The sequence below is a fragment of the Thunnus thynnus genome, chromosome 18 (genome assembly GCF_963924715.1).
Source record: "Thunnus thynnus chromosome 18, fThuThy2.1, whole genome shotgun sequence".
NCBI classification, from domain to species: Eukaryota; Metazoa; Chordata; class Actinopteri; order Scombriformes; family Scombridae; genus Thunnus; species Thunnus thynnus.
Genome location: NC_089534.1, coordinates 12082240 through 12148230, shown reverse-complemented (window position 1 = coordinate 12148230; position 65991 = coordinate 12082240). Strand labels below are relative to the sequence as shown.

Sequence of the window (65991 nt, the reverse complement as noted above, 5' to 3'; positions counted from 1 at the left end):
CCCTTTAGGCTGGTGGTAAGGAGAAAGAAATTGGAATGAGAGCAGTGAGAAAGGACATAACAAAGTGAGCAGAGAACAAAGGAGAGATAGAGATAGAAAGATGCATCCAGCACATTCCCGTGTTTCTAATCTAGCGGCTTTTATCGCAGGGCTGTGGGATTTATGCTTCTCCCTGACACACAGACAAAGCCCTGTCTGATACTCTCCATGGCAACTGAATGTGGTGACTAATTTTAGGGTTGCAGTTTGGATCACACTTCAGTTATTAAATACCCGTCCGACAGCTTCCATGCTGTGCTGTCTGTGAACAGGAGAGGGGTTGTTTTACACACTTGGGCTGGAGTTAATGTGACATAATTTTTCTGCAATACAAACAGTAGGATTACAGTTTGCATCAGTTAATGCATAAGATAACCACATTAAAGCTGCACTAATCACTATTTTTTATATGAACAACTGATCAAATTACAGTGTGTAATATGAAAAGAGTTACTTATTTCAACAAAAAAGCTCTTAAAAACCGTCTGTTCACTACCTGCCTTGCACCAGACATTGGGCGGACAAAGCTAGCTAGCTGGTGAACGTAGCGTAGCAGCTAGCTGCTAGCTGCTACAGAGCCAGATATATCTCAGGAGTTGGTGAGACCAAAACAGAGCCCAAAGGAGAGTGAGTATTGGGCTTACATTCAACAGGTCTCCGAATAAATGGTAATGCTGCTCCATGTCTACTGGATGTGTTAACAGGCGACAGTTTGCTAGCATGTTCGCCATAACAACTTAAGGATGTATCAGTGTTTTGTTTTTGGCTGTTGCAAAGTCCCCAAGTGGACAAAGAATGAGTTGTAAGACAGTATCAGCTGTTTCAGAAAACAATAATGATATATGTTTATCTTTAAGTGATAAAGCCCTCCTTTGTCCATCGGGAGCAATGAGGGAAATAGTGTGAGATTGTAATAGAGTCACAAAGACTGTATAAAAGGATGCTTTCCCCTTGTTTACTGACAGTCAATGTTGGTTTCTTTAACTGTTCCCTAAAGATAAAGGTCCCCACCTTATTGAAATAGTTTTTTTTCCAAACCAAGATCATTCCCTAACCCAAGTCATTTTTCATCAGTCAGACTGGAAAGCCTATTTTGCCAGTTAATTTGCTTTATAATACTGTTTAAGTGTTAAATTCCTTTTTTGTGAAATGTAATTTATCACATATTTTATCTTTAATTGTATATTTAAGTTAAACTTCTTATCAACCAGTATATGAACCATTTTTTAATGTTTACATTAAGCATAAAATACTGAGAATCATTTTTTCATTCCCTGTCATTATCAAGATAATCCTTACATTTTGCAATAAAAAAAATCATCATAAAGTGATTAACACTGTTAGCAGGGCAAGCTTTACTCTTGTAACCATTAAGTGTATTATTCATTTGAATATATTGTGATCAAAGCTGTGCGTGAAATCAAGCCCTTCATGTCAGGTTTCATGAAATAGATTTTTACAGGCTTTTGAGTTTTCTCCAGATGTTTTCCAGCACAGGATGAGCAGAATCAGAACAGAAACCACTCTGATCTTTCACAGTATGCTTGTGTTTGGTTACAGTATGAGTCTGAGAATTAAATCAGGGGTCATTCTTGTGAAGCCACATGCAGCGACGCCAGAATGAGTTTTGAAGTAGGGGGGGACATCCAGCTTTAGATGATGTAACAGGCTGGTGAACTTTTTCACATCAACTTTCTTTCAATCTCAGCTTAGCCTACTGTTTTTGTACAACTGAAATATGGAAAGAAATGCAGTCCCTCTTCTCATCAGGGTACTTCCAGATCAAAATGGTATTAGCTTTTTTTTTTTTTTTTTTTTTTAGCACAGTGGTCTGCCAATAAGTGGCTAAAAAGGTTTGAAAACTCAAATGGAGCGTCCTGGCTCCTGTTGATACAGACCCTTATGTTTTTCACTGAGAACTGTTACACTGTTACCAATCCACCAACCAACCAGTCAATATGTTGAAAGAGAATCAAAATTCATGCCCTATTAGAACATAGAGTCATGCCTACTAACATACAAACAGACAGCATCGCAGCAGAGGGAGGTTTAGTCCCTTAGGCTTGTTTTACAAAGTACTGAGAGCGCCTATCACTCCCAAAGCAAAAGCTATTTAACAATTTGTTCATGTCCAAGTCATCAGTCAGGTCTTTGTAGATGTGCAGGAAAAGCAGGTTGCTAAGCCATTTCTCTGTCATTGTAGATCGGAGTAGGCTTACCGTAATACCTGGCTTAGACGTTACCACTTTATTACCCTAACACCTGAAAGTTGGGGGACAAAAAGTCTTGCTGTCCCCCCCCGTTCTGGCGCCATTGGTCACATGCTTGTGCCTGAATAAACGATGGGGGACAGTCTGCTGTAGGTCCACTCGGACAAAGCACATCAAACCCAGCTGTGACCTTCATCCCACTGAAGACAAGCCACAAGAATTCACAATACATGTGGACGTTTTTGTGGTTTGGTGAAAACAGGCTGATCTACTGCTGACCTCATACAAACATACATTAGGGTCAACATACAGGTCCACACACTTACACACACACACACATACACACACACACACACACACACACACACACACATCCATTTACATCCAAATATGTGTGGGCAGATAATGCTGCAGAGTTGTATCATCTCGTTATGGGAATGAACTTGATCTATAGCTCTTGAGAGTCTAATTCTATCCCAATAGAAAAGTTAGATGTTTTTTTTTTTCTTTTTGTCTGTATGTTTTGTGTGTGTGTGTGTGTGTGTGTGTGTGTGTGTGTGTGCGTGTGCGCTGCTGCGTATCAGACAATCAGGCAGAGAAGTGTGGGAATAATTGTAGGTTTTGACTCTATTATTGCAAAGAAATGAAAGTGATTTCTCATAGTCAGAAGGGTTTTCATGCTTTATATGTCATAGCCTTAAGAAAAGGGGAACATGAAAGAGAAAAAAGCATACTTCAGGAGATAGATCCAAAGCCTGTAAGATAATTCAGCTATTACTTTAGGGAAACTTAGTTAAGTTAGCCTTTTCTTTCTGCCTTTTTAGTAACATACTTTATGTCAAACTCTGTATCTTTGTAATATTTCTGTCTTGAACATGGTCATTAAATGTATTAAGGTGTCTCACCATCCCTTGCCATCACAGCTTTTCTTAGAGTTTCCTCCACTGTATCTTCATTTAAGAAATATGGCTTCTGGCTGCATAATTAGTTTAAAGCCACTGGAAACCCAAATCCACAATAGCCTTCTAACTATGTAATTTAGGGTCTTGTGTACATAATAGTAAGCATCTACAAAGTATTAGAAATTAGCTTCAATCCAAATTCAAAATATTGTCATTTACGTTTTCATAAACTTCCCAGGTGTGGTTATGCTTGGACATTTATTACAAAAATTAAGTAATTAATTCCATGAACCAATCATTTCACGTTCTTCACCCCTCCCACCTTCCTTCATGTTCTCAGCAAAGTGTTTTGAAACACAGAGAAAGCAGCCCCTGAACTCACGGCTCACGAAACTTGGATCAAACTGTCAAACTAGGCAGTGCTGATGAAATATGAATCAAGATTCTGTTACTGCATTGCCTATTTCTCAATGCCTCAAATCTTTTCAGATATGTATTTAAGTGTACTTTTTAGCTGTAATATGAGAGAGTTTGTGACCTGCCCGCCGTGTTGAAAACGGATGAGCCAAAACCAAGCGCCGCCCGACTCGCAGTACCTGCCAGTAGCAGGTCATGAGAAGTGGTCTGTTTTTGTTTTTGAAACTAGGTTTTCTAATAGTTCTAAACATTTATTTCCACTCAGATGTTTGTGGGTGCTTAATAAGACACTCGACTTTGATATCATATATGCATTTTAACTATTTCAAGCCAGATTTCTAGAGGCTTTAAGAAATCTTGTCATTTGCATCTGCCTTTAAATTATTTTTCCTGCCAGAGCTTCTTCAAAGCCTTATGAATAATAAGATAAATCTCAGCGCCATGGAGATTGGATATTGGACGTTTAAGCATATAGCGCTTTGTTTAATGCAAAGCATACTGTGAAACATGTTAGACTAATGCAGACTCAGTGTACACTCATAGTGAGAAATGAGTGACTGTTTAATTGATACTATACTTTGTCCATATGTGGGCTGTTATCCCAGCAGCCTGCAATTATTGATGAATTACCATATCATCAATATTTAATTGATCTCTCACTTGGTAACCAAAAAAAGAAAGATTATAATAGGCTGCAATTTGTAAAATATTCAGAGAAGAGAGCTCTTGGACCAGCTCTGTCTGTGGTGAGGGAGTAAACGTTCCAGAGCAGCGTCTTTTTTTTTCTCCCATTTCCAGGAGGGCAGTCGTCCCCACTGGCTCCGGATAGACAGGGGAGTCAGACGTTTTGAAGGACAATTGGCAACTTGTGAAAATTTAATCAGGGCCATGAATTAATCAATAAAAGGGGGAGGATAAATGAAGCAGGCGCATGCACCTAAATGATGGGAGGGGAGGCCCCATGGCCTGCTGCAACGCTTACTTCCTGAATAAATCATTTCCTGTGAAGGCCTGGAGTGTCCTGTGGAGCAACTGCTCCCAGACTCAAAACCTTTTCCCTCCTGAATCTCCACTGTGTGGATCTCAAGGCCATGACAGAGAGCAGGGAGCTGAGTCTGTATATTCACCTTACCAAAATAGCTTCACTTAGAATATTTATCAAACGCAGCACAGTTAATTTCTTAAGGGAGACAATTTGGGGGAAGCTCTGCATGCCAACGTCATGCAATTAAGCCTTAAAACCCTGTGTATGTGATTGCTATGTACTGTAGCATGTTGGGACTTAATTGTTAGGCTCTTAACTCACTGGGGAGCTAGCTTAATATTTTTCTCTGTCCATAGGCAATTCACTTTATACTGTATGTGTCATGAGTATAATTACAGACTATACCTCTGTTTAATACATTGGCATGGAACCACAGGAGGCTGATGGGTTTTAACAGTCGGCTGTTGGAGTAATTATGCAGTTTGAGGGACTTGATTACCAGCTTGCACCACTGAGATTGTTACAGTTTTGAGGCCAGCCACTGTAGAAAAAGTAAATATCATCACACACTGTCATGAGTGTTAATAGCAAACCTTTAGATCTTGTGTAGCGTGAGGAAGCTGCACAGCTGATCACTCAAAAACACGTCAGCTTTTCCAAGTAAACCTAACTGTTTCCTGTGTTCGAGGTTGACTGGCACCCTGACGGGCTGCACACTAAGGCTCCACACGGCAACACTTACAAAAAGAATCATCCCGCAGTTCATCTGTAATATGCATTCACACATATTTGGGTTGACTTCTCTAGCCAAGTGAATGTGAAATCGAAATGTGAGGGCACCTGGCGTGGTAATTGGTAACTCAAGCCCCAGCAAGAATAAATCTGCACAAACTAAGTCCACATCAATTTGAAATTGCATGCTTGTGGAGAGAGTGGGGAAGAAGAAAACAGACAGAAATATTGTATTTTAGCTTTCATAGATAGATAGATAAGAAAACAAAATTTAACCTTTTGTGCCATTTGGGTGGTCGACTCACAAATAGAGCACGAAAGAAGATGAAAAGAAGCAAAAATGTGGGAGAGAAAATAAGAGAGACAGGTGAATAGAGAATAAAGAGCTACCACAGGGGAGAAAGTCAAGTGTAAAAAAGAGAGAACAAGAGAGAGAGAGAAGCAAAGACAGAAAGACTTAAACTGGCGAAGCCAACCTCGGCTTCCCGTTGGCACTGAAGTGCGCTTGGATCAAGGTATGAGTCTAGGTAACCAGCTATAGCAGCATGGAGTCTCCTGGGCACAGTTCTCTTCTATCTCATCCTCAGCACTCAGTGGAGCACAGCAATCGCTCCTCTCCACACCCTGCCACAGATCTGCACCCGCGATTACACCCCAAATCAAATGAGTCTGGGACTGAGGGATGGAGGGAGGGGAGGGGATGGGAGAGGGTGGGGGGGGGGTTAGAACAGGGAGAGAGGTGGAGAGGAGACAGGGATGGTTTGGCAGATGTGCATACAGATTTATCATGCCAGCTCTGGATCTGAGTGGTCTGAGAGTGAAGCACATTGAGTGATTTAGAATTCATCTAAAGCCTGTTGGTTTAGAAAGGGCATTCATGCAGAGAAATGACTTGAGCGCTTCTGCAGAGATTTGGTATGAACAATAGTGCATATACAAAAGATATGTCCCTTGAAGCCGATGCAACAATTTTTCACAGTTTTTTATGCAAATGGCATGCTGAGATCTACATTTCAGCCACACAAAAGGGGAAACTAGGTTGATACCCTGTGAAGACAGAGAAGGAAAGACAGTTGAAAATTGTACTAGTAAATGGTAGATCACATTGGTCATTTGTGATGGCAGAGAAAAGTCTGGCGGTGGAAATGGTGACTGCAACAAGAAAAGGAGCCAGAGATAAAATACTTAAACCATTCACCATCCGCTACTACAGATTTTTAAACAAGTGCAGTCCCTAAAGCTGCACTAGACAATGTTTTTAGAATAATTAGTCAATTTAGTATGTGTGATGGGAAAAGTGTCTTGTAGTGACGAACCCACAGAGAGTTGTCACCCAATTCTGCAGTTCCATTGCACTCTATGGAGCGTTTTAGTATCTTTTAGCTCATTGTTTTGGTTTCACAACTCCCAACTTTACTTTTAATTCACTCTCACTGTTCTCATCAACCCCGTTTCCAGCCGCACTAGGTAGCTGTTTTATCTGTTGTCTATCCAGCATCAAATGGCAAACAGACAGTTAGCACCTACCTGGTGAACACAGTGGAGCATTTGGCAGCTAAAGAGACAGAGCATAAATTCATGAGATGGCCAAAAACACGACTCCAAATGAATGTCAGTGTTACATCGCTGTTTGATCTGAGTCTCATAACCTTTGTTTTTTTATGGAACTCTAGTGTTGCTCCAATATATGCTGAATGTACAGTACTGTGTAAAGGTTTCTGGCACTAAAAGTAAAGTGAGGATGCTTTCAAAAATAATGTCATGAATAGTTTTTATATTTCAACTAAAAGAGTGCACTCAGTAGAGTGCAGATCTTTGCCAAACGGGGATTTATTCATATCGTATCTTTGTCTAACTTTAGTGGGCAGATGCTTCAGTTCAAGATGAGACCAGCCTTGTTTTTAGCCTAGCTGATTGCCAAAAATGCCTTTTGCTATGTTGTAACGCATATCGGAAAATGCCAAGGCCTTTAAAACAGCACCAGTTCTCCTCAGTATACCTACACACAGTCTTTCAAGGTACTTGGCAGGTAGGTTATCTCTGCATCTTGGAGAACTTGTTACAGTTCTTCTGTGGATTTAGGCTGTCTCAGTTGCTTCTGTCTTTACATGTAGTCCCAGACTGGCTCCATGATGTTGAGATCAAGTCTCTTTGGGGGCCATACCATCTGCTGTAGGACTCCTTGTTCTTGTTGTTGAAGATAGATCATCTAAACAACAACAGCACGAAGACACGCATAAATTGTATGTTAGCCTGTTTATTATTTTGGTACATACAATTTATCTTTGTATAGAGGACATGTCGTTAATTGTGTTATACTTTGCTATTTTTTCAGTTTCACTCCTGACTCATAACCACATGTACATAGAGTCTGGTATAAAATACGGAGCTGGAACGCTACATGCTGACCCCCGTGTCATTTGTATGGAGTTTGGGTGGCTGTCTAGTTGGAGTTATAACACCTTGGGGAGGACAGTACACATACAATTGAGTAAATGTAAAATATCGAATCCTAAAGCAAAAAGTGAAGCTCCTTTATTCAATACTAAAAGTATAAGATCTGCCATTTCTCTTTTCTTCCAGTGTCCCCTTTCTGTTTAGCCACAACATTTCATTCACATCACACCTGATATTGTTGCTTGTGATAGATGGCTCTGCAGTTATTCCCCAGAATCACCATCTACAGCATCCAGTAATAATATGAATGTGTTCTAGAAACTGATGAGAGGAATTGCTCAGTTGAATGGATAAACAATGAATGCATTGTGAGGAACTCACACAAGGGAAATCATTGCCTTTTAGGAGCAGACGGGTGAAAGCTAAAATTGTCCCAAACTACCACATCATTCATTAAGTTGGCCCTCACCGGCACTCTCATTTTGAGAAATAAGAAGGCCGGAAAGAGCCTCCAAAAAGGCAAGGAAATGTTTTTGTATTGTAGAGCCCAATGACAGAAATTTTGTAAATTACAACGTTCTCTAATATTGCAGAACACTTTATCAATTTACCACCTTAATCTTAAGCTTAAAGTGAACTCATTTAGGATCCTAATGGCCTGAGGTTAGAAGCTCTTCCTGAGACTCTCAGAGCTGGCGTGGTGTATCCGTTACATTCTTCCCAACTGCAGCAGGGAGAAAAGGCCGTTATCCGGGTGGTTCATATCCTTAATGATTCCTTCACTGCTTTTTCCAAAAGTCCACTATCTGCTCCTTAGTCTTGCTGATGTTCAGGAGCAGGTTATTGTCCTGACACTAGCGGGTCAGGTCCTCTACTTCCTTCATTCCTTCCTTCGTTATCTGTGATAAGGCCAACCACAGCTGTGTCGTCAGCAAACTTGATTATGGTGTTGGAGTCAAAAGTGGCTGCACAGTCGTGGGTGTACAGGGGAGTACAGCAGGGGGCTCAAAATGCAGCCCTGAGGTGCTCTGGTGTTAAGGATGAGAGTAGAAGAGGTGTGTCTACCTACCCTCACCACCTGGGGTCCGCCTGTCAGGAAGTCCAGGATCCACATGCATAGTGAGGTGTTTAATCCCAGGTCCTTGACCTGGGTCTCATTTGATTGACAACAAAAGGTTTGTCTGGTAGATCCGAAATGTACCCTCAAAGCTAGAACTAGCCACCAGCACAACATTTAATGTAGTTTACGGTAGGCTTAAATTTTGTTCATTTTGTGAAATGTAATGTAATATCTTTTCAGTTTACAGCATTAAACAGGATATTCAGTAAGGTCAAATATTTCAACCATATTACCTCTTTTACTCCTCACTCTAAAATAGTTTTTTATTAGCAAGCTAACTTTAGTTCTCAGTTTCCTCAGTTAGCTATGTTACACACCATTACATCGGGCAGTTACTGAATGTAAATATTTAGTAACAACTATACGTAAGAACTAGTTTGTGTTGTATTAATTCAGTGATGGTTAAATCTCCACTTACACAAACACTTACATTTCAACTAGGCTAGGTTTGAATTTAGGAAGAGCTGATGCAAATGACTCCAGTGAAGTTGACAGCACATATTTTCAAGTGTGAGCAAATTATATCTTCATCTTCGGGTAGTTGCAGTTTAATTTTCAGTAATATCTAACGGCAGTAATTTGACATATACTGTATATGAATTGGTGTGTGGTTTTGCACGTGTGACAGATAGCATCGAACTCACAACAGAATGTTTTAATTAGTCAGAGTAAATAGATTTTCTTCTCAACTGTAGGCATTGCTCACTTGTTTGTAATAGTGTATTATACTTTTGCATTTTGCATGAAAGCAGAAAGTAATTATAAAGCATTATGAGCAAATGAGTCTACGGTTAGGGATTTTGACTCACTGTTTTGACATTGAACAGGCCTACCTCTAAGCAGCTGAGAGGAGTAAATACTACAATGCGAATGACTCAAAGTAGAAATGAAAGAGACAGCAGGGTGACTGGCCCATTGCACTCAAAAAAGAGACGTTCAAAACAGAGCTTTTCTCTGTTTTCCTCCAGAGAGGGAGAAAGAGGGCAGAAGGTGTGTTATTCTGTGTGAGCGAGGCAGAATGAAGAGATGGGTAGTGAGGGGAGATAAGGTTCATTAGAGAAGGTGCGCAGGAACAAAGCGTAATCTCCATTTTAACCTTACCTTTAGAGGAAGGCCACAGTTGCTGCTGTGATAAAGGACTAGTGCAGCCCTAAGCTATGCACAGAATACTGATTAATCCCCTACAATTTTTATCAGGAGATGTCAGCTAATGCTGCGATGGTGAATCGTACTCAGCTGCTGTGGCTGAGGACAATTTTTCTCTCTATCTATCCCTTTCTCTTCCCCTCACTCTTGTCCATTCTCTCAGTCCATCCGTCTCTCTCCTCATGAGGGGAGAATAGGCGCCTGGGGCCTTTGATGGCGTAAGGGGGCGTTAGTATTTTGATATCAATCTTATAAATCTGAATTTAATGACCCGATGTGCCCGGACTGCGGACATTTCTCATGGAATCCTCATATGAGGAATAAAGCTAAATAGGTTCCCTGAATTCACATTGACTCATTCAGACAGAAGATCGCTAACTTGTGCATTACAAACTACGGTGACGACAACCCCATGTATTTGTGTTATCGACGTATACTACACCTTGCCAAATGTACAGTACGGTAACACAAAAGAAGGCACCTTCAAAGCAATAAGAGATTTGAAAGGTGAAAGAGGAGAAAAAAAAGACAGAAAAACCACAGAAAGGAGAGATGCTTCAGAGGAAGAGTGACTGAGCCTCAGCGGGAGTTCTTACCGTCCTTCCCTGTTTCCTTCCACCACCACCTCCTCCTCCTCTCTTCCCTCTCTCGAACTGTCTCTCTTGATGGATTGGCCCATCAGTTAGAAATAATTAGGATGAGCTGTAGTCTTGTCTTGCTGAATGCAGTATCAGCAGGGAGCAGGGTCAAGCCTTAAAAGCAGAACTCCACCCCTCCTTCACTTTATATTCCTATGGGGGGTTTTGCACATGAAATTGCATCATTCTACTTTATAACTCGGATACCTTGGTGCAGGATCATGCAAAGGCAAGCAGTTAAAGTGAAACAGCTGATTTCACCTGCTTCCTTGTGGAAAGTGTACGTGTATGGCATGTTGCAAGCGTTATTTCCACCTGCATAAGTGCCAGCCACAGCTCAAGCAAACATAACGCATACGCAGTTAATGCACACAATATATCCTGACAGTGTGTTAATGACATCAACATCCTTGCCTGAGCCTGAAGGCGTCATCACATATGTGTTTTTCCCTACTCTCTTTTCCTATATTTTCATACATCATTATGTAGGGAATCACTCACTCTTCAGCTCACTCTTCAGCAGATGCTCTTGTCCACTGGAGGCCACTCCTCCAGTCTGCCGATAGCTGATTAAATCATTTTATACGTATACCTCTCAAGTGTTTCCTGTTTATTACACTCCAACATGCTGTCATGATAAATAGTTAAGTCGCATCACGAGACCGGCGTGACTCACAGATCAGGTGTTCCCATGTCGAATCAATAATATAGACAATGAATGATGGTGATGTAAAGAATCTGTACTGAGTGATTGATATAAATAATTGGTTGATTCAGGATATTTAATTTCAAATTTAGTTGTAAATCAATGTTCGGTTTAGTTCAGAAATACCTTTTTCGAAAACGCGACTTCAATAGACAGAGAAAATCTACCACAGATTTCTATAACATGAAGGATGTGAGAAGTGGGGGGTTTTTTTCTGTGTCTTTTATTGTTTTCAGCTTTTCATCTGAAATAAATTTTTACAGCTGCTGTTGCAGTCAGGCACTTCCCAGAAGGGTTTAAAGGAGGAGGTTTGCATTGATATATCTTGCTACACTGGTTCCAAGTAAATCTAGTATCTAGAGTATTTTTACATCTTGGTCTCGGTAATAGTTAAGTTTTATCAAAGCTTTTTTAAATCTAGTTCAGACGACACTTTAAAGCTGTACTAATCAATATTTTATATTAACAATAGATCAGGAGTCCCCACAGCTCTACAGAGCGTTTGAAGGTCTTTCAGCTAATTTGGTTTTAAGGCCTGCAAATTTACTGTCTTGGTTCAGTCTCACATCAGTGTAGTTTCCAGAAGCAGCAGGCAGCTGTTTTCTTCAAAAAAGCTGTGATCAACAGTACAGTACCTGATCAGCACCAAATGGTTGACAAAGTTAACTGAACTGAACTTACATTTGACAGGTGGCCCGGATGGACATCAAAATAAATGCTAATATTGCTCTGTGTCTGCTGGATGTATAAACAGGCAACTGTAACTGCTAAAACATTTGCTGTAACAATTTTAAAGGTGATAATATGTCAGTGTTGTGTTTACGCTTATTGTGCTGCCCCCAAGTGGCCAAAAAAATCAATGAACGCATATTTAAAGCTTCATTCATGACAAACTTTTTTGTAAGAGATGATTATCTTGACCTGTGGAGACAGAGTTATCCATAGGAGAGATTGCATTATAAGGCCGTAAATTCAATGTGATTTTTCACTTCACTGCATTTTCAATCTCTGACACAGAACTAAATTAATCAAATTGTCTCTGTCTGTGCCAAAACTGGGGATGCCAAATAGCCTTGCCCATTCCTAATGACACCTACCTCCTCTGTATGGGTTGTTATTACCATCCTAGGACACTTCAACCTGCCTACTGTATCTGCAGCCTCCCTCTCTGTCCTTTACACTGATGAGCCCAGGGCCCCAGTGGGCCATCTCACCCCTCCAGATAATGGATTTTTTTGTCAGGACAGAGTCTGACCTTCTGCTAATACAAGTGAACAATGCCATAATATCAGAGTCTTCATCATCATCATGATTGCCATCTCCCTCTGTCTCTATTTCGTTTTTATTTGGAATGCAAGACCAAAACAAAATGGTAAAAATGTTTGTGATTGTTTTTTGATTTTTTTCACTCCCACGCTTTCCCTTGTTCTTTGTTCGTGCAATTTATTCTCTTAGATGAAAAGTTCATACTATCTTTCCTCAAGTTTCTCTGACAGACATTGAACCTGCCTCATCCACCTGACGAAACTTTGCAGAAACTCAGACAGACAGTCTGAGACAGTAGTTCACAATTCATTATTCAAAAACGACCTTTCTTCATCCTCTTCTTTAAAAGTGGCACGTTCGTGAATTTTGTCAGATAGACAGATTGGTTGGCATCTTCAAAAATGCAAGGTGGTAGAGGTGCCACAGACAATCAGACGCTGGCACTTTTCTCTTCTCCATTATTGAGATGAATAAAACCCTGAGAGTGAAGGAGAAGTGCGGCACAGCATGGGGGGCTACAGCGTGTGAATAGCTGGGTTTGTGTCTTTTGAGCCTTTATGACCAAAACGCAGAGGAATGAGAGAGGAAGGCACATAAAACAATAAATTTGTGAGGATTGGTGCGTATGTTTGCGTGAGTAACTGTGCGTGTGCCAGTGCTTGAGTGTTTGCTGAGCCTTTCATGTTCATTACATGGTGCCTTGTCCATGTCAGGCTTCACCTACTGATCAAACTCAGAGTTGGAGCGGCTCAGCTGGCTGGAGAGGACACACACACACAAAAAAGACTGGTCACCTCTTTCATGGCCATTGTGCTTTAATGTCCCGTGGTTTTGCACCAGGTGCATACCCTCAGCATGCACAGGATTTAACACACAGCACTTCATCCCTCAAATGCCCTCGCTCTCCCAGTTTGTCTCATCTTCCTCCAAAGTGCATTCAAGCACACGCATGCACGCTCAGAAAAAAAAGGAAAAAGTGGCATTCCAGGGTTTGAGCTGCTCATGGAGTATAATTTTATTTGCAAACACAATAATGGGTTCATGACTCTCATGACACTATCTGTCACATGTTCGCCCATCTTTCTAATTATGTATTGGGATTCTGCCTCAGGAAAAACCTTTAGGAGGTGTATAAGAAACATGTTCTGTTATCAAGAAGTCGTCTTCTCTCCCTAGCTGTGATGTATTTTACATGGCAGCCACAGTGAAACCTGCTTCATCCTGGTGATGGAACCGAAAGGAGGAAAATGGAATTCCATCTACTGAACGCAAACCCATTATCAATTACACAAAAACCCCTCAGCGTGTGTGTATGCCTGTGCGTGTATGTGTTCTTGTAAAGGAAAGGGGTTGCTCGAAAATGCAATTCAATCTTGGACAAAATATGTGGAAAAAGTTGCTGCATCCCAACTTTGAAATCACATTCTGCTTAGTGTAAGTAGAGCAAAATTGCTTGGTGTTTTTCCTGATAAGGCAAGGTAAGCTGTTCTTTTTTTATGACTGAGAAAAACATTTAGCTCAATTGTTATTTGTAGGTTTGAATGTTTTATGAGTGCAACAGTCTTTTAGTGCCAGGCCATGCTGAGTATCCTGGCATGGATTTAATGGAGGCTAAAACAGGCAGTGAATCACTTTTGTACACAAATTGCAAATACGTTAAAGGCAGTTTGTAAGATATTCAGCCACAAAACAATGCAGTTTTTAAAAAAATAAAATCAGCATACCATATGTTAAAATAATGAACAAATCAAAAATATCAAAATCAGTAACAAATGTGCCCAAATTCCCTTTATTCTGTTTACTCCGTTATGCTGTGCAATTTTCACATCCAAATCAAGTTAGGCTGAGAAAAAGCTCATAATCAAAACCGTGCAGTCTTGACATATGCCTTTCACTGTCACTTAGTTCTGCCTCTGACTCAAAACTCTTGCTGTATTCAGTATTCCCTTCACTATCACCATCTATCGACCATCTACCTCCTGAGGTTTTCCACCGAGAATTGCATGAGCTTACAGCATGTAACACTGGGGGACATGTGTGAACGTCATCCCAAGGTTGGTAAACACAAATCAAAGCTCCATTTGGTGATGGATCCTTGGGATAAGGGCGGGGAGACTGGATGATGAGTGTCTGGGTGAGATCAGCCTTGATCTCAGCCTATTTGGCCAGAAGCGATCACTGGACATAGGGGTGACTCAATATCACTGTAGGGGTTGACATCATGTCACGTTCGGTTGTGTTTTTATGTATTTATGAATGTGTGATCATGTGTGAACGGGATATGGACAGTGTATCTTCACTTTCATCCTCATTTCATCATCAACTGGATATGTTTCATAAAAAATTGTTTAATACTTGCCTGCATAACCCTGTTTCCTAAAGATTACCTATATAAACTCATTTGTTTAGCCACTTATGTTTTGTTGGGAAAAACAGTTGCTGCCTTTTTTGAGGGGAGGGAATTTTATGCCTTTATTATAGCAACAGTAGAGAGATGATAGGAAATGAGGGGAAAAAGAGAGAGATGGGGAACAACATGCAACAAAGGTCCAATGCTGGAGCTGAACCATGAACATTGCAGTTATGTGACATGAGTGTCAACCAGTAGGCTAAACCAAGGCATACCACAGTTGCTACCTTGCTGGCAGCATTTTGCCACATCAGCATGCTAACATGCTCACGATGACAATGTTAATATAATGATGGTTAGCAGTTATAATGTTTATTGTTCGCCATGTTAGTTTAGTGTATCAGCATGCTAACACTGGCTAATTAGCACTAAGTACAGCTGAGGTTGATGGGAATGTCTTTAGTGTTGCAGATATGCCGCCATAAAACATAGGTGAAGGAGCCACCAAAGTTATCACAATTCATCCTCAGTGGGACATGAATGTTTGTACCAAATTTCATGGAAATTCATGTAGTAGTTGTTGAGACATTTCACTCAAAACCATAAATGTCGACCTCATGGTGGCGCTAGAGGAAATGTTAGAGGATCACCAAAGTCATTAGGATTCAACCTCTGGGGACCATGAATGTCTACAAAATGTCATGGCAATCCATCCAGTAGTTATTGAGGTATTTCATTCTGGATCAGAGTAATGAACAAATTGACGACATAACCAACCAACAGTCCAACATTGCCATCCCTAGAGCCATGCCAAATTTTCAGAGCAACCTCCCACTGCTGCAGTAATAACATAATAATAATAATAATAATCTGTATTTTTAACTGTATTTTTAAGGCATAAGAACAAGTAAATGATGAGCTGTGGCAATGCAGTGTTTTTAATGTATAATTCGTACAGAGGATGCAGTCATGGATCTCATTGTTTAAATGCAAACAGACAGCGTGAGAGTAATGTGAGGAGACAAGAGTTTGGGGAGCATGTGGCTCAGAAGTCTGTCCCTTTAAGCCCTGCGAGATATCAAACTGGGACCAGTTCCAATTGAAACTTCAAATCCATCTTTTCTCTTTGGTTTCTAATTAGCGGTTAACAGATGATGCGTCCCAGAGACAGAAGGGAGAGAGCACGTAGTGGTGTACAGCAAAGCCTCCGGTGACTGATACCAACCCTTATGCCACCCAGTTTTCGTGATTTTGAGGTTTTTCAGGTGAGCGATTTCCCTTTTCCTTGGCACGCCTCAGATCGAGGTTGGGCTGATCTCAAATAAACTCTTAATAAGCCCCATTTCACGGCATGCAGCCAAGAGATTAGATCTGACAGGGCAGGCGTGGGCTAGTACTGAGACTACAGATCTGCAGGCTAAGCTCTGGATTGGAAATGTTCCAAAGCCTGGTGCAGCTTGTTGGATGGAGAGAAATGATTGTGAGAAATTCCACATTCCCTACTGACCAACCCACCTGCTACACCACACCTTAATCCAACCTTTACTCCCCCCCGAGAGACATGTTTATAGGTGTAAGTTTTATGGAAAAAATTAACAGTTCCAACTTTCTCGCTGCCAGATGTTGGGAGGGCTTTCAACTGCTGACCTATACCACCTTTCTTTATGACAGAGCCCCCCGGAGATGCTCTGCCTACATCGTATGAGGTGCGAGCCATTGGTTTGAGCTACAGCAGCATATGAATCATCTTCCATATGAAGCTAAAGAAATGTTCTCACAGCCCAGGGCACAAGCAGGTGAACTCAGCTTGCCATATGGCTTAGGGGGAGCTTATTAGGCTTTGAGCAGAAAACACATTATCCACAGTGGACCAAGGCCACCGAGAGATGATTTCCATTATGAAAGCCTTTAATTCCACTGGTATGAGTAGGCAGGGGTGAGGGGGGTGTTAATGTGGAAAAATGCTTGAGGAAAGGAGCTGCACACTGCAAACCACTTGGCTCGTGCTGGGGTGGATGATATCTTCAAGGCCCGTCTACTCCTTACTGGCATTGAAAGCGAAATGTGTTGTCTTCGGGTTTTTTTTCCCCTGAACACAGTTTTGAAAGTAATTACATGGTTGATAATACAAATGGCCATCTGACCTCTCTGACTTATCTTTTTCTCTTTTTCCATGTTGCTCTCTGAATCAAACTTACCCTCAGGATGTTTGTACGTTTGGTGTCATGTAAAAAAAAAAAAAAAATGCTGCAAACAAATATGAGAGAAGTTTAATGAGGAAACTCAAGGCCTGCAAATGAATAGATTTTAAAAACAAGTTTTAAAAAAGGAGTAACATCGCTGTCTTTAGTTCTGATGACTATGCTCATATTTCCTTTTGTCCTTACACTGATTTCAGTAGTAAACATTATAAAAAGGCTGATTGATTTAATTTATGCTAGATCTAGCCACAGTATCAAGTAAATCTGTAGTTCAGCCAGAGACACAAAATATGTGATTTTTTTTTTTTTTAAATGACACACAAGTCACCTTATTTGGGTGTAGTCACAAAGTACTGTATAATTATGCTTCCTTTTGTAAAATTTCTCCAAAAAAAAGCTGGAAAATGAATGGTTAACAGTGCAGAATAACTCCCACTATTTTTTCTTTTTGCACATACCTAAAATAACATCCACACTGGGAATTTTTTTACCATAAACTATATATGAACTACATCCACCCAGACAGTGAATTGTTGACTTACTGGCATAGCAGCGTTGCAAACCTTATTTTTCCCTCGCCATGCACCTGTCCTTTATTTACACTGTTATGGTATTTATTATTGTTGTGCTCTTCAACAGGATGAATCATGGCCATTTTCCCTCCTGTCAAGCCTTATTGTAAACCTCATATATTGAAAATATCAATCTTTTGTTACAATAATGTGGAGACAAACCTGCTTCACCCATATCAACGATGTGCACATACTACCCCCTTGAGGCCGCAAGTTGTAACTGTATTCAGAATACATGACAAACTCAGTGACCCTGATAGATAGATAGATAGATAGATAGATAGATAGATAGATAGATAAGTAAATAGATAGAACAAGCGTACTCTACCTTACTCATTTGAACATCCATGAATATAATGTATATGTAATGCTGGCAACCTTAGTTTAAGGTTGTTGTCATGTTTATACATTTGTAATTGATTAGGAATTCTTTTTGATCACTCTAATCTGGCACTTACACACATATTTCACCGTCAATGAGTTTTTATCATATGTGGGCTTAACTTACCTGGTTGAAGAACATTCACCTGCTTTTAATAATCAACTAACTATGAGTTCTGTTAGGATATGAGAGTTTGCCAAATTATTATTACTTCAGGAGGGAAAGATTGTCTAACTCAATACTCACCAATGTTATGGTTAAAGATCCCCTCCAGACTTGTATATACAGTTTGTATCGTCTGCTTCAGATAATAACTTGTGTCCAATATGGTCATTCCACAAAAACAAGTTCAATTATCTTGTTAAAATCCATAAATCTACTCCTTCTCTCATTAAATTCATTCCCAGAATCTCTGAATATACAAACATTTTTCATTTCAAAGGTTTAACTAGTAGACACAAGATGTCTCCTACTTAACTGAAAAGCCCATTCTCATTGTATGTGCACTGGAGTCTTCAAGTTTTCTCATCAGTTACATACTGGACTATGATTGGCTTCCAGACTAGTTGTGATGTCACAAATCATGCTACACGCCTTAAACTCAGAAAACAACCTTCAAGTGTCAAACTCTGCACTTACATCATTCTGCACAGTGAAGCTCAAACATCCACCTGAAGGTAAAAGAAAGAAGAAAAGAACATTTTGAGCGGAGTGGGACATTAAAATGTGACTATACTAGTATTAACTTTATGACAAATGTACAAATGTTGTCTGCTGGCAGTGCAAGATAACACACTTTTTCCCAGGGGAAATTATAACTTGTCATAGCAAGTAAAGCACAGGTGTCACTAATAACATGAACACCTGCTCTGTTCAATTAGAGCATCCCAGCAAGCCATGACAGTGATCGTTAGTGTTATTAATTACACCTGTGCTTTTCCTGTTCTGACATGTCAAAATATGAAAAAGTTCTAACTGTGATCAAGATCAAGGTCACTTGCAATAAAACAGTGCTAAACGCTTATCAATTCACACATAGCTATTCCTTAAACTGTTGAAAGGATATAATGTATATGCATTGCCTGAGCTTTAACCACAAAATGACAAAAAGGCTGTTAATAAGCATTTGACTGACAGTGTGTGTGCTTGAACTGGGTGTAACTAAGGACATAGTTCTGCAATATAACTTGAGGATTATATTGTTTTTTCGATCTCAGTGCTGAGAGGCACATTTTAGAGAGTGTGTATTACTTGTTTGTGTAACCTGCAGATGTGAAGAGCTCTCAGGAGCTGCATCAAATTAGATTCCTCGCTCGCTTGATATGTGAGCTCATTTAAGCGCTGCAGCTTTGCATTCTTAGGAAATACTTCATCACAACGCAATTCACCAGACAACAATCCTCAGTCGCCTTCTCTTCTCTCCTCAAACTTCCTGTGATGCAAGTTTCCTCCAGACACTCCAGACGCGCTCCTCATCCCCAAAATGCAAAAGCAAATATGATTCTGGCAGCATAAAAATGAAAACAAACAGAAACAGAGAAGGGGAAAAAAAACAAAAAGGAAAAGAGAGATAGAGAGGCCCATTTGATTTGAGTTATTTTTCTGTTTGCTACCTCACCGTTATCTCGCAAAGTACAGAATTGTAAAATGATTTCAGTTCCTCTGAGGCCGACTCATCTCCACAGTTTGTGCTGTTGTGACTGTCTTTCCTTCATGAGCGACGAAGGAGATGAAATGAGACATCGGAGATTTCCTCTAAAGAGATAATTAGCCCTCTCCTCTTCCTTATGAGCTTCTCAAGCAGCGTCACTGTTGATGCTTAGTCAAGGGTAAAAAAAACTCTTCATGACCCTGTTCCACTACTAGGTATAGTGGTGGCAAATCATCATCATCATCTCACATCTTTTCAAGGTTATTGATGAAGAGAAGCCATCAAGGTTATTTACGAGACATATTTATGCAGGTCTTTTCATGCTGGATCTCTCTCACCGTCGACGCATGAATCCGAGATTTACAGTCTGACAGCAGGGTGCACAGAGAAAGGCTGGGTGATGCAACAAAGATGAGATTGACATGTTAACTCAGAGAAAGGCAGCAGGAGGCTGCAGACTGACAGAACTCATGAGCCTCTATCAATGGTAACCTGCCTTCATGCGACTTCTCATCTAGAATAAAGCTACTTGTCTTATAGAGCCTTGTTTCTCTGCCTAAAATGAAAAAAGAAACAGCACCTATTGTTGGATTATGCAATCAGACTACTTCTGGAAACAGACTAACCTCTATAAAAAAGTTTGACTTGTGTGCAATGTTAATAGTTTCTAGCATCAAAGTGTACCTGTTGTGTTTTCTAAATGTAACATTAGTTTTTATGTCCATATAGGTAATGTAAAAAACATTGGAATTCAGTGGCTATATGTAGTCGTTGAAAATTTAATATTCAATCAGACACCCGTCAGCTATCAGTTTTGCAGAAACCTTAATTACAATGTCTAATCCACTGTATTTGCCTTGAATTATTTCACAATAGAACTTAATGTAATGAACAGGTGTTAACAATTACAATGTATTTTTGGAAATTTGATTTGATTTTGATGGTTGTTACATTTGTAGATTACTCACAGTTATAGCAGCTTCTTTCTGTATACGGACATAGGAAAGGGCATCCTCCGCCAAAGTTAACTGGGTGAAGAGTGAGGCACTGTTGTGTGGTTTTATGGGGGTAGGGTGGACCACCACAGTTGCCAGGGAGACTACAATGGATTCAGGCAGGAGTTTAGGTGCTAGAGGTGCTGAAGGCTGGGTCAAGAATATCTTGGAGGAGGTTGTACCTAAGGCTACCTAAGGTCTCCAAACTAGCAAAATAGAAATGGCTTCTCCCTAAAGTTTCATATAGATGTTTCAGGCGTCTGTGAGGTGTGATTTTGTTTTATTTTATGTTTTCTCAGGAGGAGCTGTATGTGTTGTTATTTTTAAGTGCCTTTTTTATTAAAGGCTATCAAAAATCTTTTTTTCTTTTTCTTTCTTGCATTCAGTCTAGGTGAGGCCAACTTTACATTGGACTAGCTGTATTATTCGCACATTGGCAGGTGTAGAAGTAGTCGACAACATGTACAACTTTCACACCTGTAATACTTCTAAATATTACAGTTCACTTTGAAATATGAATACAGTGATAAATTAATGCAACATAAGTGACACCACCTTCCCAATAATAAAGAAGAAGAAGGAGAACTCAGTCCAGAGGGTGGTACTAATGCAACAACCAGAAGAAGAAGAAGAGTTTCTTTAAGCATTTGTAAGGAAGTAAATTATTGAGGATGAATAGAATATGTTATACAACTGTTCCTGTACTTACAGACAGGTCAAAAGATGAAAACACAAGAAGTTGATGACAAGTGTATGTTGGAGAATCACATAAGAGATGTTCTAATTGTGGATGTGTGCTAAGAGTGTTCATATTGAAGAATATATTGAATTATTGCTTTCATATTGAGCTAGACTAGAACTGTTTAAATATTATAAAACATATGAGAATTTACACAGTTTTTATTTATTCCAGTACACTGGGGAATGTTGGGGGAAAAGATGGACAGACGTTTTGAATCATAAGCTTCGTTGTCTGTCAAACATACTAAGAAAATAAGGTGCATTTCTTGTATGAGAAGGTGCTATACAAATAAAGTTGTCATAAATAAAATCTTAAAATTGACTAATACTTTACACAGGAAGGCTATTATTAAAGTTATCTACTTATTTACATAAGATACAACAGGTCACTGTTTTCAAATCTGTTACTTCTAATCATGCTCATATCAGATGCGTGTTGTTTACAGAGAAAAAGATATACCTTATTATTTAATGTAACATATTTCTCTGTGCCGACTGTTAGCTGAGAACATAACAGAGTTAAGAAACTTTTTTTATTATTTTTTTAGAATTTCTGTAGGATAGGATTTGATAAAGAATCAAGTACCAAGTCTTTGGTTAAAATGTGGACTATATGTATCCCTCTTTGCATAATTTGTGGTTGGAAATATTTAATAATAGTTCACAAATTATCTTTCTCTCTCTCTGTCAAACCATCTGCAGTCGCTGCTTTATTCTGAGTCACCCTGACACTTGTAATATCAAATCATATGAAATACTTGAAAATATGAAAGAAGCTTTTGTAACTCTTTTCGTTAGACGCCTGATTCTTGTCAAGCGGAAATCCCCCTTGTGTACTTCACTACACAAGGGGTGTGTAAATCTATATGTAAACATATGTATTTACTGTTATAGTTGTCATGTAACATAATGTAATGTAATGTAAATCAAGACTTTTTAATTTTTTTTTTTAATTGTTCAGTTTTATAATTACTAAAAATCTGAATTGAAACACGACTGAAACAACTTTGTGTTGTCTGTTTATCTGTTTGGAAACCCAATAAATAAAGTTTGGCGGAAAAAAGTCTATATTTCTCTGCACTCAGGAATGATGGCCAATGATATTGACAACTGTTTTCTCCTCGTGTGTACTTAAGTAAAATTTTACTTTACTTGAGTATTTTCATTTTATGCTACTTAATATTTCCACTCCACTACATTTCCGAGGGAAATATTGTATGTTTTACTCCACTATGTTCATTTGACAGCTTTCGTTACTTTTCTGATCAAAACTTGACATAAAATAATGATAAGCTTATAAATTACACTGCATTATTAAAAATTAAACCAGTGGTTTCCAAGCTTTTTGGCTTGTTGGCCTTTACAAGCAATCTGTATGTATTTGTGTCTCTTTGTCATGTTTCAGATATCTATGAGTTGTTTGCACTTCCACTACAGAGACATTTCCCCTCACATGGTTTCAAATAAATACCTGTTTATGGTCCAAATAGGTAGAACTCTCCAATATTTCACAAAAATGCAAAGATTAAAGAAAATGTCTGAAAAATTAATCCAAATTTATGTGGCAGAACTATGTTTTTCTTTTTTCCTACCCAATCTATCATCTCAAAACACCTCTCATGACCCTCATAAAGCAGTTCAAACTGGCTCCACCTCAAGCAGCTACAACAATAAAATGCTGCTTATGTATTGACACATCAGTATTAAAAATCTGCCTTTATTAAATGTATTTAACATATCAGTCACAGCCTGATTTTCTGCAAAACGAGTACTTTTACTTAGCACTTTAAGTAAATTTAGCCGGTGATATTTCTATATGACACAAGTCATTAGATAAATTATTTTTTTTATAAATGAGTGCAGTTTTTAATATTCGCTGCTAATGTCAAAGTTCAGTCAGACTCTTCACCTTCTTAAGTGACACAATGTTAGTGGTCTAACTTAATTTAACAGGGTAAATGCATGGGTAAATTACATGAAGTTACACACTGGTACAGTAGGTGGCGGTATACACCTTAAACTTATTTGCGATCCGCCGATAAACTGAGAGAAGAAGAAGAAGTTCAGCTCGCCTCTCAAAATGGCGGCTGAACCAACACGGGAGTGGAGCGATGAGCAGCTCAAAAGTGATGATTTACCAAAAAAAGACATCATAAAGTTCATTCAGGACAATGCAGCCCACTCGGTACGTTTATCACTCGAGTCTCTTCGTGATTTACAGTTTGTGTTTAGCTGCAGGTTAAACTGTCAGAGCTCAATCTGAGCTGCAGGAGGCTGCATGGCATCACAGCGTTAGCTAAGTGGAGCTGTTGTGCTTTAGCATGTAGCGAGACAGTAATTACAGCAATACATCATAATGTTTTTATTTAAAAAAAAATTTTTAAAAAGTGCTGCACGGTTCAAACATCTATAAGCCACTGCTCACAATCTGAGACCGCTACATTTACAGTTTGACATTATGGATAGTCATGCGTCATTGATTTGAACAAACACATTCTCATCATCATCATCATCATCATCATCCACTAACTTTCTCCTTCTAACTGCTTTTTCTCTTTCAGTTTCTTAATGAACACAAGCTGCTGGGAAACATAAAAAATGTTGCCAAAACAGCAAAGAAAGAACAACTGATCATTGCCTACAATCAGCTCTTTGAAAGCAAAGTAAGTGATGTAGGGCTGCAACAAACATCTGTCGATTAATTGATTAGTTGTTTGGTCTATAACATGTCAAAAAATGGTAAAAAAAATGTCGATTGCTGTTTCCCAAAGCCCGAGATGACGTCTTCAAATGTCCTGTTTTGTCCATAACCCAAATATACTCAGTTTACTGTCATAGATGACTCAGAGAATTTTGACTTTTTTTTCCTTTAAAAAAAAAAACTCAAACAAATTAATCGATTATCAAAATAGTTGGCAGTTAATTTAATAGTTTGCAACTAATTGATAAATCGTTACAGCTCTAAAGTGATGGTAATGTGACTTAATGTTATACATACAGTGACGCTGCACCTGTACGATGACTGCCTGTGTGATAAATTAATGATTGTGTGTGTTTTTTTTATGCTGTCGTTGTGATTCTCAGAGGTTTAAGGGCACAGAGCCAATCGAGGAAGTGACTGAGCAAGTTAAAGCTGTGAAAATTGATGAAAAGCCCAAAGAAGTCAAGACAGAAGTTGTGGACGAGGTACTGGCCCAAAATGATGAATTAACACATCTTTTTATTATTTTTTAATTTCTGCTTTGCACACATGCTAACTGTCAACACATTTGTGAACTGCTCCTGTTTCTTTTTGTCAGGGTCCACCAAAGTTCACAAAGTCAGTGCTGAAGAAAGGTGACAAGACAAACTTCCCAAAGAAAGGTGACACTGTGAGCTGCTGGTACACCGGTACCTTGGAGGATGGAACCGTCTTCGACACCAATATCCCCGCAGGTACTTCACCCAAAGTCATATCTACTTAAAATGTTTGCTCCTTCACAGAAGACGGCAGATGTAGTCGGCTTTGGTTGACAGTCGATACAGCGGAGTCCAAATTTGACAAGATTTCACAGTGATAAAATATATCAAAACATCCATCGTAGCTTTTTGAACTGATCATGCAGAATAATCGGCTTCTCTGCTATCTGTCTGTTCCAAATGTGGCTAAATACAGATAAAAACAATAGCCAATATTATATTATAATATGATGCAGTTGTCCTGGTTCTATAATGTGCCTTGCCCATGGTACTGACTAGTTGCTGGATGCATGATATTTACTGGGCCTGGTTTTTTCCCCCAGAATAGATCCACAGTAACCATGGGCAGCTTTTTTTTATGGTCACAGATGAAACCACAATGGTGACCCTACCTTAGTTGAATATCTTGTGATGAAGATACTGTCCTCAGGTTTAAACCATCATTGTTCTTCTCCCTCTGCAGCAGCGAGAAAGAAGAAGCAAACCAAACCACTGAGCTTCAAAGTTGGCTTGGGCAGAGTCATCAGAGGTGTAAGTTAGTTATTCCTACGTTTTCTGCTCTGTGCATCCAAACTTTTGTCGGTTCTTCAATATGATACCAGTAAACCTTTGTTTTGACAGTGGGATGAGGGTCTTCTAACAATGAGCAAGGGTGAAACAGCTCGACTGGAGATTGAACCAGAGTGGGCCTACGGAAAGAAGGGTGTCCCTGAATCCAAGTATCCTTTTCTTTGGCACATTTGTGTCAGTATTTGCACGTCATAATGTGACACTAAGCTGATTTCAGTAGTGTTTTTCCATTTTTTGCATTGACTCCCATCTTCTCCTTAACTCCAGTTCTACCAGAATCCCACCCAATGCAAAGCTGATTTTCGAGGTTGAGCTGGTGGCCGTTGATTAAACTAACAAACGTTGGCCAGCATGCACTACTTTTCAAGGATGAAGGGAAAAAAAACGAACTTGGTGGCCTTGCTGTAGAAGTCAAAATGGCACTTGGATTGTGTTGTGCCTGGTTCCAGGTTGTCTCCTTTGTCTCATTTATCATTTTACGTACGACAGGAACGATTAAGAAGAGGTCCAGTTATTAAAGCGGTTTGCCCTAAACGTTATGGCATGTCAATAATGTACATATGAGACACCCTTAAACACTTTTCTCTGTACTTTGTTTTGCATGTACAATTTAAATAAATAAACCTGTTTCAGAGATCTTAGTCATTGTAAGGGTTTTCTTTCCTCTCCTCATATTATTTTCATCAACTACTTACTGAACGAGGACATTTAGATTAGCAGTTAACTACACATGAATGGCACGAGGAATAGGAGGTCATCCTATGCAATAAAATAATTTCCTGTATGACTACATCTATGAGCACTGGTCTTTCTCAAATGACATTTTTTATTACCTTTATCAACTGAGCTATGCAAGCAATGAACTGCAAAGATTTGTCACTAGTTTTATGTACAACTTAAATTCACTGTTTGAAGGAGCATAATTATATACTCATAAGTGCAATGCTATTAGAAAGCAATTTCAATAAAAAAAAAAGGTAACACCTGCACACTCCAAGCAAAGAAAGTTTAATCTGGAGTTTCATCCCCTACTCAGAGCTTCATCAGGTCAGAATATTTGATCTTAACGTCACTGCCATATCTGTCCAAACTCTGATAAAGATAAATCAAACTGTCCAGCATTACCATAAATTGTCATATGAACATTTAAAGTCACACCTTTCCTACAGGATCATGTACTTAAAATTAAATGCAGGTCTTGTAAAGAAACTGTAAATAGCTACATGTTTGATTTTAGAAATGAAAAAAAACAACAACTTCCAATCGGATACACAACATATCTTTTGTCCAAGCCAAATCTTTATTCTGTACAGCAGTATAACATTTAACTTGGTAAAAACTGATGGCGGGTGATCATGTGTCTCCTCTCTGGCATTCAAGCACTTAGGAGTTGGCGTTGGGTCCCTTCTTCTTTCCGAAGGTGGGCACAACGTTCACGAAGCGCCTGTTGTACTGGATGCGACGCTTAGCACGGCCAGTCTTCTTCTTCTTCTTCTCCTGCTTGTCAACCTGGACGTCACAGGGAAAAAAGACATTTGTTAATTCTCACAGATCTTTATGTTCTATGTATTGTAACGCCATGCTCATCAAAACAGAAGAAAAAAACATCTTCATACATATAAAAGTCATTCTAGCTGCTATATATTAGTTAAAATCAAGATCACTAAATTACCTAAAAATGTACCAATGTTCTTATATTATATTGGAACACGACATTCAGGAAAAAACGTAAAATCTTACCTTGGGTGTCTGTCCCCTCACTTTTCCGGCACGGGCCAGAGAGCCGTGGACCTTACCTGGTGGACAGTAGGGAGAAAAAAGAAAGAAAAACATTTATTTCCTGGACAGACTAAAGCTCCTGAAATTATTCAGATGTTAATGAACCTGCTGTTAAAAACACTTTGTTGGGGCTATAGTTTTCAGAAACATCTTTTAGTTGTCTGTGTGTTCATCTTTGATGATGATGTCTGATTAAGCGTTTGAGATTGACAGGAAGCGCAGGTCAGTCCAGAGCCACTGGGCCCTGACTCCAAAGGCTCAGTCTCCTCTGGTTTATAGCCTTGACCTAGGAATTACTAACAGACCTCTGCTGGAGGATCTCGGGCTGCATTCAGGCTCGTAAGGGGTTAGTATGTCGGTGATATGATCAGGGGTCACCCCCATACGTGCTTTAAAAATAATCATTAAAATTTTAAAATCAATTCTAAAAACGTCCAGGCAACCAATGCAGGGACGCTAAAATAGGTGTTACGTGGACTCTTATTGGATTTTATGAGTTATCGTGCTGCAGAATTTTGAACTTGAAGTTTGGACAGGATGTATTGACAGACAAGAATACAGCAAATTATAGTAGTCCAAGCAGGATGTAATGAAAGCATGAATGACAGTTTCCAGATTCTTAGCTGATAAAAAAAAAAGATCTGGACCTTTCGGAGGTCCAGAAAGCACGATTGAATCACCAACTTCACCTGTTGGTCAAAGTTTAAGTTTGTTGTCAGTGCAGAGTTGTTATCAAGTTTGGTGAATATACTGACCTCCGAGCAGCCTGCCAGCTACCTCCAAGGTGCAGTGCTCTGAGACACCACAGGATGCCAGAGAGGCTTCATTCTCCAGTGGGCACCCGGCAAGCAACAGCACCTGATCCTCGACCAGGAGACCCTCCAGAGTCTGGACATGAGCCTGAGGGACACCAAAGAATAAGCATTTTTCATGGTCCCCTTATAACCAGGTGACTACTTTCTGTTCAAGAAGGTCTGGTCAGCTACATGTTAACATTTTACCTTAATGTCTGCGACAGTCTCCTGTCCAGTCACCTCAAGGGTGTGAGTGTTCTGGGCACGCAAGAAAAGCTGCATGATGATGCTGGAAGAAAAACAAGATTGCTCAAAGTCCATTATCAATATAACTATTGCGGAAATCAGTTTATGGCTTGAGTTTTTTATGACAGCAGATACGGTATGTCTGAGATGGCAAAATCAGTTTTAACGTCAAAATACACCCCGTTATTGAACTGGCACAATTAAAATGTAAGAGAACCAGCGCAAAGCAGCGTGTCGGAGTTGGACCATACTCTCGGTATCAAGCTAGCGCTATGCTAGCTCAACTAGCCACATGGGGCACGCGTACCATTAAGTCGCGTAAAAACACATGAAATGTAACATAACTGTTGAAAATAAGGTACAACTCCTGACATGTGGTAATATATGTCTTTTAATTGAATAACAGTTAGTGTTAGTGTCTTAAAAAATTAGGATTTTTCACTTAATTTGCCCAGGCCTTACCTCGTTTGATGCTAGTCGTTCAACGAAGAGCATAGAAAGGGCTGTTTAAGGGACGGTACTGCGCATGTGCCAGCTTTACGTAGACCAGTTCGGAAGCGGTAGTCACGCCCATCGCACTGGGGGCTGGTAATTGTAGTTCTCATGCTAAAATATAATACGTAACACATTAATACGTCTAGTGTGTTTCTATTTGTAGGTCATTATATTTGCTTTATAACAGCACAAAGATGAATTAACCTCAGACAGACACAATCATTATATTAAGAGGCTGCGTTTAAGCAGTTTTAGGTTCATTTTGAGCATTTTAGTAGTTTCAAACTGGATTAATTCTTTCATACCTAATTTAGCAGTTAATAAATTAAGCTGGCACTACTTCACTATTCACACTAATCACTCAATACAGACAAACTACCATTTATGATTACACAAACTATTATCTTTGGATCATTTGCACTTGGTACTGAATGTTGGAACATCTGGGACACTCCATGTGCTTGGAAATACGTACTTAATTGAAGGATTGATTGTGTGTGTGTGTGTGTGTAATGTCTCTTCAAAGCTCAAGTTATCAACAGCAACAGCCATTTATGAATCATAAGGAATGACAAAAATCAACAAGAGAAACTTCAGGATATCAATCTCTTTATTATGAAATCAAGTCAAAATAAAAAACGAGGAACTCTTCATTTTTCTTTATGGAAACATAACCATGAAATATTAAAAATCTTTCAATTTGAGAAGGAGAAACACATGACTCAGAGGTACATCAAAGAATGCCTCCTTTAAACTTTTAGCAATAAGAGACCAAACTAAGTCATCCAATCTAAAAATTAATAATCCTTTATCACACAGGGAAAAATAAATCTGCCTTCACAAACAACATGCATTAAAGAACCTAAAAAAGCAGCCAGTGTTGGAGATGACATTGTAGCAAATAATGTCTTTTTAAACAACATGACTGATCAATATGACTGCCACGGAGTGCCAAGTGTATTATATTCAAACCAACAGCTACAACATGTAATTAAACTAATTAGCACACTTTAAATCAGAGAACTTATCAATTAAATCCGTTCCTGTAGTTTTTAGATTGAAAACCTAAACACATTTGACCCTCCATGACACCATGTTAAACAGCCTTGCTAAGAGATGTAGGCAGATCATAAAGGATTCTTTCCGCTGAGTCTCCATCTTCATGTCAGTATTTTGTCCATCATGTAGGAGGAGGGGGATAGTAATGGTTATACTGGGCATACTGGTTGTACTGCCCCCAAGAGTTTTGTCCCCAACCGGCGTATTGTTGCTAAAAAGGTGGAGAACGTGAAAAAAAGTTGAGAAATGTATCACTGAACATCACTTATAGCAGCTTCTCACTAGGAAATACAAGCTGTAAATAGCTATCCATACACACTTTTAAGAAACATGAACTGAAACTGAGGGACACTTTCAGTGTCATCAACAGATCAGATATGAAACCCACCTGGTACCAGTTGTAGTTGTAGGCAGAGTTGTTCGCCTGCATGTCTGTCATTGCGTTTGCTGCACCAGAGGAAGCCTCATCCACACGCTGTCTTTTGGCGTCAGGTTCCTGAGAGCTGGAGACGTTGAAGAAGTTTCATATTAGTAAATGTAATTTAAGGTTGTGCACCCTAAGAGAGAAAGTTAGTTACATCTTTAGAGTTGTTGCCTAACATGTCTAACTTTTTAGATTTTGCTAAGCTATTGTCCAACACCCAATACAGATGGGTGCACTGTGATACAATGAGTAACTACAGGACACTTTGGTCTAACTGCTACCTATCTCTTCCCTGATTGCCAAGTTATCTGAACAGCTTATGAAAATAACGTGTTGGTGTGACCCGAGCCCTGTTCCATTATCCACCTGTCATACCCGTTCTCCGCTTTCCTCTTGGTTGGCTCGCTTTCTTTCTGTAGTTTCTGGTGTTCCTCGTATGTAGCAACAAGCCTAAAAAGATGTAAAAGAATGAATATTACACAATATCAAATTTAACGAGAGGGTGCATTATGCTTTAGATTCACCCGTTACTCTCTCTTAATAGTAACAACAAACTTACACGTTGATGTCACTGCCAAAGTCCTCGAGGAATTCGACTTTGCGTTGGGAGAAGAGGAGGCGGGATTCAAGGGGCATCTGGCTCTTCAGGGCTCGGTCGAAACAAGCCAAGATCTCTGCCTCGTTCTGTGTCACATCTCCACTGTATTCCAGCTCAAGCAGGTTAAGATACAGTTTTGGACTCGTCTGTAAAGCCACAAAAATATTAGTGTAAGCATCTCACAACTCATGTAATACAACCGTAGTGAAAGGTGGGACAATTCTCTCACATTACACTCTGGATTTAAAAAACAAACAAACAGTATACAAACAGTTTAAAATGTTTTTGTTATTTATAAGACTCTGTTGAGTTTGTTAGACAAACCTTTCACATACACAGTACATCTCTTAGAGAGGTGAGATTAACCAGCTCTCACCTGGTCTTTTTCAATCGCATCCAGCAGCACCTTCCTGGCTTTGCTCAGACTTCTCTGCACCTTCATCAGCTGCCTGGCCAGCTTCACAGCATAGAATGATGTCTCAGTAGCATTCTTTGCAGATTCCATGGCCTCCCTCAACAGTGCCTCTGCTTCCTCTAAGTTACCATGGCGACGCTCCAGACTGACCCTCCGAAGGCGCACCATGGCCAAACTTGGGACTGCTGCCTCCAGGGACTTCAGGACTCCACGGGCCTCCTCAACGTTGCCTGGACGAAGAAAAGCAGAATACTGTGAGCATGGCGTTTGGTTTTTATAAGTCTGTATCACTATTTATACATGTAGTCACACACTAAGGGGTCATTATTTGATTACAATAAAGGGACATGCCCTCATGGCTCTCTGGTTAACTAGTCTGAGCTTAATTTTCATGCTGTTTTGAATGAGTATTTGAATGTCACTCACCCTGCTGCTCCTCAAAGGCTGCCCACAGCAGGTGGATGGCTGGTTTTTTGGGTAGATGGATGGTACAAGCCTTCTTGTAGACATGTCTCACACCGTCAGTGCTGTAGCCCTCTAGATATTTTGCATACTTCAGAGTGAAAAAGAGAGAGGAAGTTGGAAGAAATGCAGGAGAGGACAGAGAAAAGAACAGAGAAGAAAGAAAAGAACAGAGGAGAAAGAGAGAGGCAAAACAAACACGTTTAAACCTAAATTTTCAGTTGACAGAAACAGTGAATTTCTTCATTGACAAGATCGTTTTTAGAAATTTTCTGTGTAAACCCATCAGCACCTTCATGGAACCAATTAGATAAGTTTCTGTAAGGTAGTGGGAGACGAAGAAGATGCAACGTAGTAGTTGGCAAATGCTGCAGTCAAATCTTGTGTGGCAAGCTGGCCATCCCCTAATACAACAGATACAGTCACATATCAACGTTACACGCAAAGAGAGTGCAGGACGATTTACTGTGTCGATGTGATATCATCGTTGATGGGGAAGTGCAGGGAGGTAGCGGGAGTGAGAGAGAGGTTGAAGGTCACATTACCTTGGTCCAAAACTCTTCATAGAGAGCACAAGCGATGAGGCATCGTTCAAAAAGAACGACCACACGCTCCGGAGTCCCATTTTCAATCTCAAAGTCCAGGTACTCCTTCCAGTTGTTCAGCTGGGTCTTCTCTAAGGCTTTGACATGGAAGTATGGTCTCTTAATCTAAAAAGACATGAATTCATGTTAGTTTGATGATGTTGAGGAATAACAACTCCAAACATATTACCTATAATCAACACTTGGGGAGAAAACAAGATGCATACCCCTTCCTCAAAGGCCCAACGCTTGCTGACTTCATGTTCGTTGTGGTTGAAGACTTCCTGCCGGACCTCGATTACCTTGTGGCGCATGTTCTCGATCTCCGTCACTCTCTACACAGGAACACACAAAAAAAATACACAGTCAGAGTTGTCATGTATGCTTTACTGTATCACATTCTCCACTTGATGTAAAAACTGCTAGTCCTGCAGCCAAGAATTTACATCACCATTAGCTTGCCAGAGACAAGAGGACTGTAGAGGGGGGAGGTATGTATGCACCCTGCATATCAGCCTCTGGGTGCAGGTGCTGGGGTCAATGGGCCTCAGTTGATCCTTTTAGTTTAAGGGCGAATCCCTGACTGGATGCCAACTTGAATCCCCCCTGGCATTCATTGGCTTGGCTGCTGACATAAAGACACCTCTTCAAACCTTAAATTTTTCTTTCCATTTCATCATGGAGAACAGGCAAGTGCCTACTAACCCCTGAACGCAATTAATTTGTATAATTCTTCCCTGCAGGATTGGCACTGGATTTGTACCTTAGCAGGGTCTGCAAGGTCCTCTGTACCAGGTGGAAGCTCCTCCTGAGCAACAGGTGTCTCTTCGTCTTCGCAGACCATGGCCACGGGGTTGGCTTTGGATAGCTCGAGCCTCAGCTGTACAAACTCCTCTTCTGACAAGAAGTGTTTGGGGTTGTTGTTCTGCACGTGATCTTTGAACCTGCAAAGATAAAACATAAATTTCACCCTCCAATTACAGAGAACTTGTGCATTGAAGTATAGCTGAGGAAGTAAAAATACAACACAACATTTAAAGATCACTGCAACCACAGTTTTTATCCTGTTTTTTCCCCTTACCTCTGGAAGTGCTGGGAATACAGTTGGGTTGGAATGCCCAAGATGCGATCATAGATGGCAGTGACGTTAGCCAGTTTCTCCTGCTCTGTCTCCCAGTTGATGAAGGACTCCCACAGACGGTCTGAGCGAAAGTCTGTGCCAGCCGCAAGCACTGCATGATCATAGGCACTAAAAGTACAATAAAAGACAGACAATGATTCTCTTTTTCATGACTGACAGTAGTAAAATTTTTGCTTTAACCAGGCAAAGGTAGGAAAAATGTTTAACTATACATAGCAAAAAATTGCCACAATATTAATAGATAGTATCTGCTGAGAAGAGTCACATAACCGCATTAGTCTTTTACTCACGCTCGAATGCGTCCCTCTGTCTCTGGGTCACTTGGGTCTGAGTTCTCTTTGATGTAGGTCAGGTAGTGCAGCCACAGGTCAACACTGAGAGGGATGGCCTGCAAGCCTCTTCTGTACACCTTGGAAACAAGCATAAACAAGCCTGTCAGTAACCAATAGTAACCTACAAACTTGCTCCTTGCCACCCAGCCATAAGGCTGCAACTGGTGAGGCACTCTGCCACTAGCTGCTGCATGCAATCTCTAAAAAGGTCAGCCAACCAGAGAAAGAAAGCAACAAATGTGTGTCCAAAAAGATCAAAATGATTTTATATTTACCTCTTCTGCAACCTGTATGTTCCCATGCTTTTTCTCTATATCAGCATATTTCTTCCAGTAGCCATAGCAGTAGGGATACCGCAGGAAGAATATGTCAAAGGACTTTCTCACAGCTTCAAGAACATTCTGCAAGGAGGAAGTAACAAAATCAATGTTATAATTTCCCATTTAATATAACAATTGAGTTAGCCTCAACCTTGGCAATATAAGAATGTCCAAATATAAATTTGACACCCCATCTGTTCAGTTCTAGAAATATTCTTCTTTTACCTCTTGCTCCACATACTGCAGCAGGTAGACCCAACCATTGAAGTCTTCTGGGTTGTCCTCGCATCCTTTGAAGAGTTTCTCAAACTCGCTGGGGAGCTGTGGCTCTGCTGGCTCTGCAGGAACAGCTGGGTCTTGTGTTGTCTCTTTGGATGGTTCTTCCAGCTCCATGCCATCCTCTGCTGCTTGTGGTGTCTCAGTCCCATCTAGATAAGTTAACAAGGAGTCATCAAGACGCACTAAGAGGAAGAACACAAATATAACAGCAAACTGGGCTTTGCTTACTAATATTTACTTCAAAAAACATTACTGCTACTGCTCCCAAAGTAGTTAAATTGTCAATATAAGGCCAATGGTGACACTATATTTATTGTAATATTGTCACTTTGTGTCTTTAAGAGGAAATATTTAGATTAACACCAACTATTTCATTTACCTTGAGTGCTATCCTGTGCTGCAGTCTCTGGTTCTGTAGTCATCTGCTGGCTGTCTTGCTGAGCCTCCGTAGACTCTGCTTTGTGTTCTGATGGCTGTTCTCCCTCTTCTGTGGGTTGTGGTGGAGGCTGCTCCTCTTGGAAGAGCTGAGCACTGGCAATCTGAAAATGTTCCACAGCCTTCTCCACAGATCCCAGCTCTGTGGAATTCATCTGCTGGCTTGGGTGATGTTGTTCCCCCGGAGCATCTTGGGATGCATCTGAGTCCTCAGGCAAGATGTTTGTGAGCGGCTCTGGAGCAACCTGGTCTAGAGACCAGTCAGCGGTTTGGCCTAGAACAGGAAGGTCAGGAAGGAAGCCATCCCCATTGCTCTCCATGGCAGGGGACTCAGTTTCCAGCATTCCAGTAATGGGATCGTCTGAAAGGTGAAGACCTGTTGAAAAGAAGGTTGGACTATCATTTCAAGTACAGCAGAAATATAGTAGGGATTATGGCACTCCTATTAGGCAGATAAGAAAAGATAATTAGCTACATTATTAATTACCATAAAGACTCATAGTGGCTAGTTTCTGAAAATACAATAAACAGTCAAGATAGACTTTCAAAAATGTTTGATATAAAAGTGTACAGGTACTTCTCAATGAGCCAAAATGTACCGCTTGGTACAAATTTAATATTGAGAGGATACAATATTAAACAACCCTTAAGTGTGTACGTACAAGAATTTTCCAAAACTCGTTTGGCGACATCGTTTGTTTGGCAAGAGCCAACTGGTTTCACTAAGTTACTTCCTCACTAAACAATTGTTATCAAAGTGGTACATTAATATTTTTTTCTCAACGTGTATCATATTTTAGCTGCACAGGCTCATATTAACATGTAACGTTACAAACGGTAATCTAAAGTTAACCAGTGCACCAAAAAAGGTCACCCCGTTAGAAGCAGCAGCTGCAGCAACAGATACTTCCTTGTTTAAACGGATGCCAGCTTTAGCTTAAATCCTAACGTAAGCCACTAAAAATACTGCATCCATGTGATCGGGTTAGTTAAATAACATTATGCACGGCTGTTTCAATTACTAGCAATGGTAAGTTAACTACGTGTTCCCTCAAAAATTGATTTGTTTGCGGTTCGCGGCCATGTTTCACCCGGGACGTTGTTTGCACAGTCAAAGTTCAACCATAAGTTGGGCCTTGACTCGTGTCTAATTCCTGAGAAGTGTCGTGAAGTGACTAGAAGTTAACGTTTAGCTTCACGTTAGCTCTCGTTTAACGTCAAATCACGCGTTTCTACTTACCAAAGCTATGACGATATGTTTTGATATTAAAAAAGTTTACTCAACCGTAACTGATTACCTTATATTGCCGTTGACCTTATGGTGACTAGAACAACTACAACGTGCTAAGTAACGCCATTTGCCTCAGTCTCCAGTTAATAGTCGGTGCCAACGGCTTCTCCACGTTAGCTAACCGGCTAACGTTGGTTGTTGAATTCGGCCACGTTGCAACAATTTCATGAATAAAGACAAGTTTTTTGGGACCTTACCAGTATCTTCCATGAAACTGTGGACAACCTCGTGAACTTGTGAGCAGTTTTCTCAGTCGCTTTATCTAACCTACGACGGTCAGGCGCGCTTCGCCCACCATACTTATCAACTTACAGGAAGAACTGAGGCTCAGTGTGCGCATGCTCAGTGCAGCGTCCGCAGTTACAACAGAAACCTTCGACAAAAATTTTTTACACATTTCATCCAAAATGTAAAGTCGCTAGATTGTAGCTGCACTACTTTTTATTCACCCAAACTGCGATTAACTTTTGGTTACACTTCTAATCCTTAATTTGGACCACATCACAATTTGCACGTAGTTTTACTGTTTTCACTGTCAACTTTCTGGCCTGTAGACATAAATATGTATACAGCTTTATTGGAACAAGACTACAAGTTCACAGCACCTTGTGTATACAGTTTGTGTCCACAATCTCAAACACGCCAGAGGGACTAGAGGTTAATACGAAAGGTTAAATGTTTATGATAACGACAAACTTTTTTTTTTTTTAAATTTAAACAAAATATACATATCTTGTAATGCTTAAAGTAGTTCAACGTTTTAACAGCTTTTTTGTTTGTACTTTCGTATACTGAAGAGATGTATTGTTTGATATAAGCAGTCAGCTCTGAAAAGTTTGTCTTTTTGCTTAATAATTTGGATTTATGAATATAAAATTTGGTTAAAATGATAAGCGAATTGATTATAAATAGAATATAGAACTGCGAGCAGATACTCCTGTCATATTCAGCCAATCCAAACAATACATTGTAAGTGAGCAAAGATGTGAGCAGCAATAAATCATGATAATTTACTCGACAGTTTATTTGTATGCGGGCGCCTGTGGACATATGAGGACAGTTTATAGTCTGTATAGTATATTTAAAGCCGATGCACAGAACTGATTTACATGACAGTGTGTAGGATGCTCAAGGGGAAATGTGTAATCCAGTTTTGATAAGGTTCCTGAAAATATCCTAAACCATTTGAGTGGGCTTCCTCTTCTCAAATGTAATAATAGTATGTTTTAAAATGGTAATGATGCACTTCCTCAACTGCCAAAATAGACTAACATTCAAAAGGTAATTAACTTAATTATATTGCATGCTTAAAACACAATAATTGTAAAGTTTCATATCTTTTGATGTATATTTTGCAGCCTACATTGTGAGGCCCTCTCTTATAAGCTTCTGAAATCACAATTAAATTATTAGTCATTAATTGCTCTCATTATATCCTACCCCTACATGACATAGCTCTTCAATAATAAACAGTGTAGCCTTTATTATGTTTTTAGTCCGTTTTAATGACCTGGTGTCAAATTTAGACTATAGTAGGGTGCGACCCCCCCCCCCCCAAAACCCCCGGTCCCGCCCTACTCACACACAAGCTCCACGTCACAGACTAATCATATTTGAATGAATGATACGACATGTCGGAAAGACCCGGCCGGTAGCCCCCCCTCCTGAGACCATTAGACATACTAAATCTTCAGATCTGTTTAAAATGTAAAGGTCTGTGTGCAATTGTTGTGGCAGATGCAACATTACAGGCAATTAAACACATACTGAGAGCTCAAATGGCGTCCACACAAGCTAATGGACCGGTCTGCAGTTCAGTTTTTTCACAGCGCGCATGCGAAATGGCGTATGGTGCCTTTGGGTGCAGTCGGAAATGTCAAAATTTGACAAGTGCCCACAGTGGTTTGTATGAAGCCTGGACTTAAGATGTTTACACTGTTATGATAAATTAATATATTTTAAATATCTGTTATGCATTTGAACAATATTTGAATTTGAATGATGAGTTAATAAAATAAAAAAGAGATCATTTAATTTACCAATTAATCATTCGATGCGTCTTTATTATCGTTCAAGTTCAAGTTCTTTATTGTTACATCTCATTACACAAGTATAAGAGAGTAGAAATCTTAGGTTTCAGCTCCTCAACAATGCAGTAAGGGAAAAAAGAAATATTTAAAATAGTTAAAGTAATAGTCTAAGACATATGTATGTAAGTGTATGTATGTAAAGTGCAGTGTGCATGTGTCCTACCTATAATATATGAATCAGTAGTTATATGTGTACGTTATATGTGTATGTAAAAATATATGTGCTTATGTATGTGTGTGTGACATCAGGCAAGCTGCAAGCTGTTAGTGTCCGTTGTTCATAAGCCTGGTGGCCTGGTTGAAAAAGCTGTCCCAGAGCCTGCTGGTCCAGGCCTTGAGGCTGCTGTACCACTTGCCAAACTGTAGCAGCTGGGTTGGCTGTGGTCTTCAATAATCCTACTTAAATAGGGATCTGACCAGTTAGAGCTCCTGTCACTGCTCTGTGGTTTGGATCTCATTAAACTTGTAGGTGAATGTTGAACATCTTTAAAGTGCAACTTGATAGCAGCTGAAAATCTTGTTTATGCTGAGCTCCAGCGATTTTTATCTTTCGGCTCGCTGTGGTGATGTAGAAGGGTACACCAAAGTGTGTCAGTACACCCTGACATCGCTGTTAGGTGTGGTCAGAGGTGTAACAGACTTGAAACTTTGAACTAGAAGAGACAGTGAAATGCTGCTTCAACTTGGTGGTAAAGGCCCTGAAAACTTGACTTCAAATCTGGATTATTTCTCTATGACACTGAATATTCCTGATCATGTAGTCAGTAACAAAGTTTTAAAAAAACATCTACTGTATTTATTTATTTGTAAAGAATTTAATACTCAAAAACTACTTCAGCAGTTCTGTGTGGGTGTGGTTTTATCAGATTCAGTTGACAGTAACCAAACAATGTGTCAAACTTGGGTCATAGAAGTATGTGATTAAATTTTCTAACAAAGTCCTGCCCACTTTAAACTGATAATAAGAGCACAGAGACAAAGAAAAACAGAAATCTCAAATGTGAAATAACCAAAACTTTTACCAGTCACAGTAAGAAGCTGATTGAGAAAATACATTTTCAGATCCTTTAAGATTCCTTTTAAATGTATTATTTGGGTGGATACTTTTTATTATCGGTTATAAAAGAGGGGCCCCTAGGGGCTTAAAATAAAGGGCTGGGAGGCCTCTGACTTCTTATAATGGCCTCTGTGTGTGTGTGTGTGTGTGTGTGTGTGTGAGAGAGAGAGAGAAAGAGAGAGAGAGAGAAAGAGAGAGAGAGAGAGAGAAAGAGAGAGAGATGAACAACCACAACACTATATAATTCAATGTCAATGGGTGGACACACTTTTAAATAGGAATCAATATTACCAACTCATGATTTAAAAACATAATTTGCAAGTTGTATGACAGAATTATTATAACATTTTATACTTTGAGTTTTATACTTTGAGTTTTGTACACATACATCCTTTTTATGCAACACTAATATGTTTATAACTGTTTTTTTTTTTCAGTTATCAGTTGATGCACTGTAACACTCTTAATGTCAAAATATATGAATGAAAACAAAGTAGTTGTGTAGACATCCACAAGATAAGTGCTGGATACAAAAAACAACTCCTTTTCTCTATTTGTTAGCGACTTTATGACCAACTACAGGTCATTAGGCACAAAAAAACATTGTAACTAGTGGAAACGTCAAAATATATTCAGGTGGCACACCCCAGTTTCCATGCTTACGCCTTTATGATTTTTGTGTCGTCAGATGTCGGAGCTTTTGCGGAGCATTTGAATGCAGCACCAGTGTGTGTGAGCAGTGTAGAGGAAGTGGCGGCTGATCTGGGTCCGCACCTTTTCCGGTAACACAGCAGCACCGTCCGCCACCGCTGTGACTGAACGGCTGGAGAGAGAGAGAGAGAGAGAGAGAGAGAGAGAGAGGGAGGAAGAGAGAGACAGAGAGCGGCAAGAGCGGGGAGAAACGGCCCGGGGACTGGGGGATGATTGCCGCAGACGTAAGGTATTTTCACCGCTGTCTATGTTACTTGCTCTTGTTCAGCTTTTCTACCCGCATAGAGAATATTTTTTCGGATCCAAAGTTGTCCTCTGTACTAACACCCCTCCCTTCTCCGGACCGCTCTTGTGTCACAGGGGGAAGAGAAGAAAGTCGGATGAATCAATGACCTTTTGAGCGCTCTTCCTCTGGATGTCCCGGTGCAGAAACGGACCGGAGATTATAGCTGCATTTGGGTGTGTGTGCGGTTTTTTTTTTTTTAATAAGAAAAACACTCTGCTTTGAAATCCATCGACAGGAATTGGCTAAGGGCAAGTGTGGACAGCCGGCAGCCAAGGAGGAAGTGGGAACCCCGGGCTTGGACAGGGCCTGATTTATGTAGAAGGCTTTTGTAAAAAAAAAAAAAAAAAAAAAAGAAAAAGGAAGAAAAAAAGAAACTACTCTCTATCATATCCAGTTTAACTGAGATATCAACGGGATTTTGGACGAGAAAACAGACTTGAAATGTGGATTCTGAAGCAAGTCTGTGCTCAACGGCTAGTTTGAAACAAGGGGATGTAATTTTTTCTTCTTACATCGGAGGGCAGTGGATCATGAAAATATATCCCCACCCAATTCTACCAGGGCTACACACACACACTGCTCCCTTTGAATTGCTCAAAGTCGCCGGCTCAGGTCACATCATCATTGTCATTACTTCCAACTAAATTGTCCGCTATCCAACTGTACAAACTTGAGAGTCACTGCCTTTTTTGAATATTGACACTTGTGTCAGCCCACCGCTGTCATCACGTGGAGGGCTCCCCAGCACACATTACTGTAAGTTGCCCTGAAAACAAACTTTTTTTCTCTCTCTCTTTCTCATTAGAGAAGCTTTAATTTCCCTCTATTGAAGTATTTATGCACAGCAAACAAGATGGGGAAAATGCTGTCAAAGATCTTTGGCAACAAGGAGATGAGAATATTGATGCTTGGACTTGATGCTGCTGGTAAAACTACCATCCTGTACAAGCTGAAGCTCGGACAGTCGGTCACCACCATCCCCACAGTTGGATTCAACGTGGAGACCGTCACCTATAAGAATGTGAAGTTCAACGTGTGGGACGTGGGGGGGCAGGACAAGATCAGGCCCCTTTGGAGACATTACTACACAGGCACCCAGGGTCTGATTTTCGTGGTGGACTGCGCCGACAGGGACAGGATCGATGAGGCGAGGCAGGAGCTCCACCGGATCATCAACGACCGGGAGATGAGGGACGCCATCATCCTGATCTTCGCCAACAAACAGGACCTCCCAGATGCCATGAAGCCCCACGAGATCCAGGAGAAGCTAGGCCTGACCCGGATCAGGGATAGGAATTGGTACGTTCAGCCCTCGTGTGCGACAACAGGGGATGGACTATACGAGGGCCTGACCTGGCTTACCTCAAATTACAAATCTTAATGTTTCTCCCCTCACCAGCCTGGACACTTGGAGGCTACAGGCGCAGAAAAGTAGCTGAGAATGAAAACACAAGGATAAAAAAAATGCAATCTGAAGCAATTAATAACACAACCTCTCTGCTCAGTATATGTATCAAAGAGAGTAGCAATTATATTTTTGTTTTGTTTCTTTTTTTCATAATGATGACTTCACTATATTTCATTTAGACAAAAGACTATTGTTTTTTGGCTGGTTTTCCTTTAATTTTTTGCGTAGTTCGCTTTGGTTCTGTAGTATTTCACTCACATTCTGTATAATCAGTACTGATTAAATATACAATAAGCGTTCTTTGAGCTCTTGCTGCAAATTCTATTATGTTTCCTCCTTTTTTGTATAATTTCTTTTAGGGGACTTTGGGACATTTTATTGTTTTTGCAAACTGCCCCCCTGCTTTAGCTCTCATTCAGTATTTTCACGACCCAGCTACGTATCCAAAGGATGGGATCAGCCCAGTCCCCCCCCACCCCCCTTTTTTTGAGGACGTAACCTGTTCACATGGATTCCTAGAAACCATCGCCTGCATCAGCATATCACCTTCATGGCTCAAACTGCCTATAATTTGTAAGAATGTGTATTTCGGATATGTTAGGACCTCAAAAAAAAAAAAAAAAAGAAAAAAAAAGAAACTGTTTTCATAATTGATTGTACAATTACTGGGATGATTGAGGAAATGTGTTCGTACTTATTTCCTGTGCAGTGATTACATCCATAATGTCTACTGTGGTGGTTTGTTTGGAAAAACACTATGTGGACGCTGGATATTCACACACTGTGATATGGATATATATTTTTGTTGTTTCAGGGTCTGAATCTGTTACCACCAGTCTTACTATTATTGCCTCTTTTGTTTTGTTTTTTTTTCTCCCAGAGCTTCCATTACTGTTGAGTATTTTGTAGTTTCAGCTGCCTTAGAAGGGGCCCGGCTTTTACAGGTGCCCCCAAAATCAAGACAGTTACTACGGCAGAAGGTATTCTCAACCGCTGAGTTTGCACTTTTGGATGGGGAGGGATTACCAGTTAGCTGGCTGTGCACATTTGATTTTCTGTGACTGACTTTTGGACCCCAGCAAGTGTTTACGGAATTCCCAACCCCCCTGCCACCTCCATGTAGGTGCTTCAGTGACTGCGACCCTCTTCTTCTTCTTCTTCTTTTTATCATTCTGCCTGTACACACCTAAGGTCTTACAGACCAAAACCAACTTTCTGTTAATAGATCATAGATACTGCTCTGTTTTATTTTTGTTCCATTTTTTTTTTTTTTTGCTATGCTGATTGAAATAATAAAAAGATATATCCAGATCAGTACGGAAGTGACGCCTTTTCAATGAGCAGCTGCAACCGTTATGTGTGGAGAGGAGCAAAAGTAATATTTCACTTCTGAAAAAGTTGAGCTGATGAAAGAGGAAGTGAGAGTTTAGGGCGTTATAATGGTTGAAAGAAGGACTAGTTAGCAAGCGCCAGTCTGTTTCCTTTCTGTGCTTTGCGTGTGTGAGTCACTGGCTGTGAATAAATGATGAGATATCTGGTTTCAAAGAAGTGATTGTCAGGTAAACCTTGCTTTGCTGACGCTCTTGAAGTATCACTTTGTCCATCAGGGCGCTGATTCTGCACATGCCTTTTGACATTTTCAAACAAAGCCAGATAATGAAGGTGGTGATGTGGAAACCACGACATTTTAGGGACATACAGGACTCAAATACACAGCAGTATCAACACTTTCATAAACAGGAAATGACACATATCTTACGATACAAGATTTATATTGTCATCTCTTTCAGTGTCATGATAAAAATCTGACACTCTGGTGAGATTTTGTTCATAAAGCAGAGCAACTTTGGGTTACTGAGAACTTGCTTGGCTGAGGATGAGAGCAGTGTCTTACTTCATGCTTGTGTAACTACTGAGGTTAGGGTGACAGCCTCACGAAAAGGTCTCTCTGCCAGTCTGGCATTTTGCCCTGGGTATGCGAGTTCGCCCTAAGGCGCAGAACTGAGATCAGGCCACCATTTCAGAGCCATTCATTTTTTATTCTGTTCTCCTGCTTTATATCATGGCTCATACATTTCCAAACCATAAGAAGGGAAGAGAGCTGTGTGTCTAAGGTCATAAGAGGCGGGTGTGAATTGACGGGAGTGACATCAGCATGTGAAGTCAGGAAACATTTGAAGAAGATAATAGTTGTCATGGAAATTGGTGGTTTGAAGGGTGAGTCACCTGTTGGTGGGCAAAAACAGTAAGAATAAGTGTCACATTCTGACTTAAACATAAACACAGGCAGGTAAAATACTTCTGTCATATGGAAATCTTATTTAAATGCAGGTTTTTGGCTGAACTATTGCTGAACTTAAGCAGTTTAAACAACTGCAGTTTAAATATATTTTCTGTTTTTTAGGGGTGACAGTTATTATCTAATTTCCTGAAAAGCTTATATTTGGGGATTTTTTCCCTAATATGTCACTACAGCAATGTTCAGGAGAGTCAGAGGCCTAGAATTCCTGTGCAGGAATGCTTGCTCTCTATCTCTCTGCATTTGGAAAGGCTCTGTTTGCTCATGCAGTGTTTGCTCTGTGCCTGTTGATTTGAAGTTTGACCTGTTGCTGTGCTGAAAGCAGGACCATGCATGTGACGCGTCCAGCATTGAAGGACAGGCAGTTAAACCGAGATAGACAGACAAATGCCGCAGCCCATTATCTCTCCTGAAACTGCTGTCACTTTCCTGCTGTATATTTTTGTGGGGAATTGGAAACCTCAGTTACAGGAATTTCCTGCATTTTCAGAGAGGGCTATTGTAATGAAACCGCTTTATTTGAACAGTCGAGGGCAGTGCCTCGGCAGTGTCAAGTATGATCTTGTTTGCTTATGATTTTTCCACCCATGACTCTCAATTGTGGATGTGGAAATTCCAAAATGAAGTCTCTCTCTTTTTTCTCAGGATGAATCCAGGAGAGGAAATGTGGACAGAGAGAGAGAGAAAACAGTTTGAAACAGCTCCTGATGTTACATCAGCAAGGAGCAAGTGAATTATGCTGCACATGTCAGAGGCCTTTTGTACAGCTGTCACTGCACTCAGCAGCAGATGCACTGCACACATTGGCTGGTGTCAAATGCTGTCAGGTTCACCTGTGGCCCTCTGTTAAAGGACACATTGTAAGACTTATTTAACCAGCCATAACTGTTAAATTTAACACTTTTTTTTGTCAGGAAGTAGCTGTCACAGTGCGTCGCTGCGGACAGACAACTTTCATACACTCATGATGTGAAGTGGTGGTTATGCTCGTCAAAACCTACACACGCACATACAATAAAACATTTCTTTCAGTTTCCTAGGAGTCTTTTTCCTTTAAAGACACAGTCACATCAGTACCTCAGATGTGATTCACTTGAAATGTGCTTCCTGCCAGCATTCTCCTAGCGAAAGCTGCTACGGAAGCACGAGTGAGCTGGATTTGAATGAAAGCCTGAGCAGACCTGCTTTCGCGTTCAGGTTCAGCCCTGAGCGCTGCCATTGTGTGTCACTAGGGTGGGGGTGGACCGGACTATTGTGCGCCTTTTGAAGGGGTTGGTTTCAAACAATACTTATAAATGGCGCTTATTGGCAGTTCCTGTGTTACTTGTTTACTCAGGCGTTCCTCTTTGATTTTAATCTCACTTGGGTTCTTCATTCAGCGGACCAGGAAACCATCAAATAGAGACAATGTGCATTTCAACATGAAGCAGTCTGCTGCTGATGATCTCATAGTCATAAAATGTGACAAGAATACCATGAGCATGTGCTTTCGAGGAAATATCCACCTGTTTTACCCGGTCCTGAACAGAGCTGTCAGTGATGTGTGTCATGCCAGCACACATGTTATGTGTACTTGCTGAATGCAGTTACACGCGCGGAATGCGTTTTAAGACACACAAACACCTATGTAGTGATATCTGAAGTAGACACACTTTCCACACTCACACCTCGGGAGCAGGCTGTCTATATCTGCCTACAGTTGTTTCCATAGAACTGGTGAGTTAAGAGATGGTATGCTCACTTTAGTTAAAGAGTCAGAGGCCGAGTGAAGCGCTCGGTGAAAGTCTCGCCCTTCAAGTTTCTTCCCGTCATGTTTGTACAAATGTGTTTAAATGTTAGTTTGATTTCCTGGTGTAATAGATACTGTACGCGCAGCACCTGTGGAATGTAAAGTAACTGGAACGAGAAGTTTTGACAACATTTACAAAACATAATTATGTGGACCACCTACGATGAAGCGGGAGGTTAAACACAGTTTTCCTTTACAGTAATGACTGCTGTGTGCACTTGTATCTCCCTTTAAATTTACTATTTGATTTAACAAGATTAAACAAGATTAATTAGAGAACTGAAGTCTTTAAAAAGCCCTGTCAGTAACTGTTGGCTGTTCTGTTTTGGGTTATACTGTAAGATTGCGCCCATGACATATGAAAAGCAACAATTAAATAGTTCATTAGAAATCTTCTATACATAAACAAGCTGCTGTTCATCACTTGAGAAATATATTTTCAGAGTATGGAAGCTCATATAATCTACTTTACAGCCATTTGTTTAGCTGTCACAACCCTCTTACTGCCTCCGTCTCCAATATCTCTGGAGTATTACTAACCCAGGACAGCGCGTCCTCCAGTTGCCATGAGCAACAGGACTGAAAAACTGTGTGCTCCTCCAACACATAATCCTTATCAAACCAATGATTTAGTTAATCTTAATAAGATTCACCCTTGCTTTTGTTTTCCTTGTAGTAGGATCTTGCTCAAAACCACAGATTCTGATTGAATGATTATCAGCCCCTTTCATCAAAAGTATTTCCTGTCTAACAACATCCACTATTGACACGCACAAAGGGACTTTAGGACTAGCTGGACGGGCCGGAGCTGCTGCTCAGACAGTCTTAGTGTCTTGGTTGTCATGGGGCCGGTTTAAACAGTGTCATAAAAGCAGCATGCCGAGTGACATTCAGCTTGCAGGCAGTTGTAAGCTCTTCAGAATCTGTCCCACATTGCATTTCCCTCAGCCTTGGACAATGTGCTAATAATTATAGAGAGCCCTGAGGCCTGTGTTTGCATTTGGCGGAGAGGTTGTGCAGTGGGAGGGATGTGTGCCGCCACGACCCTGTGCAGCAGCAGTGGTTCGGGCTCCCAGATGTAATTAACGGAGGCTGTGCATTGCAATTCTTGCCTTTTACCAGCCTTAATAATAATAAAAAAAACAGAATCTTTATTGTATGAAATATGTAAACAAGGGCAGGTGGAGAGCTTGCATAAACCTGTGAAAAGCAGAATGAAATAAACTGATACATGCAGATTTTCACTTTGATTGTGGACGAGGTTTTGCTCACAATGTATTTAATCTGCACTTTATTTCACTGTAAACAACAACAAAAAAAGAAACAGGATGTAAAGACTAAGTAGAAAATCTATATTATATTATCATTTTAGTGCAAAGTATGACTTTTAGCCTAAAAACTAACTGAAAGAAATAACAGGAAGTTGCATGATTTACTATTTTACAGAGAGACTTTTCCCCTATAGATAAAGACCTGAAGTGACGGGTGAGCGCAGAGTTGTGCTTTCGTTCATGACAGGAAGTGACATATGCTGCAACCTTCCTGTGTGACACATGGCACACTACAGCAACAGATGGACACATTGAGAAAAAAATAAGATTAACAGGATAGTGGAGATACGTGTTATAGACTGCCTAGGCTATCATGTCATGTCTAAAGTGAAGAAGTAGTGGTGAAGTATTGTTATTATGAAGTAAATTATGTGTGTGTTAAACAGCATTGTAATTACAATGACTGACTTTCTGCTGTGAAACTGAGAAATAGTGCAGTCACGAGTTTCCTGGTTTTGAATCTTGCCCTGGTTTTGATCATCTTCTGGATATGGCGTTTTACATAGAACATAAGAAACCTGGTTATTCATATACATGTTTACGTGATTCTAACAGTATCCAGGTTTCTGATCATCTGTGTCCAGTTGTGTCTTGATTCCTCAACATCTAAACCACTATGTTTTGTACCAACAGAACGTCCAGAAACCTGGATAAGATGTTTACATGCCACAGTATCCTGGTTTCTATCAGATTACTACAGGTAGCGTATCCAAGTTTCTGAAAACCAGGATAAGAGCTTATCCAGATTTCAGAAATCCTGATAAGGTGTTTACATGCGCAAACTATTACCAGGATACTCCAAAAACCTGATCATAACCAGGACAGCGGTGCATATGTAAACACACTCATTTATCTAATTAATTCTCAGTTAATTCCCCTCTGCCATTTTATTTTCAGTGACAGGAAAAAAAAAATCAACAAGTGTCACTATGTTTCAACACATAATAAAACTTGTTGGACCCAGGTTAAAGGCTGTCAACCGCATGTTGTGTAATTATTAATAGGTCTGCTGTGGAATATTGTTGGACTGAGCAGGGAGCCAATTACTCTAAATGTCGCTCTCTCTCGCTCTCTCTGGTGCCTGTTGGCAACCACCTACTCACACATTAAAACACCAAAATAGAATCACCAATACAACTTTTATCCCTAAATAACACACAACACAGAGTCCAAAAATAACTCGCCACACACACCGCCTTCCCACTGACTCTTATTAATGACCCGTCTGAAGAGCCATCTGCTTTCGTGTAAAGCAGTCTGCGTAGCTCACACTAGCAGCTGCGTGTGGAAGTCTAGTGCTTGGGTCTTGTACATGTATGGCAGGGTGCTTCACGGAGCTCAATGATTTGTGAGAGGACGTCTCAGCTCACCAGTCAGTGTTTAAGCTGAGCTGCAGTTGTCCTACTAAAAAGGCCTCCTGGTATAGTGTAGTTTCATTACCCACACTGGGGCAGTGTTTCCTGTTTTTCTCAAGATAACAGTTTACAAAAATGTGTCACAGTACTTTTTAAATGATGTTACAGACTTAATGTGTTTCCCCTTGCACATAATGCACCTGTTCTTTGCAGTGACATAATTGAGGACTTTTTCAAACTAAAATAATGGAATACACACAGTATATTGCCCAACTTAGTGATGACAAAGAGAACGGAAGCAGGTTTGGTACTTTCTTGACTGTGATTTGGCTCAGAATTTTTTTTTTTCTATGATGTCCTCAAATTACTTCCCTATCTCCTGCTTTTCACATGATCTCACATCATCTTTCTCGTCTTGCTCAATAATGCGCAGAATTTACGAAACCATTCACCATGACGTGCAATCAAACTGCCCTAGAATCAGCACATATTTCACAACTAGCTGCACATGTGTATGACAGTCTGTTAAAGCGATTACGAACAATATATAGCTACGAGCATTTGTCACAGTTAATAACGCCATTAATTTTCTGTGTTTTGCAACAAACCTGCTTGTGTATGCAATTAGTCTTCCCTGTAGGGAGCCAAAATCACTAGCAGAGCCTGTTGTGTGAGAGTGCCTATAGAGAATGGGGAATATGCTGAGCTATCTGCAGTATCATGCCTGCTCTGTGAGGAGGAGTCTGCCTCCGCATGTGTGTATTGGTGCAACACAGGTGCAGTAGGACAGTCTTCTTGTCACCTGGGCATGCATACACACATATACCTGCACCAGATTGTATTGTGATTTTATTCTCTGTATTAGTGTTTTAATAACTATAATATTGCTCTATTTTATGGTTTTTATTCCCATCTCTGGCCAATCTAAGCTTTAACTACAAAGAGGGGAGATGGGGTTGCTAAATAACAGAAATACCTGTTCTTTGTTTGCTCTCGTAGCCACGGCAACATTGACAAAGACTCAGCAGCAGACGGCCGTAGCACATCTAAGTGGTAAATTGACTGTCTTGACTCCCATCCCTTACTTGCCGTTCTCCGACCAGATATCTATTTCCATCTTTTAAATTGGCATCAACTAAATCCAGATTGAGGAAGTCAGCCCGGAGGCATCTTTACGTCACTGATAGAAATCATGGAAACAATCCAGAAGCAATCCCGAAGTCACATTCATCATGGATTCTGTCTGTTCTGCAAGTCAGCTGAGACCGCAGAACGTCATTATGGTATACAGTATGTGAAAATGGGCTCCTAAACCAAAATACCACAGGATTAGCGATATCATGCAAATATGTAGTGCGTGTTTAAAAGAAGAGAGTTCTTATCTATTTATCTTGTCTGTTTTAAATAATATGATTTATCCTTGTGTCTCTTTAGTTTAATTACATACTTATATACAATATTTATTGTCTGTTAATACATAGGTCATATTTGTATATATTCCACATGAACATGCACTTCTAAATTATCAGTGGCCACCCCTTCTGCTATGCTTTGCTTGACTTGAGATACACGCTGCCAAATGCTGCATAATGATAGCAGAAGTAATGCATTCCACATGTTCACTATTAGGCATACAATCTGATTCGTGATTTGCTCACCAAATATGGTTTCTAGATAACTTGTATGATGCAAAAGGGTTGTTTCGCTACCACACACTGTGGTAAAGACTACAAATACCTCCCCAATTTGGCTGATTAGATCCTTTACAGTGATGTTGGTGACATAAATTTTAAAGCAAGCTGCCATAAAAGGAGATTTCATATTGTTGTATAATGCAGACTCACTTAGCTGAAGTGCTGTGCGGCATTTGTATCTCAAATAGGTATGTATACTTTGTGAATGGTGGATACAAACACTAAATTCTTGGCAGTAAATTCAGTCACTCAGCAGCGGCCACGTGCTGCAGTAGCAACAGCTAAACGTGCAAGCCAGCCGAGACTTCACACTGCGATGAACTTGTGAGAAATTTCTTGGGCTCATGAGACCATCAGAAGATCAAGCGGTTGTCAATCAAAACTTTTTTCATTACACTAGTTGGATAGCGCTAACTGGAAAAAGGATCTAAATGGCAGAACTGGTGATATCATGGAAAGACACTGTAAATATAAACTGTTTCCTTGCCTATTTGCAGCAGTGTGGGTGATGTTGTGAGCAGCGAGACATTTTATGAACAACAACCGACTGTGACAACAAGCATCTGTCCTGCTAAGTATCCATGAGCAGGTTGATGAACCCCTGTGCAACCTGTGCTATGACCTCAGTGAAAAGAGAAATTCTCCTTTGATGATTAATAAGGTACTACATAATCATGACAAAATACAGTCATTAACTTTCATGGAGTGGAACTGACTCAGAGTTAGATCATTCTTTAGGCTCTGAATGTTTGAAATTGAGGAGTAAATCATCCTCACAGTGCAAACTAATCCGTTGCCCTGTTGATTGATTGTTATGGCCGTAAACCACGTCAGTTAAGGGAAGCAGTGGGGACTCATTCTGCATGATGGAGGCCAAACATATTTTTTTGGTTTAATGCTGAAACTCAGTCAAAAAGGGACAGCCAGAAAGAAAAGACAGAGCAGGGGAACGAGACAACAAATGAGAAGGGATAGAGGAATAGAAAGAAAGAGAGTGAGAAGGGTGTGACCTTAATCCCGGTGTGGATAAGAAAGAAACTTAACACACATTCTCAGTGAAACGCACACACGCACGCGCGCGCACACACATCTGGTCCATCCAGTTTGTATCTCACAAGAAAAGTATGTTGGAGGTTTAACTTCTGATACACACAGCGAAACTTCCACTATGTAACCCCTGTGAGATGAGTCAGCACTCCAGTGGGTTGATTAGTTACTCTTTGACTGCTGCGGGTTATCAATCATAGACGACGGGTGTGGTTACTTAGTTTAGTTTATGCTGAAGTTCATCCATGAGTCATCAACCTTTTCATTGTCATCAACAGTCGCTTTGTAGTCGCAGCACTTATGCAGCTTATGTGTGAGTGAGGGCCTGATCATTTCCATTTTGAAGTTATCATATCATTCAGGTAATGTGTGTAAATTTGCACAGGCAAATGTGTGAATGACACTAACATATCCGATAGCAACATGACCACACACTGCAGTGTCATACATAATACCACATGGCGCCTCTGTGCCTTACCCTGCATACAAGCCACTACATGTTACACCACCCAGCCAGAGCATGAAGCAGGCTACTGTTCCAGATGAAGGCAGCCATGCCGCTGTGGAGACTGATTAAATGTCAGCTGCTCTGGGTTCTGTCCAGCTCTGGGTTCGGTCCAAAAAGGCCTGCAGCGGAGGCTTTGCTTTCTGTCTCATCAAATAACAATGAACAACAACCAGGTTGTTCGGGGGAAAATGTGACAAGTCAGTGACTAGAAAGGTGTGTCCGATCCATACAGGATCAGACGAATACTCCAAACACTCCAGTATGGATGCATTACCTCCAACAAGAACACACACATAGGTGTATACAGTAATGGGACAATGTACAGGTGGACATGCTATTTAGAAATACATATTGGTGTGAATAATTACACTTCACTAACTTCATAGTCTAGAAAGTTGTTCTTTGCAATTGAAGTGCACTGCCCTCATGTGGTCACAACATTATGAGTAAGTACACAACTCTCTGTCTCTCTGAGTGTATGTGTGTGAGTGAGTGTGTGTATGTGTGTGTGTGTGTGTGTGAGAGAGAGAGAGAGATAGAGAGAGAGAGAGAGAGAAAGATGGAAGTGTGGGCTCCAGCCGGCCTATATCTGTCCCAACTCCCACATGCAGGCAGACATGAAGAAAAGGTGTCTCGTCTGGGGCGCAAATGGTGACCCACATCCCCAGCTACACCACACCCCTCTTGTAGCATCTCATTACGTCAGACTCCATAATGACCCACGAGATCACAGCTATATGGTTTTCATCCCTAACATAAAATACCCCAGCCTACAAACTTGAATTGCTCCAGGACGCCTCTACATGCCAGAGGATGTGAGCACTTCCTCTGCATTTCGAAATGCCTCATTTTATTCTATCAGTGTGAGAGCCAGCTTCTCGTCAAGGCTGCACCCACTTCTTGTTCCATAGGAGGGATCCTGCTTAAGTAAAATTGTATATTGAATGTGGATTGGTTTCTTCCCTCCCAATCATTAGTACAATATTCTTCTACATATATAACTGCGATAAACGTGTTTTATTGCACGTAGAGGCAATTCTATTCACTATTTAGAGATGTGTTTCGAGCGACCACCCCTACAAAACATGGTATGCCCCACTCCCTGCCGTTAGCCGTTGTTGTATCCTATGCTACTGAACAGATTTGTCGCGATACAAACTAGCTACACACTGGCATTAAAGCCACGAAAAGATGCTCCTTCACGGGATTAAAACAATAAAACAAACAAGAAGAAGTCAGGGAAAACTTTGCCCAACTGTGCCCAAACTTTGATAGACTACAACCCAAATCACTTCCCTACAGTTTCGAGTGTGTTAGCATTGTTTTATCTCACCACTATTGCCATTGGACGCGTTTTTTTTTTCTTCTTCTGGAGCAGTCCAGTCTGATGAATTCACCGAAAAAAGACGGAGATGATGATGTGCCCGTTAAAGACCCGGTAAAATACGGCGAATTGGTCATTTTGGGGTAAGTCTGTTTAAAAACCTAAACCGATAGTAAAAAAAAAAAAAATGTGTAGGATGCAGAAACGCTCCAATGGTAAATTAACGCTAAATGTGTAGCGGCTCCATCCGCACAATAAACCTACAGATGACGTGTGAGTTCAGGTTTAATCCACTGCTCTTATAAAATATATCGATATTGTCGTCGTTTTTCGGACATTACATGTGTAACATTAGCATATTTTACCTCATTTCTCATGTATTCTACACTGCCACCGTTCCCACCACCGGTCTAGAGACTGTGTAGTAATGTCACAAACTAACTTTGTGCTCCAAAATGAAATCACGATCTCTTTGAAACTGTGCCCCCTCATTGTTTCAGCATCATGTATGCTGCATTTGAGTGTTAAAAGGAGCTGATTTTGCCATAGCTATAGTATATAAGGCTACTACGGATGTAACGCTAGCTGCCTTTTGATCAATGGTTGTAGAGGAGGGGGGGGGGTGGAGGGGTAAGCAGCGCTGGGTTGCTCAGGCTGAAAATCCCAATGATGTCATACTATGCCGGGTATGTGATTGCTAAAAGTAGGACTGAAGATGATATCATTTTCTGGGAATAAAAGCCATGCCACTTGCTCATATGATTTAGTCATAAAGCCTATGTCATCTTTTATTACTAATTGATAAAACGTCGCAGCCAGATGACCATCCATGCCAGAGAAGGAGAAGAAGAAGGAGCTGGAGGAGGAGGAGAAAACCACCAACACACACACACATATACAGAAGGCAGGATGTGCTGATGACAGCCACCAGCTTCCACAGCATTTCCACCCCTACAGCTCCACACTGTGCAGCGGTCTGCAGGGACCAGAAAATGCCACAACACACACACACACACACATATGTATACACACACAGTCATATTCAGGCTTACACAGGCCTCCCTGTTGCCCTGCAGAGCTTCCTGTGTATGCCAAAGATAACTGACCTAATGGCCTATCTCTTCCCCTCCGGCTGAACATGGAGTGAGGAGGCTGTAGCCTGCCTGCATCAGAATACTGATTAGTCTTCCTCCTCCTCATCTGACTGTTTGAACAGAGCAGCCCTTTACGTCCTCAGATCAGAATACACAAGTGTTCATTTAACGGCCTGTTTGGGAAGTTTTGGCCATGCAGCTTAAACACAAGCGGCCTCTGCGGTGTGTGCTCTCTTTGAAACTTTTAATGTGCTTCATTGTGGGTAGAAAATGCATTCGTATTAGCTCACTTTTAAACTGTAGTGGTTGAGGTTTGGTTTGATCCTGCCCTGCCAGAGTGATGGCCACAGGCTAGCAGCCTATTAGAGGTATCCTGTCTGTGGTTGTGAACAAGAGCTGAGTGATATGGGGTAAATAGATATAGTTATAGCTGAAATACTATCTTTCACTGTTATTCTGTTATGTAACACAGTTTACAGTATGTTAAAAATGTCATAATTCGATTACAGAGATGGGTGATATACGTAGATAGGAGGTCGTCTGCCCCCAAATGTACATGACTTTGACAGCAGATACCCGTCAGTACAGGCTGTTCTTTCTGCTCCTTCCTGTCAGATGTCATATTTTCCTGGCCCATTTGTGCAAGTGTGGTTTGACTTTGCATCTGTCAGCCTTGATGATCACATGCCCCGTGTGGTCGATGCCTGCTTCAGTGCCGGCCATGTGATCTTTGCATTGGCTGTCTGCCATCGCTCATTACCTTAGTTAGCCTGGACAACGTGCCACACTGCGCTGCCCTGTCCACTCACTCCTACCTCATGACCCTCTTCCCATCACTATGCATAAACCCTCTTGCCCTCTCCGCTTATCTCCCCCACACCTTTTTATCTCACCATTAACACGACGTCTGTGTCGCATACCTCACTCTTTCACCCCGGTCTCTTCCCTGCCAGCCTGCCACAGTTTTGCTGAGTGCTGACTTTCACGGAGGCAGGCCCTCCTCGGTGGCGTGCCCTCAACGAAAATAAACCCCGTGTCGGGGGGCAGAAGGAGTGAATATTTCATACAGTGTTTTATGATGCACACGTGATGCAGGCCAGAACTGCCCAGTCAAATCATACCCAGTGAAGCTGCTCTTCCACTGGCCTTTCCCCTCGACCTTCTGCTTCGCGTCGTCTCTCAGCCCCTTTCTCACCATCTCTTCTCCCTGCGCTCTGCTACATTTCATCCATTTTGCTTTGCTTTTTTTGTCAGAAATACTCATGATAACTTCAGACTGGTTTTCTGTCTGTTTCTGTCAGAGCACTGGCTACCTTTTCTCTCACTGTAAGCTGATTTTCTCCCATGTGCCTTCTCATCCTTGGTCTCATTTCACATCTTCTGCCTCTTAACCAGACCCCTCAGATGCCTTTCCTCATGTTTCTTTTTTTTTTTTTTCCTGACCCACCACTCCTCTTGTCAGACAGGGTCCAATTAGAACTGACAGGCAGGGCCACGGAGGGAGCATATAGCACTGAATCATCTTCTGTGATTGGACTCTACATTTATAAGTAAATGTGGCCTGTGTGAAGGTTTATCTAGATAACGCACCTGATGTCTACAGTGTTCTGTGACTGCTTGCCCTACTCTGACTTCAGGGTTGTTGCCCAAAAGAACTCAGTTTTTTTGTCCTAAGATTCATGGAAGTAGAGCTCATTAAAAATGCAAACGAACTGGCCTCAGACTCACACTCGCAAAATAAACCACTGAAACACATCCTAATCCTAACCAAAAAGTGGACAAGAATGAACTACCAGCACTAACATGAATAAAATGTACATCAAGTTAAATGTACACATACACTTACACTTAGAGAGACTTTGTATTTGCCGCAGATCTGGTTAGAAATGCCAGAAAATGACTTTTGTTTCCGTTAATTTCTTGGTACCCCTTTAATTTGTGCATTATATGGTTAAAAGATAGATTCACTATATTTCAAGTCTGCCTTAAAACAATAGTCAGGTGCCCATATGAACACTGAAGCAGGTTTTTGCTCACTGTAATCATTCCTCCTGATCATACTGACCGTTAAAAGATCCCCTCCTACTGTGCTTATAATGTAAGTGATGGGGATAAAATCCACAGTCCTTGCTTTGAGCAAAAGCATCTGTAAAAGTTTATCTGAAGATAATGAGGCTGGCCATCTAAGTTAGTCAAATAAAGTAACATTCTTTTTAGTAAAAAAAAATCCTTATTTGTGTCTAAACAGATGTTTATCATTTTTTCAATTGACCAATCAATCAATTATGGTATAAATGTAACAAATAATGACAAATGCATCATCATTATCACAAGTTTGTTTTCACACTGTTTTTGTTGGCCGAGTATTCAATTTGTATTCCCATGAAAAGGATAAAGGAAAGCAAATATTTGCATTTAAAAAGCTATAAACAGCTGTTTATTTGCATTTTTATCTGATGAATCACATAATCAGTTGTTGTCTTATGAAAGACTGCTTGATCAATCAATCACAGTTGCAGAGCTGTGTTGTACAAACACTGTCAGAGCATGCAGATGGAGTTCACCCCTCGCTGAGAGATCACTGTGAGACAGATCAGACCAGATGCCCCCAGATCTGAACCAGTTTGAAGGCGAGCGAAGCCAGAGTTATTGTCCTTCACAAAGTCTTCTTCTCCGCTGGGTATCTTGTGAATAGTTTCTCTTAAGGACCATGCACTGCTGATTAGTGAAAAAGCCTTAAAACCAGCCGACTGCCTTCTGCGTGAACTCAAACTGTGAAAATTCTGTTTGACTCAGCTTCAAAAAAAAAAAAAAAAATGGAGGACAGAGTCAGTATTATAGTCAGATCCAACACCAGAAAAGAGCTGACATCATGCCACATTAATTAAAGCATGAAAACTGAGATCATCTTTTCAGGAAAAAGGTTGATATTGAATTATAAAACACTCATGAACCAGAATTTATTATTTATCAGTTTCATAAGAAGAATCCTAAATTTACATGTCTGCTTCTATTAATGAACACAAACCTTTAAAGTCGCATTTTGAATCCCAACTACAGCACTTAGTCAAGGCCATATGGTTATTATTATTGTATGGATAAATGGTAAATGTCTGTATTTATATAGCGCTTTTATCCACTTCAAAATGTTTCTGCTGCTCATTCACCCATTCACACACACACACACTCACACACACCGATGGCGGCAAGCTACCACGCAGGGTGTTGACGCAACCATCAGGAGCAATTTGGGGTTCGGTATCTTGCCCAAGGACACTTCGACATGTGGACAGGAGGAGTCTGGTATCGAATCACCGACCTTCCGATTAGTGGACGACCTGCTCTAACTCCTGAGCCACAGCCGCCGTATGGATGGTGAAAATGACTCTGCCGTGCTGCAAATGCTTTTCATTGTAAAAAAAAAAAAAAAAAGTTAGGTAAAGAGCGAGCTCTTCTACAGTGAGCATGAGCCTGGAGTACAGCCTGAACGAGTGAGATCAAGTGGTATTTGCTCTTTTTCATCGAGGCTCGGCAGTTTAATATGAATCACGAGTGGCCCTGTGTGTGCTGTTTTAATTCATTTCTAAAGAATCTGCGATAATATAGCTGTGAAGATGCACAAAATCAATTCAGCTTCCTCTATCCTCGCAGTTATTTCTTCAGACATCTGGGCAGCATCAGTGGCACTTTATTAATAGATTTATTTACCCACAAGTTACGACACAGACCACAAATACAGTTGCAAACGAGATAAGTGTTTTTTTTTTTTCCTCCACCATTTGGCTTCCTCAATGAAGCTCGATGAAGTTGCGTACGTGTGGCCTTTGTATTCTCCTTGTTTCCATGTTCTTATTTTTGTTCCATGCTCGTGTTTGTTTGTCTTTCTCTCAGGTACAATGGCTCTCTTCCAAGCGGAGACCGTGGGCGCAGAAAGAGCCGCTTCGCTCTGTACCGAAGGGCCAAGGCCAATGGTGTCAAACCCAGCGCTGTGCACATCCTCAACACACCACAGGACAGCAAGGTGTGTGTGTGTGTGTGTGTGTGTATGTGCGCATGTTTGTGTACTGCATGCTTTACCGGTGTGTTAGCATTAGTTTCCTTCCTGTGACTCCCTGTTCTCTTTCATAAATGGGCCAGAGGAAGGGTGACTAAGCATGGCATGTGGCGAATGTGTGCTGTCCATCTGTGTGTGTCTGCCTACATATAGATGCATGATTTTTTTTGATGATTTGTGACACATGACGATGTAGGAAAATCAAAGAAATTTTCACCAGCGTTAGGTCATGCTCACATGCTGCTGTCACATGCAATATTACAGTATGAAACTTTTTATTTTTACAGTTGTGAATGTGGATACGTTTTGTTGCATTTTGAGTGACGTCGTCTTCCAGTCAAACTTATGTGTGGTTAACAAAAATTAAAAGACTTTTTCCAGAAGATGAGTGCTTCAGCTCACGTTGCTTGTCACTGGTGTCGTTGCAGGCTGTGCACAGCAGGGGGCAGCACAGCATCTCTTTCACTCTGTCCCGGAACCAGACAGTGGTGGTTGAGTACTGCCATGACAACAACACAGACATGTTCCAGGTAACACACACCAACATGGTCAGGGGTTTTTCATCCATCCTCCTTAAGTCATGTCATGAACAAAATATTCCTCTCCAAGGATTAATCATTTTTCCTATGATGTTAAATTCGTAAACGCGAGCAAGTGTCTCCCAAAATATGCTGTTATGTAATGTCATCAAAGGACTCTCTGCAGTAGGTAGATTATTTTGGTTCAGGACGGTGACCATTTATTATTAAAAATAAAGGCTTATGTGTAAAATCTCTAAGAAAGTCTATATTTATTCATAATACTGCTCCTTAGGCTTGGGCAGTATCTTTCATACCTTCATACTTTCCTGACATTCCAACAGGGTATTTGATATTATCGTGTGATATGGTATTTGTGTAAAAAACAAAACATAAAAGCTGAGCTGTTGGTGAGGTGATCAGTCAGGTAGCATGTATGACATTGTCTAACTTACAATGCTGTGTATCTAATATGCAATTAGCCTACTTAGACAAGTCTTGCTGGGTTTAAATACTTATGACCCATAGAATAATGAATATATAGCAGATAAGTGCCCTTCTTCCATAGATTCTTGCAGGAGAACCCAGTGACATTTGTTGCCACGGCGGGTACCGACACGTCAGTGCCCTGAACAGAGATGATGTGCGGGTGGTGGCGGCATACTAGCAGTTGAATAAAATAACGTGGCTAATAAACTGCTTTTGTAGTTGGAAGAAGGCTAACTCACCTTTCATCATCGGGACTAAACTCAAAATACTTCCAAACAGGGGCAGGGGCACTTTTCTTTATTACTAGTCCTGTAACATCACCACCACTAGCAGTCGTCATCTTTCTCAGCTCAGCTGCCTGTTCCACCAGTAGAGACTGACCTCTGGTGACACGTGCTGTGCACTACAGTACCTCACCTCAATATAGTGTCTCCGTATCAGTTTAATAGAAAGGGGAGCGTCTGTATTTTTGATGGTATAGAAAATCATACCTCAATACTGCTAAGCTTACTGCTCCTATGATAGTATCATACATTCATTTTATGTACAAGTGATGAAGAAATCACTCACAGCATTAAAAGTCACAGTTATGTCAAACTCCTACATGAAGCCAGTGTGAGTCTAAAATTATGACTGCAGTTATTTCAGCACCGATGTCGTCTATCACTTTCAATCAGCATTTGTTTTGATGAATGGTTTCCAGGAATGTTACAGTGGGCGTTTCTCTGTTTCGTCCCCTGCAGATCGGACGCTCCACAGAAAGCCCCATTGACTTCGTGGTGACAGACACCTCCGGAGGGGGAAAAGAGGGGGAGGACCCCTCTATCGCTCCCAGCACCATCTCGCGTTTTGCCTGCAGAGTGGTGTGTGAGCGCAACCCTCCCTACACTGCACGCATCTATGCCGCAGGCTTTGACTCCTCCAAAAATATCTTCCTAGGGGTACGTAGACTGATTATGTCACAATATATAAATATTGTAAAAGATCATTTTAACTCAGGAATAGATTAGAGGGAACGGTGCAAATATTTCAAAGAATGAGCAGCCCGTGTTGGTTATCTTGTGATGTTTGTGTCTTTGTCTTCAGTGATTGTACAGATTTCATGTCATTACTTACATCCAATAATGGCTTCTATATTTAGATTCAGTCATTTAAAATATTCTTTGTTACCGCAGGAGAAAGCTACCAAATGGAAAAACCCTGATGGGCACATGGATGGCCTGACAACCAACGGGGTGCTAGTGATGCACCCGGAGGGGTTCCCGGAGGACCCCAAGCAAGGTCTGTGGAGGGAGATCTCTGTCTGCGGTGACGTCTACGCCCTTCGGGAGACACGCTCTGGACCCAGCCGGGGCAAACTGGTGAGTCACTGCAGATATGTTTACACGCAGTAGAGTTGGACGGTCTGTTGAATTATATCAATCAGTGATAGAATCATCTAGACTTATTAGGTTGCTCTAGAGGAGTGAAGTGATGAAGAATGCGTGGGGTTTATTTTCAGTTTGATTGTAAGCACGTGTCTCTGTGTGTCATCCTCTGCAAGGCGGAGGGAGAGAGCAGCGCATTACGTGACGGCTCTTTGGTTGATCTGTGCGGTGCCACCCTGCTTTGGCGCACGGGAGAGGGGCTCCTGCGTGCTCCCACCCTGCGTCACCTGGAAGCACTTCGCCAGGAGCTGAATGCATCCCGGCCTCAGTGCCCTGTAGGCCTCAGCACACTGGCCTTCCCCAGCCTGCCACGCAGCCACAGGTGGGTGCCAAAAACCTGACTATACGACAGTGTGCTTGGTCAGTTACTGTTTGAAAAATATTGATTATTTCCTATCAGGATATTCATCTTTATTTGTATAAAAACTCTTAAATGTTGTGATTTGTTTGTCACACAACGCTGGAAAATTAACGCCTTTTGATTTGTTGTTTCAGCCTTGAAGAACGACAGCCCTGGGTCTACCTCACCTGTGGCCATGTCCACGGACGCCACGACTGGGGCCAGAGATCTGAGGGAGAAGACTTACCAGGAGAGGGCGACGGCTCCACGGTCCGCCGAGAATGTCCCCTTTGCAGGAGCGTGGGTCCCTACGTGCCTCTGTGGCTGGGGTGTGAGCCCGCTGTGTACGTGGACGCCGGTGCTCCCACTCACGGTTTTGTGCCATGCGGCCACGTCTGCTCAGAGAGGACAGCCAGGTACTGGGCTGAGACCCCGCTGCCACACGGGACGCACGCCTTCAGACCCGTCTGCCCCTTCTGCTCCACTGCCCTCAGCTCCCCCGGCTGGACACGGCTCATCTTCCAGGGCCCTATCGACTAGTCACCGCACCACAGCAACCACTATCACAGTAACAGAAAGATGCCTGAGCTTCATTCATGTCGCAAACGTTGCTTAGTATTCAGTATTGAAAGGTAATTTGGATTATAAAAGCATGTGTGTTCTACTCTCAGGGCACTCGCTCTGAGTGCACAACAAACATTACATTACTAACTGAAGCCTTAGGCTGAGGATTCCTTCCCCTTATTTCTCCTTCAATGCTTGTTGATTGATTCAGGATCTGGAGGATAGGTGACTAAATAACACATAATTGAATAGTCAATACTGTCATGTGACAGTTTTCCTCTTAAATCTAATTGAAATCCAGTTCTCTGTCATGGAAGAGTCTGGTGTTTGTCATTCTAACCAAATACTACACAAGCTGGTCTCACTGATTACCCAACTTTCAAAAAAAATAAGATTCTCATATTTTATATACACAGGAAGCTTAATCAATGCTGCTTCAGAAATCATGTATGAAACGACAGGTAGCTTTTTTACACAGTAGAAAGGAAATGTCTGTTTACCTGGATCACCTGCAGCGTCTGTGTGTGTCCTTCACTCAGTGAAAAACCAGTATATGCCAGTATTGTACAGTAATAGGGATGTAGTATTGCACATCTTCACTTTGATTACCAACTTCTCACTTCTGATTTCCTTCTAACTAATTTCTGAAATGGTCGGACGTTGTGAAATGCTGCCACTCAATGCTTTCTTTCGTCATTGATTGTGCCAGCGCTCTGATTACCACGTTATGTAACCCATCTGGCCGCAACTTTTGCAACAACCCCCCTTCTCCTCTCACATGCAGTGAAAACTTTTTCTTTTCAAGCTGCCTAAATGACCAGCTGATTTATATTCATAGCTTCATTCTCAGCGGACAGTATTAACCACTTATGGTAAATGTGGAAGGATACAAGGTGGGATTGGGGGCTTGTGCTCTAATGGAGCATTTCAAGTTCTTAGTGATTCATGAAAGGGGAAATTATAAACCATTTTTATTCAGCATATTTTCAGTATATGCTGTTTTTTTTTGCTTGTGTGTGTGAAATCTACACACAGCAACCTCTATAAATGAGGCTTCTTTTGTAGTATTTGGTTGGAATGAAACCCTGCAGACTCTTTGATTAGCGTTGAGGGAACATTACATCTATGTAATGTTAATTTAATGTGTAAGGTAATAAACTCCCCTGTCCACACCAGATCTCCTCCCGATCATCAAGCAGATAGAGTACAAACAAGGGCTTGGAACAAAACTGGGTAAAATCCACTTCATAACTCTCTAAAGCAATAATAGCACTCCAATAGATAAGCTAGATGTTTTGCTATTTTTAGCCAAGTGTTAAGTCAGCGTTCACTTCAAACATGGCTGAAATGTTTCCAGGTTAAGGGCTCAACCAGAGGTGTGTTCAATTCAGGATTTCTTTTTATCTCCAAGTGAGGTCTCAGACCAATGATCTAAGTGTGTGTGATGCAACCAAAGCACTAGAATTTCAAAGTGAACAACCGAGTTAGCGATGACATACCTGACATACCTTTTATTTTTAAATCATCTCAGACGCATCAAGTAGCCTGATCATGCCGACGGAAATCAGCGTGTTTAGGTTGCGCAGGAGCACGGCAGTCTGTATTGTCATATTGTGTTAACTTGAACACACTTCTGGTTACTGAATTATGCTAAACAGGGTCTATGTTAGTGTGATGGAGTGTCAAAAGGTTTGACCTTGCATAACCTCAAAAGATAACCTTGTTTTTTTGTTTCAAAGAAAACTATTTTGTTAGGAAATGGGGAGGGATTTATTTGGGGGAGGTGGGAGGAATTCTTTCAGATGTTCAGTGTTTAAAAAAAAAAAAGAAACAACAACAACTATTTTTCTAACTGATAATCGGTTTTAGTTAACTGTTGTTACTCAGTGTAAGCAAGTTCTGTATGTTTCAGAATATTATCGTATGGTAGATGTAGGAGAGCTTGTGAGTGAGAAAACATTGCCAACACTGTGTCCAACACACACACTTACACACTGCTACCGTTTAAAAAAAAAAAAAAAGAAAAAAAAAAAAAACATTGCCCAGACAATGAATGTAGCCAAATACTCAGGCTATATTTAGCCTTCCCTGGTGCTCATATTGAATGGTCTATATTGTGATACTATTTTTGTAACTGAATATTATGGTGTAGCTTGGTGACGATCTAGCTTGAACAAGTCCGATAATTTCAATAATAGCCTCAAGTGTGGAAGACGTATAATTGATAACACACACTCACATGAAATTGTGTCTAGCTTGCATGTGCTGAACGTACACATACAGTATGTACACTACACACACACACACACACTTACTCGAAAACTTTGCACGGTGGATTGCCAAACTGTTCTTCCTTCATACTGAGAGCGTTTATCCTCGTGAGAGGAGACAGACAAAGATGTCTTCCGAGTCCTCAGCTGTTAAAACTGAAGCATTTCTGTTTTTATTTTTATTTTTGGAAGACCTCTCAAAAAAACTAAGAAAAAAAAGAGAGAGAGAGAGAGCCTAAAAAAAACCTCATACTTGATAGATGCGTGACGTTTGTAAATGAGACCTCTCGAATCCCACTTTGTACTACTATGCTAATATTTTCCACCAAACTAATTCACTGCAGAAAGATATCCACATCGACACTCGTTTTCATTTTGTATTTAGACCGATCAAGGAAAATATAAAGCTGATGAAATAAGATACCACTTGGAACAAAGAAGTGATACCATTTGAGGAATTAAAAGAAGTCTAAATACTAGATTTAAACTCCCTAGTGTGGTGGATAATTGACGTAGTGTTGTAATTACTGTAGCTCAGGATTAGTGTGTAATCTCAGATTCTCAGCTGGCAAGGCCTGAAGGAAGGTTTCGGAACTGCAAAACGCATAAATAGGACATTAGGTGTGAGGATATGTATCTGATGTAATGGATAAATTTTTAGAAGGCATACAGTAAGGTAGATCAGCACAGATCCAGGATCAGTCACATACGGGTCTTAATAAAAAAAAAAAAAAAAAGGGTTTTAGTGAAACAGGCACAAACAGGCTATGAAAACACCTCGATCTGCTGCCCTTTACTAAGCACGCCAAATCCAGTGAATCCTGCTTTTGAAGATAATATATACAACAATTACTGTAACACCATTGGCATGTGGATGGAAGAACCGTTGCACTACCCTTTTTTTAGTTTATATTGTTTGTTTTAGTTTACATTTTTCTTTACTTTTCCACCTTTATTTTATTCTTAATTCAAACCTTCCTGAGGTTATAGGTGTCCATATGCAATTTCCTTGTTTTTAGATTTTAGTATTATTGATACAGATACAGTATCTATTTTTGAGTGCCATCAGGTTGTTTTTAATGCCATCATTAACATTATTAGCTCTTCCTTTTTTTTTTTTTTGTTTTTTTGTATCAACTTTCGCTCTAGATGACAAAACCTGAACCGCCTCAACTTATGAACTCATCTTATTAGGTGAGTGAGTAGCTGACACGTAATACACAGCGTAAAAACCTCACAGTTAACAAAGCATTCCTTTAAAAAAAAAAGAAAACAAACATCCACGTTATGTACAGCTATTTTGTATTATTTTATATCATATTCTTCTGTAATCGTATGGTGCACAGACAATCGCTATACACATGTCAATAAACCTGTTAAAAAGTTGAATCTGTTCTGTTTGTGTGGCTGTTTTGTTACTGTGAATTGCTTCTTCTTCAGGGTATGAAAATAGAGCAGCATGAAGTCAAAATGTGCGCTTCACTTGTGCTGAGACCAACAGAGGGCGCCCGCTACTCACTCTTCCACCATGATGAAGGTTGCTTTGAGTTGCATCACCTCTTTAAAATAATCAACCATTTTAATGAGGCGTTTTGGCAGTCATGTACATCACCACGCAAGAAGCGATAAGAAGCAGCAAATGTCTGCAAAATTACAAAACGCTTGATTTAAAATAGCAATTTTAAAAAGACTGAAGTTCTTTCCCTTTGCAAAGAATTCAGGATGTCTGCTGAAAAGACTCCTGAAGACCTGCTGAGAGTGATGTTATTCACAAGTTTGTTCAGAAATTATTTCACTCTTGAACCATGGGGAGTTGGCTTTTCTTTTTTTTTCTTCCAAAGATTATGGAGCCTATTTCATGGGTATCTCAGTGCCACACAACATTTAATCTGTTTCAGAGCATGGGAGGGAGAAGAAGAGAAATCCAAAAACCTCCTCAGACTCTATAAGAGACAGTATAGGTAAGTTAATTATGGTACATTTTAAGATGTACAAACAATTTTCAACTAATTTTAAGTGATACATTTCTTTAGTTGTCAGTATGTTATATCACACATTTGTTTAGAGAGCATTTTACAATCTATAAGTAGTCTTTTATACATTTTCACACCAGGCTTTTCTCATTCCTCAAAAATATAAACTTTGCTGTTGAAGGTTAAAAGTTCAACAGCAAAGTTTTTCCCCAAGGTATGAACAGGTTTAG

At 40.5% G+C, this 65991-nt stretch overlaps 5 protein-coding genes and 2 long non-coding RNA genes across 9 annotated transcripts; 4 read left to right on the top strand and 3 right to left on the bottom strand.

Moving 5' to 3' along the window:
• The first annotated feature begins 13611 nt into the window (after positions 1–13611).
• LOC137169642 (uncharacterized) lies at positions 13612–17409 on the top strand. Its single transcript, XR_010924502.1, has 3 exons — positions 13612–14612; positions 16050–16173; positions 16580–17409. It is a non-coding gene; the product is annotated as an uncharacterized lncRNA (long non-coding RNA).
• LOC137169643 (uncharacterized) lies at positions 16577–17718 on the bottom strand. The gene is made up of 2 exons (XR_010924503.1): positions 17107–17718; positions 16577–16997 (listed from the first exon to the last, which is right to left on the bottom strand). It is a non-coding gene; the product is annotated as an uncharacterized lncRNA (long non-coding RNA).
• Positions 17719–23480: 5762 nt separating this feature from the next.
• fkbp3 (FKBP prolyl isomerase 3) lies at positions 23481–26120 on the top strand. Its single transcript, XM_067572741.1, has 7 exons — positions 23481–23635; positions 24012–24113; positions 24535–24636; positions 24750–24885; positions 25373–25440; positions 25531–25628; positions 25756–26120. Exons 1-7 carry the CDS (start codon positions 23531–23533, stop codon positions 25808–25810), a joined length of 666 nt encoding a protein of 221 aa, XP_067428842.1. The 5' UTR covers positions 23481–23530; the 3' UTR covers positions 25811–26120.
• A 638-nt stretch (positions 26121–26758) lies between these two features.
• On the bottom strand, positions 26759–28874 carry faua (FAU ubiquitin like and ribosomal protein S30 fusion a). The gene is made up of 5 exons (XM_067572744.1): positions 28761–28874; positions 28260–28341; positions 28014–28158; positions 27220–27275; positions 26759–26988 (listed from the first exon to the last, which is right to left on the bottom strand). The coding sequence occupies exons 2-5, from the start codon at positions 28332–28334 to the stop codon at positions 26863–26865; spliced, it is 402 nt and encodes a 133-aa protein (XP_067428845.1). The 5' UTR covers positions 28335–28341; positions 28761–28874; the 3' UTR covers positions 26759–26862.
• Positions 28875–29385: 511 nt separating this feature from the next.
• On the bottom strand, positions 29386–36477 carry prpf39 (PRP39 pre-mRNA processing factor 39 homolog (yeast)). Of its 2 annotated transcripts, none has more exons than XM_067572738.1 (15): positions 36331–36477; positions 34787–35218; positions 34354–34556; positions 34084–34209; positions 33767–33885; positions 33417–33584; positions 33099–33279; positions 32563–32670; positions 32297–32461; positions 31716–31842; positions 31251–31519; positions 30836–31020; positions 30643–30726; positions 30241–30355; positions 29386–30063 (listed from the first exon to the last, which is right to left on the bottom strand). In XM_067572738.1, exons 1-15 carry the CDS (start codon positions 36341–36343, stop codon positions 29974–29976), a joined length of 2385 nt encoding a protein of 794 aa, XP_067428839.1. In that variant the 5' UTR covers positions 36344–36477; the 3' UTR covers positions 29386–29973. The 2 variants fall into 2 exon arrangements, with proteins under 2 accessions (XP_067428839.1, XP_067428840.1); XM_067572739.1 differs by having other exon boundaries at positions 30652–30726.
• A 3513-nt stretch (positions 36478–39990) lies between these two features.
• On the top strand, positions 39991–42999 carry arf6a (ADP-ribosylation factor 6a). 2 transcript variants are annotated; one of them, XM_067572743.1, is made up of 2 exons: positions 39991–40215; positions 40352–42999. In XM_067572743.1, the coding sequence occupies exon 2, from the start codon at positions 41131–41133 to the stop codon at positions 41656–41658; it is 528 nt and encodes a 175-aa protein (XP_067428844.1). In that variant the 5' UTR covers positions 39991–40215; positions 40352–41130; the 3' UTR covers positions 41659–42999. The 2 variants fall into 2 exon arrangements, with proteins under 2 accessions (XP_067428844.1, XP_067428843.1); XM_067572742.1 differs by having other exon boundaries at positions 39991–40220.
• A 9814-nt stretch (positions 43000–52813) lies between these two features.
• On the top strand, positions 52814–65177 carry LOC137169006 (E3 ubiquitin-protein ligase pellino homolog 2). The gene is made up of 7 exons (XM_067571938.1): positions 52814–53175; positions 58018–58147; positions 58609–58710; positions 59931–60128; positions 60363–60548; positions 60731–60936; positions 61110–65177. Exons 1-7 carry the CDS (start codon positions 53096–53098, stop codon positions 61492–61494), a joined length of 1287 nt encoding a protein of 428 aa, XP_067428039.1. The 5' UTR covers positions 52814–53095; the 3' UTR covers positions 61495–65177.
• The last annotated feature ends 814 nt before the right edge of the window (positions 65178–65991 follow it).

Bases quoted from the DNA above. Each gene is read 5' to 3' on its own strand.
- fkbp3 (XM_067572741.1), top strand. From the start codon at position 23,531: ATGGCGGCTGAACCAACACGGGAGTGGAGCGATGAGCAGCTCAAAAGT. The intron at 24,886-25,372 runs GTACTTCACCCA...CTCCCTCTGCAG, and splicing joins CGACACCAATATCCCCGCAG to CAGCGAGAAAGAAGAAGCAA. The intron at 25,629-25,755 runs GTATCCTTTTCT...CAGTTCTACCAG, and splicing joins AAGGGTGTCCCTGAATCCAA to AATCCCACCCAATGCAAAGC.
- faua (XM_067572744.1), bottom strand. From the start codon at position 28,334: ATGCAGCTTTTCTTGCGTGCCCAGAACACTCACACCCTTGAGGTGACT. The intron at 28,159-28,259 runs GTAAAATGTTAA...GGTGTCCCTCAG, and splicing joins AGACTGTCGCAGACATTAAG to GCTCATGTCCAGACTCTGGA. The intron at 26,989-27,219 runs GTAAGATTTTAC...TGTGACGTCCAG, and splicing joins TGAGGGGACAGACACCCAAG to GTTGACAAGCAGGAGAAGAA.
- prpf39 (XM_067572738.1), bottom strand. The intron at 30,727-30,835 runs GTAAGTTTGTTG...ACATCTTTTTAG, and splicing joins TTTGGCAGTGACATCAACGT to GCTTGTTGCTACATACGAGG. The intron at 30,064-30,240 runs GTGGGTTTCATA...CCACCTTTTTAG, and splicing joins ACAACTACAACTGGTACCAG to CAACAATACGCCGGTTGGGG.
- arf6a (XM_067572743.1), top strand. From the start codon at position 41,131: ATGGGGAAAATGCTGTCAAAGATCTTTGGCAACAAGGAGATGAGAATA.
- LOC137169006 (XM_067571938.1), top strand. From the start codon at position 53,096: ATGAATTCACCGAAAAAAGACGGAGATGATGATGTGCCCGTTAAAGAC. The intron at 53,176-58,017 runs GTAAGTCTGTTT...TCTTTCTCTCAG, and splicing joins GGCGAATTGGTCATTTTGGG to GTACAATGGCTCTCTTCCAA. The intron at 60,549-60,730 runs GTGAGTCACTGC...ATCCTCTGCAAG, and splicing joins GACCCAGCCGGGGCAAACTG to GCGGAGGGAGAGAGCAGCGC.